Source organism: Cibotium barometz, chromosome 40 (assembly GCF_041138505.1).
Source record: "Cibotium barometz isolate CiBa-2024 chromosome 40, ASM4113850v1, whole genome shotgun sequence".
Taxonomy (NCBI): Eukaryota; Viridiplantae; Streptophyta; class Polypodiopsida; order Cyatheales; family Cibotiaceae; genus Cibotium; species Cibotium barometz.
The window spans coordinates 40,739,540-40,811,628 of NC_141085.1; the positions used below are offsets into that span (position 1 = coordinate 40,739,540).

The following is a 72,089-nucleotide window of genomic DNA, read 5'->3' on the forward strand; positions in this document are numbered from 1 at the left end:
AACTGCAGAGCATCCCGTATGAGCTCTTCTGTGATGAGGAGTTGCTCTGTAGTGCCATCAGCCTTTGTGATAGTTCTCCTTTTAGTGCCCTTGTCGTACGTCTTAATGTATTCGGCGCAGAGTTCTGTCTCGATACTTCTTGGGAGTATTTGTGCCATTTTCCCCAAGCCAACATTGTCCAGCTTCGCTAATTTGGAGGCAATCTGGGCTGTGGTAATGTAGGGCTACCTTTCCATGGGCCGTGAGGGCTTCTTTGCTGATGATGGCCCCATGGAAGGCTTGGGCATAAGGGCCCCAAAACTTCAACTTTGGGACCCACACTAGCTTCTTTTTCTGACTTGTTAGGGATCCTAGCGGTGCTGGCTTGAGTTGCAATTGGGGTCTCGCAAGCTTCTGACTCTGAGGCCGACATCTGTACATGAATAGCACATCAGTCTTCCGACTGGTGGGGTTGATACCATCTTTTCTTTTTTTTTTCTTTTTTGTTAATGGATGTAATCGGTTAGTTGAATTGAGGATGTGTTAGTGTAGGAGCAATCACAGGGTGTGTTAATAGACAAGTGAAGGTTGTGGCGTGGTGCAGGGTCAAAGTGGTTTCATGAACCTGCAAGCCATGAAGTTAGGTCTCGTGAAACATTGAGGTTCCGTGAAATAAGGCTCTGTAAACCGTTTTGAGGTTCCATGAACTGGTTAGGTTTCGTGAAACAACGAGGTTCCATGAAACAGTGAGGTTTCGTGAACTAGTTAAGTTCCGTGAACTGTTGAGGTTCCGTGAACTGGTTAGGTTTCGTGAAACAATGAGGTTCCGTGAAACAGTGAGGTTCCGTGAACTAGTTAGGTTTTGTGAAACACTGATGCTCCGTGAATCGTTGAGGTTCCGTGAACTGGTTAGGTTTCGTGAAACAGTGAGGTTCTGTGAAACAATGAGATTCCGTGAACCAGTGAGGTTCCATGAATTGGTTAGGTTTCGTGAAACTGCAGGTTCATGAACTTGAGGTTTCGTGAAACCACAGGGTGATAATATCATGAATCTTTAGTGAAGGTGCCGACTGTGCTTAATGCATTTTTTTCTTTCGTTGTTGTTAAGATGCCAACTGTGCTTAATGCATGTGAGGATACCATGAAGAAATTTTTGGAATAATTATGATTCGGTAATTTATGTACAATAAGCATTGCCGACAAGGTATTGATCAATCATGAAGATCAAAAAATACAAGAAGAAAAAGAAAACAAAAAGGGAAAGGATCAAGCTCCCACCTCGACAGAGTCGATTATAGCCCAAAATCCGGGATGGAAGATGCACAGCGATTAGTAAGTGGAAGCGATGCGCAATCGAAAAGCAAAGGTCGCACGATGCAAAATGACGAAAAAGGAAAGAAATTTGATTTTATAATGCAGCCGTCGGACAGCGTGGCTGCCTTAATGAAGAAAACCATATGGCGTTGCTTGATTGGCCCGTGATGAGAAATGATCGTTTCACAGCATGAACATTTTTTAATTGGTTCATGACGTGAACGTTTTTGAATCATGAATGCATAAGATCGATACCTTCTCGTTTCTTTTTTCTTTTTTCTTTTTTTCATGCTCAAGCAATCAAACATGCACATAATGAGTGAATGGTACCCTACTTACCTTGTACCCATTGTGCAACCATTGGACACCCTTCTATTTTACTACCACGAGAACCAAGGGGTCACATGGGCACTTTTGGGTATTTGTTGATGCAATCATTTTAGCTCTATGTGGGAGTTTTTAATTCTTTCTTCCACCCAACTGAACAACGTTGTTACTGTGTCTTGTGGTGGAGGGCTTCTATCTATGTCCCTTTTCTGAACTTATTTGTTTTTACTTTTAGGTTCCGTATTCAGTTTTGTGATCGGAGTGGCTACTGTCATTAGTTTAGCAATACCCAACACATTTTGCTAAGTTGTCTTTTTCCTCCACACAAAGGTTGGCAAGGTTCCTGCTTGGGTTTGGGAGTTGATGATATATGCTTTTACTACTCTCTCTTTTATGACTTGAACTACTTGTGGTGTTGGTGGGGCCACTAAGTGGGGTTTGGGTACCCATATTGCCGTATTGGCTTTGTAGTATCCTTGTGCTTGTAGTAAGTCTTTTCGGACCCATTGCTTATGGAACCCTTGAGGTCTATTAGGATGCTTGGAGTCCTGCCAATTTGTTTGTGTCAACAAGGTTTGACTTTTGATTTTTTTGCAGATTCTTCTTGTGGTCCCCATATTATTCATGGCGTCCTTCTTGTGTGAGGTTGGTTTTTAAGTTGAATCTTGGGCACCCAGTTCTGTGTACCCTTAGATTTTGGGTATTGTTTGTAAGAGCTTCGTGGGGCTGATGCTTGTTCTATTTTATGAGAGGTGCTACCACTGTATTTGGTGTTGTTTGTTCATCATTTATGATCTGTTTGTCAAGCTCCATAAGGGTATGGACATGACCTTGTCGCCCTCGCTCAACAACGTTGTCCTCTCTTCCCATTGGATATTGCATTTGCTGCACAGATCTAGGATCATCCTAGAATCATTTCCTCTTCCATGGAACCTACAAGCATGACAAACACCTTCCCAACCAAGGAATTATTTCTAATGGAAATGTTAACACTTAAAAATCCCTCAGCTCTCGTAGTTATTAAGTGAACATTGCGTACTTTTGCATCAGTGGGTTCAAGGCGTGGTCTATCTAATGCTACCCAGGTTTCATACGAGATCAAGTTATGACTTGACCCCGTATCTATTCTTGCAATGCTCGTTGTATGGTGACTCTCTTTGTCCAAGAGAGTCACGGAAGCCATGTTGATATGTATCAATCTCTTCTGTAGTAATTATTTAGCTTTGGCCTCCCTGGCCTTAGCTTCTTCTTGAGCTTGCTGGATTTTTTCCTTCATGAGCTATTTTTTGTTGTTTTAAGATATGTTCTTGCAAGAGCATCTCTTGGGTCAGTGTTCCAAAATATTTTTTTAATTTACTTCCATTGATGTAACCCTCCATCTGTATATCGTCAATTGTCTCCATTCGAACAGACCCCTGAGGCATGATCTCAGATACTCGGAATGGTCCCCAGGCCTCGGTATTTGAGTTTCTTTTTCTTGGTGCTTCCTACACCATACAATTGGACGAGGTCCCCCATTTCCAGTTCTTTTTGTTTTAGATTTTTGTCGAGACAATGTTTCTTACATAATTTTTTGACCATGAGTCCATGTGATGCTATTAGCCTGGTCTCATCAAGATTCTCTAAGTCAATTAGTCTTTCAGCTAATGCATTCTCTGTTAGACGTTCTTGTACTGCAATCCTTAAGCTTGGGACTAGGTATTCCATAGGCATAACTACCTCAACACCATAAGCTAGACGGAAGGGGATGTATCCTGTTGCTACCTTATATGATATTCAATATGCCGATAGGACTGGTGTCAGCTTATGTTCCCAGTCTGTTCAACTTGCTTCCAAGGTTTTTGTCAAGATAGCACACAAAATTTTTATTGTACTCTCTGCTTGACCATTGGCCTATGGATAATAAGGTGATGATTTCCAGTGGACCACTAAGAATCTCGCAAGTAAATGATCAATCACCTCATTAATAAAATGTGAGCCGCAATCACTAACTAATCTCATTAATAAAATGTGAGCCGCAATCACTAACTAGTTCTAATGGGCAACTGAACCTCGAGATAATTTGCTCGTATAAGAATTTTGCCGTTGTTCATGCATCACCTCTCTTTGAGGCTCTGGCTTCTGCCCATTTTATGAAATAGTCCGTGGCCCACGAGCACGTATCGGGCTTGGGATGGATGTGCCATTGGACTAATAGGTCCAACAAAATCTACTCCCCATTTCTCGAATGGTTGTCTTAAAATAATAGGGGTGAGTAGCATCTTGCCCTTTTGTTGTGGGATAGCAAAATGCTGACATTCTTCATTCCTTTTGACAAATTCTATGGCGTCTCCGAATAATGTAGGCCACCATAGTCCTACTATGATCTCTCCAGCAAAATGCCCACCTGCTACTATTCCTAAGTGTGTGATTCTTTGGAAGAGCACAATGAGCTGCATAAGTGTAAAGCTTTAGGCTTAATCTTGAGTGGGAAGGCCGGAGATTGGTATCGAACCTTAAGGGTTGAAGAGCGCACTCACTACCCCACTCTCAAGAGATTGTTCTTGAAAGAATACATACGCGAGGGTGTGCTTTGGGGGGTAGCATCTCAACTCCAAAAAGCTAAACGCGAGGAAGGGGAGTCAGTGAGAGACTTTATAAGTCGATTGAAGCATCTAAATTCTCGCTGCACTCCCGATGAACGCTTCAATAACAACCAACTCCTCGATAGATTCATTCGAGGATTGCGCCACGAGGACATTTACAATGGCCTAGTCATTAGAGGTCTTACAACGTGGGAAGCAGTCACTGCCAATGCAATCCAGTTAGAAGACAACTTGATGATTGCAGGTAAAAAGGTGTCTTCAGAAACAAAATCCGTTAGTTCGCAAGTATCTGGGCACGAGCCAATGACGGTAAAACCTATTGCCAAGGAGCCCAAGATATCTGAAATGTCTGTGACCGACCTTACTAAGGCTCTCCAAGAATACTTTAGGGGTAATCGAGCTCCTCAGAATAGCCATATGTACCCAAGGAGAGAGCAACAATGGTGTTCGGTGTACTTAGGACCACATAGCACGAGTGAATGTCCCACATTCAGAGTCAAATTCAATGGGAATTGCAAGGCATGTGGTAAGTACGGCCATCAATCTAAGGATTGCCTAGTACTTAAGCAAATGTTGGCAAATCAGGCACCACTAGCCTGGTCAAACACACCTCAAGTACCCGCGCTAATGCCTGCACAAACTGTCGAGCAACCGTCACAGCACATAGTTCCAAGGAATCCGAATGTAGTCCAGTCTGTGCCGTTACCACCGCCAGTGCTAGGACCACAACCTCCACATCCAAGGATTACCCCAATAAACCAGATGGGTTGTGAGTCACATAGTGTGTGTGGGGATTATGAAGAGGAGATAGACCCCACTGCTCCATATGGGATTGATACGTTTGAAATGATTCCCCAGTACTACATGGAGGATCATTTCGGGCAAGTCAAGCCTGTATATCAAGCGGCTGCTCTTGCCACGAGAGGGCAAAACCTTAATACCTTGGCGAGGAGACCACCTCTTCAATGCTACGAGTGTGGCGGACCGCATCGTGTAGCGGAGTGCCCTAATAGGCTACAGAAGATCGCTACTCAAATGCAACCAAATCAAGGGAGCACATCGGGAATGCCGATACTTACATGTAATCGTTGTGGCATAGATCATTTGATCGCTCAATGTCCACATAATCCTAATGCACCCAAGATTACGCCATTGAATTTGGTTGAGGTCACCAACCAAGCACGAGAAACCACACCCATTGTACCCGTGAATGTAGTTACACGATCAATGCTTCAAAATCAAAACTACATTCTTGAAGAGAGGGATACTGCATCAATCGCTCAGGCAAAGAAAAAGAAAACACGACGAAAGAGATCGCTTAATGCCACGAGCTCCAAGCCCGGTTCAAAGACTAACATAGGGACAGGAGACGACCCCGTGTATATGAATGATCCTGAAGATGATTCTGATTCAATAGAAACCATGGGGACCAAGGCCACTACCTTAAGGGAGGAACCCACTCGGGAGCTCAACGAAGGAGAATCAAGTGAATACATAAATCAGGGGAAACAAAAGGAAACTTCCTCGGTCCCACAACCAAGTCAGTTAATGCCCTCTCGACCACCCAAACTGACTGAGACTCCCCAAGACAAGCCACGTGGGCCAAAAACCCTCAAGAAAAAGATTGGAACTTACCCAAACCCAGTTGAGGAGATTGAACAAGTGCAACACTTAAGGGGTTTGGTGGAAGAAACACAAAGAGAACTGGAGCCAAACTCGAGAAAAATCAAAATTCCAGACACAGTGTTTCCTACGCAAGTTGAGCCTCACAGGAACCATAAACCGTTAGCTATACCTAGTATCATTCGGGAAGAAAGTGAGGATAGGACATCAGGAAGTGGGCAAACACCCTTTTTGCTTGAAAGAATGTTTAGTGAGGGAATGCCTGACCCCATTGAAGAGGAAGTGATTCCATCTTCACCAGTCCCTAGTCAAGGGGCGATGTCTCGAAAAGTACCGTTGAATGTGTCTAAGCTAATGGATTTCATGTCCTCTGAAATCAGAACCACGATTATATCCAAATTATACGGAGATACTGAGCTATTCTTAGCTTATTCTTAGCTCTTCGGGCATTTCTCAATGGAGAACTAAAGGCGGGGCTACCACAATTTGTAAATATAGATAGAGCCGACACGCTTCAAGATGAGGAGGAACATTGGGATCTACAACCCAACCTAGATGAAAACTCGGTCGTGGAAATACCTGTTAACAAGTTGGATTTCATGTCCTCTGAAATCAGAACCACGATCATATCCAAATTATACGGAGATCCTGAGCTATTCTTAGCTCTTCGGGCATTTCTCAATGGAGAACTAAAGGTGGGGCTACCACAATTTGCAAATATGCAGAGCCGACATGCTTCAAGATGAGGAGGAACATTGGGATCTACAACCCAACCTAGATGAAAAACTCGATCGTGGAAATACCTGTTAACAAGTTGGGACAGTACTTTGAAGGGGACGAATCTAATGCAACCCTCCCCATTACTACCAAGGGATTAACTCTAAAGGGAATCCTTGATGGTGGTGCTGGCGTGAGCATTGTGACTAAAAATTGTTGGGAATCTATGGGAAGACCTCACCTCAAAGTCACAAACATAGTGGTTAAGATGGCAAACGGAACTATTGCTAAGCCTATTGGAATGTTAAGGGACCTTAAGATCAAGGTTCTGGGATACAAGGTAAAACATACCTTCATTGTAATGGATTTCTCCAAGCATCCTATGTCATATCAAATGATCTTAGGACGTCCTTTCATGAGGGAAGCACAAATGGTACGACTGGTCGAAAAACCATGTCTACCTACAATTCCAGGACTCTGTCATTCGAGTTGATCTTGAGAATGGTCATGCACATCCTTTAGGAAGCAAGGTTATCATTGATAATCGATCGGATACCACTATTCACTCTGCCCCATTAAGGTATTGCTATACATGCAAAAAAGAGACTGATGATGGGAAAGATTCTCCTTATATGGATATCCTACCGGGTATGACTGAGTCGAATAACGTGGATTGGGTACACCTAGCGGCAACCATAGACACACGGGGAAATAGAGGCACAAGTTGGGTAACACCTGCTGAGGGGCAAGATATGCCACCGTTAGTGCCAATAAACATGATAGGTGTTATGCACTTGACTCCTAATGGCGAGAAAGTGGCAAACTCCACTGACACTGAAAGTAGCGAAGACTCTGACCAATGCAACTCTGAGTATGAATCTCAAGAAGAAACTTACTCTGAGCCTGATGGGGGGGATGAATCAAATATTCACCCAAATGTGGAAGCAAGGTGCTCAAGGCCTAGGACAGTGACCTCCTGCAGTTCATCCGAAAGTGAAGATCGACCAAGTGAGTCCGAATCTGATAGAAACAAAAATCAAAAACTTGGTAAGAAGAAAACGAGACATAAGCGCCAACGCTATCGAGCTAATGTACGAACTGCAATAAATAAGGAGAGATCCACTGCAAAATGGCTTAGTTATGTAGGAGCCATTGACGCTCATCGGAAGATAGCGGATAATTGGGGACAATACCTCCAAAGTGTCATGTGGTGTATTCCGCAACCTCATGACATCACCCAATTAGAAATCGAAGAGAAGCCAAAACTAAGTCGTACTGCAAGAAGGCGGCAAAACCAAGAGTTGGCTCAACAACAAAAGGAGGCGAAATTAAAAGAAAAAAATCGGGCACAACAAGAACCAGTAGACTTACACCCCACACCCGAGCATTTCAAATCATTCACCCCCACAGGGGAACGTAAAGTAGTCTACACAAAAGCCCAACGAACGCCTACCAATGGGAGTAGCGGTGTCTACGATGGCCCTACGGTAGTTAAGGAGATAGACTTAGCAGATCCGGGTGAGGAGTTTAAACCACCTCACCAAGGCGGAAGAAGCTGCACTTATGAAGCTTCTTAAAAAATTCAAGGATATATTTTCTTGGACATATCATGATATGAAGGGTGTTTCACCCTCGGTGGTGCAACACACGATTCCAATGATTAGCACTGCTAAACCAGTCCAGCAACATCCCTACCCAATGAATCCTAAGTACGCAAAGATTGTACAAGAGGAAATTGAAAAGCTTGTAAAATGTGGATTCATATACCCTATTGAGCACTCAGAATGGGTTTCTCCGATAGTCATCGTGCCAAAGAAGAATGGGAAACTCAGAGTGTGCGTTGATCTCAAAAAGGTTAATGCAGCCACCAGAAGGGATCATTACCCCTTGCTATATTCTGAACATGTGCTTGAAAGAGTGGCAGGCGCAAGGAGGCATATAGCTTTTTAGATGGGTACTCGGGTTACAATCAGATCACAAGACCAAGCTAAAACAGCATTTATCACGGAGTTTGGAGTGTTTGCCTTTCGCGTCATGGCTTTTGGCTTGACCAATGCACCTGCAACATTCCAACGATTGATAAACACGGCCTTTAAAGAATATCTAAGGGACTTCTGTGAAGCTTTCTTAGATGATCTTTGTGTTCATTACTCTTGGGACGAGCACTTGATGTGTTTACGAAAAATATTTAAAAGGTGTAGATTATATCGCATCTCCTTGAATCCTTTCAAATGCCAATTCTGGGTTAAACACAGAGTTATCTTAGGGCATATAGTGTCCAAAAATGGGATTTTCACGGACGAGAGTAAAATCAAGGTCATTCTGGAACTGCCACCACCCACCAACTACAAGGGAGTCCAACGCTTTATGGGCCATGTTGGTTATTATCGAAGGTTTATTCTATTCTTCGCCGAGATAGCTCGACCATTGTATAAGCTTCTCATTGAGTTTATTTGGACCGAAGAATGTGACCGTGCTTATGAGCTATTAAAGAAGGCCTTGGCGAGTGCTCCAATCTTGAGAATGCCTAACTGGGATTTACTCTTCCATGTGCATATTGATGCATCAAACTTTGCTATTGGGTGTGTGTTAACTCAACCTGGAGAACACAAGCTAGACTACCCCATTAGCTTTGCCAGTCGTGAACGATGCTGAGATGAACTACACCACTACGGAGCGAGAAGGGTTGGCAATGATATATGCAGTAAGGAAATTTCGTTATTACCTCCTTGCCACCAAGTTTGTTTTCTATGTGGATCATCAAGCATTGTTGTATCTGGTAAACAAACCATGCTCCATAGGAAGAATCACACGATGGCTATTGATTCTTCTTTGGTTTGATTTCACTGTTGTTGTGAGACCTGGCAAAAAACATGTTATGGCTGATCATTTGTCTCGCATACCTAATGGTGAGGCTCCTACGGGGGTTGATGATGACTTACCAGACACTTCCCTATTCATGGTGGAGACAATGCCTGAATGGAGTGAGAAGATTGTTAACTTTTTGGTTAATGGCTTTCCACCCAAGGAGCTTCGTAAAGATCTAGCTCGAAAGCTAATCAAAGAATGTGAACCCTATTGCCTGATAGCCGGGACTCTTTATAAAAGAGGAAAGGATGACGTTCTTAGGCGTTGTGCCCGAGAGGATGAGCTTCGTAAAGATCTAGCTCGAAAGCTAATCAAAGAATGCGAACCCTATTGCCTGATAGCCGGGACTCTTTATAAAAGAGGAAAGGATGACGTTCTTAGGCGTTGTGCCCGAGAGGATGAGTATCTATACATTTTGCAAGAGGCACATATGGGCGTAGCCGGTGGTCACTTCTCAGGAGACTTAACTGCGCGAAAGATCTTACAATCAGGGTATTGGTGGCCCACTATGTTCCAAGATGCATCACTCTTTGTGAAGGGTTGCGATGAATGCCAACGATACAAGAAACCCCAGAGGAAAGATCAGATGCCCCTACATCCGATCAAAGTAAACCAACCATTTGAAAAGTGGGGTTTAGACTTTGTAGGTCCAATTAGCCCAGCGGCCCGAAACACACAATCTCGCTATATTATTGTGGCCACTGACTATATGACCAAATGGGCTGAAGCGAAAGCGACACGTAAGGCAGATGCGAGGACAACAGCCAAGTTCCTCTTTGAAAATATAATCACACGCTTCGGTTGTCCTTTTGAACTTGTGAGCGACAATGGGACGCATTTTATAAATGACGTGATTAAGGAGCTCACAACAAATTTCATGATATCCCATCATAAATCTCCTCCTTACTATCCGCAAGCGAATGGCCAAGCTGAGAGTACAAACAAGACATTAATCTCTGTTTTGACAAAGACAGTTGAAGCTCATCGCACGGATTGGGATCTAAAGCTTACGACAGCTTTATGGGCCTATCGTACTGCGTACAAAGTGGCTATTAATTGCACACAATTCAAAATGGTATATGGCCAAGAAGCAGTCATGCCATGGGAATTTGTCATTCCTAGTCTTCGTGTGGCTACTCAAGAGGATTGGGATGGTAATCCCTTAGCAGAACGTCTGTATATCCTTGAGCGGCTAAACGAAGAAAGACAATTGGCTGTATACAATGCCCTTGTGGAGAAGGATAGAAGGAAAAAATGGTTTGATCGCCACCTGACGGACAAGGATATCAAGGTTGGGGATAAAGTCCTGATGTATGGAGTGCGTAACGAAAAGAAGAAGCTCAAATATGCTGGTAAGGGACCGTATAGAGTATGTGAAATTACCCCACAAGGTACCATCAGAGTGGAGACTCTCGACGGAGTTGAAACCATTGGATTCCTTAATGGGAGCAAATTCAAAAGGTACTATGACCCCTTGAGCCAAGAGGAGTTACATGCAATCCATCAAAAGAAGGCAGCCAAAGAACAAGCTGAGCTTAAAAAGATACAAGCGAGAGTCGAAGCAAAAGAACGTCAACAGCGTGCTAGGCGACAACGAGAAGCCAACTTGGGAATTACGCAAGTATTTTTCGAGGAAGCAGAGGAGGATGCACTAAAATCTGACCCACCTCTAAGATACCCAATTGAGTTACAGAGTCCTTACGGGGAGGTGCTGTATAATGCATTATTGGATACAGGAGCTCAACACAATTTGCTATCATATGGCGTGTGGTGTCAACTGGGAAAACCACCTTTATCCAAGAGTTCTATCCAAGTTCAAGGAATCAACAAGAAGAAAACCCCTGTCTCAGGAATTCTGCACACTCCGGTTGCTTATGACAAGGGAACCATAATTCAAAGCTTTTTGGTTATGCCTGCTGGTACAATGGAAGGGACTGTAAACTTAGGGCGCAAATGGATGATGGCCACCAAATGCAATATCGATTGAACAACCAGACGAGTCACGACGCAAGAACCAACAATAGGTCTGACCGCTCAAAATCCCGCACCTAAGTCATCCACTCAAATATTAGATAATGAAAATTCACAAAGTCCAGTGGCAAAACCATCTTTGATTGTTTGCCATTCCTCTAACGCTTCAACGCCAAGAGTGGAAACATGCAGGGTGGTCTCTAAAGCTCCGCTTACTATCCCAAAGAGTATATACAAATGGGTCCCAAAAGCTTCGTTAACAGCTACTTCCCCTGCTCAATCTCGTTCAGCCACCAAGAAGCCTCGTAAAAGGAAAGCAGCTACCCACCCGAGAAAGAGCAATGTAATATCGCGATGGATCCCTAAAAAATTATTAGTAGCCCAAGGGTACTACGAGGGGAATGACCAGATTTGGGTCCCTAAACATAAGCTAAATCCCTCTACATCACCTGTAAAACCTTGCAAACCAACTGTTGCCACCCCAATGACAATTCAAGACCGTGGTAAGGGAAAGGTAACAGAGTGCTCCGCACCACTTCTTCCAGAGTTAGTTTGGATTCCCAAACGATATAGATCATTACCACCTAGCTCAGGAAGGGGGGAGCCACATGAAGCTTCTAGCTCCTCATGCCAGGCACACACTCATATAGAAGTTTCTACATGCTCTACACCTACTCTTGTCAACACCCAACAAAAAATCGATGAGTCTACGTCTCCCCTTGTAATAGTATTGTCGGAAACCATTTCCTCCATTCGTCAATGGGAGCGTACACTAACATCTCTGCAATTGGATGTGGCCACAAGGGTCATAAAAAGCTATCTGCCCACATCACAACCTATGACCCACTGGACAAATTGGTTCCAAGAGGCTGCAACATCATTGTAGAAGATATGATCTACCCAAGGAAAGGGGGAGCATGTACTCACGCTCGAAATTCTATTGCTTCCTCCTTAATCTTCTCCCCTGACCATGTAATTACCAAATTCAAGGGGATGTATATATATAGCTTCATACATAGAAAAGAAAAGAGAAAAACAAAAATAGTAAAAAGAGCAAGAGCACAAAAAGAGGAGAAAAATCCGTATATACAATCAAGAACTAGATTGACCTGTCATAAACCTACTGATGCTATATCTGTGTTTGCAGATATGGCAGATGCCCGATCATCATACACTTCATCCACTCCTACCTTTGGTGAGAGGTATCATCTGTACCTTTCTCAGATATTCCACATGTGCTATCCTGTAATTGAAACTGAATGGGATCATATAGATGTACTAGCCAGAGAGGAAAATGTTGAGGAATTAGAATGGCTAATTCGCCTATTGACCATGACTGACCCCTACTTCGTAGAGGACATATCCCCGATAGCCCAATGCTTTCCTTTTCCACAAGATGACTATCCTCGCATGGTTACATTTTTGATGAGTTTATGTGGATGGGAAAATGAAAAGGAAATATCTGACAATGATGAATGGACGGATGAAACTCATGGCACTACTGAGGTTGACTTTATTTATTTGGATGATGCGGATAGAGGCTTAGCCTTAGGGCTAGAGCCAGGACTCTACAACATCCTCTTACCGTATCCTTAGTAGTAGTGTGGTGACTGGTAGGTAGGTTAGTGTTTTCAAGTTTTTTCTAGTTTAGATTCCTTAAACAAGTCTTGAAATTTTCACACTGATGTGCCTCTCGAGGTATAGTGCTTGTTAGTTGATTGTACAGGTTGAAAAGTTTGAGGTGGGTTTGCTTTCAAGTCCTGAGACTGCCGCAACGTTCATCAAATATATCTACATCAAATTGCAAGCTGTCTCGTCAAATCAAGGAGATCTCCAATTACAGGTGTAATTCTTCCATACCCACTCTCTTTCGTTTTTACTGTCAATCAATTGCATAAACTATAATGCATGACCACATGGAAATTGTCAATGTACTACTTAGTTTTTGAAGTTGCTTGCATGCTAGTGTAAATCATTAATGAGCTTAACTTTATTGGAAATATTCCTAGGCAGCATGATGTCTTTAGTTAACCTTGGAATACGATTGTCTTAGGTCTAGGGTCAAACCATCTTAATGTTTGACACCTGGCCATGTGTGTGTTGACCTCTAAGACATAGCTATTACCCCTTTGTCGAAAGGATGCAAGACAAATTATAGTTCAGGAGCGAAGATAAAAAGAAATAGATTTTTTTTTTTAAAGCCTACAATAAGTGGCAATACAAGTCTATGATGTGCTTTAATGTTGGCCTATCGCCTTATTGATACTTGGTAGGAGGCGAGGAGTATTCTACTCCAGACCGATGCCTTGGTTGGTAGGGGGTAGCCTTGCCTAAAGTGAGCTAATAGATTTCTGGATAATGCCTTGTGTTAAACATGGTACCAGGATCGATGTTAGTTTTGCCTTAGGAAGGTCGCCATTGTGTGTAAAAATTGTCACGTGCATTTAAAAAAAATAAAGGCGAAAAGCTCCTATAACTCTAATGTTTCTTGTGTCCCTAGGCTTGTGGTATTAACTTGTTCTTAGAGTAGACATAGTGTGGTCATCTGTTTATTTATTAAGCTTGGTTATTTTCCTTGACTTAGGCCAGTTATAAACCTTGATTAACCTTTGACACCTTGCTTACTCTTGATTTACTTTCAATAATTTTAAACTCCTGTTAATTTGCTACACTAGCTCATTCATGTGACCCTTAAACTAAGTTCTCATAGCAACATCCATTGTGGTCTAACATGCTTGAATTTATACACTTTATATCTTTTGAATTCCAGCATACTTTCACTCTACTTCGCTGTTTTGCAGACGGTCAACAACAACCCTCTCGAGCTTACCATACCATAGCTTTCGAGGACGGAATCTACATCAGGAAGGGGGGCATGTTAACCTATGACGGACGTTGAGACGTACTATGTTTTACGTCATTAATTTAAATATTATGAGTCATGGGCCGGGCTTGTCGGCACCATATGTTAAGGATGAAGGGATTGGGTGATCGTCAATGAGAGGCGCACCTTGAATATTAGTAGGATAAGGGTTAGGATCGACCGGCCATGTATGGGCGCCCAAGTGTGAACGGCCAAGTCACCTATAAGAGTCAAATGTAACCCTAAAATCTTCATTCTCATGTGTTGTGAATACAAGAGTGCTCTTGCCTTATCTCTTTGGTTTCCTTCTCATGCGTGTGTGTGAGAGAGAGAGAGAGTGAGAGAGCGATCGAGCACTGTGTAGCGGCACGGCGGCGGAGAGGCGGTAGAGCGGCGACGGCGGCTCCTTCACTGCGACGCGGGAATCCTTCAAGAAGGCGGCGGTTGAGCGGTGAGTGACACACCCTTTGCATTCTGTTTGAGCTTCCTTCCCTGGTTGTATACTTGCAGCCATTCGTGGCTCGCATACGGTGTCCGGCAAGTCCCCAGCTACGACCCATCTTGATTTGTTCAGTTTTGTATGATTACTTGCATTTTTAGTCAATTAATAAACAATTAATTTATTAATTGACTTAGAAGCTCTCCTTTCTTTTTATATTAGAAGCGAATTGGCTAATCGAAACATATCTACACCAAATCCAAAAAATTATTTTATTTTTTACAAAAATAGACTCCACCCTTGGATCCCTTGATGCTTGACTTCTAATTGTAACTAGTACTTATACTTACACAATAGTAAATGCTAATCAAAAGATACCAAATCCAATAGTAAATGCTAATCAAATGATATCTATACCAAATGCAAGATTTGTCAAAAATAAAAAGTATAAAATAAACTTCCACTTAATGATTAACCTTAAGAGCTTTACAAAACTAATTTCCATCATTCTTCACAGTGTCTTATATAAGACATTGTGAAGACAAGACAGAAAAGGTGGTCTCTCTTAAACTTATACTATTCTTGTCTTATATAAGACAACTCCTAAACCTATACTATTGTTAATTTTCAAACAAGATCTCTTCAAACTCATACTCTTATTAATCTTCAATACACTACCAATGCCTATGATTTCTAAGGGGAATGGGTCATGTAAACCCATGTGGGTATTGACCTTTGTGTTATGCTCTTGCCATTTTGAATTTTTAGTATCACCTTATGTTAGACATTGTGAAGAACGGGGAGAAATTGTTCAGTCAAAGCTCTTGCGCGGTCAATCACAAGCAATCTAAGGGTGAGTGTTTATTTTGTAATTTTTGTTTTCCAAAATTCTTAAATTTGGTGTAGGAAAAGTTTAATTAGCATTTACTATTTGTGTAATGTTTTGTAACATACCCATTGTAAATAACAATGTACTTGCTTCAGAGTTGAAAAATGTAACATACCCATTGTAAATAACAATGTACTTGCTTCAGAGTTCAAAAATATAACTTAGTTTATCATTTTTACGATCAAAAAACTTCTATTTTTAGAAAATGAGCCATTTTTGCTTAGAAATTTATAATTTTGAATCCAAATTTGGAATCTACGCATAATTTTACGCTTAAAATAGTTTTTTCTGAACTAAAAACGGGTACTCGGAATGGGTTTAATTAACCTTTTAAGCCTTTAATCTGCGAACTTCCGACCTAAAATAGTAACTATCCAGGCGTCTAATCGACGAACGGAACACGCCCCCATGGTCACGGGGCAAGGCCGGACATTTTCGTCAAAAAAAAAAATTGACCCCTCGGGACGATGGCGGGCGGTCGGCGTGGGCCCCACCCACGGGTGCCGCCCGTGAAAAAAACCGACAATCCACCCGGGACACCCAAGCGTGTACACGACCTAGACACACCCTCCAGCACACCCCTACACGTACCCCCTCCTCCCAGAACCCTCTATCCACAGGTGTCGCGCTCTCTCTCTCTTGGGGACACCTCCACCCCCATGTGTCTCTCTCTCTTGGGGACACCTCCACCCCCATGTGTCACACTTTCTCTCTCCTCGAGACACCTCCACCCCCAGGTGTCTCATGCCCACACTCTCTCCCGGACACCTACACCACCCAGGTGTCACCTTCCCGCACCCGGACGTCCACCCTCCAGCACCTATAAAAGGACTCTCCCAGCCCCCTTCTCCAGACAAGCCCCCAGCAAGGCCCTAGGCGCAAGCCCTCCCTCAAGCTCTAGGACATGTCCTACACTCTTCTCCCCTCCCCGTGTGAATAGACTTAAAGTGTGCTTCTCCTCCAACCCTTGCCTTACTCTTCTCTAGGCCTCCCTAGACGTACACTCTTCTCAAGAGCTCTCCAAGTTAAGGACACCCTCTCAATTCCCCCCCCATATGCGGCGACTTAAACTTAGGCTAAGAGGTCATTCCTACCCATAAGCCCAACAAGCTTTTCCTACCCCAAACGGACTCCGTTTTCGAATCCGTTTGAACCAGTAGAATTCTCTCTTTTCCCTCCAAGTTCCCAACCTCTTATATTCACCCCGTTCTCTCTCTATTCTCTTAAAACTCTAGTGCTCCTATGGCGCCGAAACGCCGCCGAAGTGAAGAACCACGCGCTGCCCAAGGAGGGAATGAAGCGAATCGCGTCCCTGCAATCGACTTCGCCCCTCTTGAAGCAAATAGGCACGAAAACGATAACCAGGTTGGTCATTTAACAAGTTTAAGTAAAATTCTCTCTTATGAAGCTTAATGCAAAGATTCGAAATAATAGGAAAGGAACCAAGGTTAAACCCCTAGTATAGATGGCCTAAAGTACCTTATGGTTATTCTTAAGTAAAGTTATAAGAAAATAATCTTGCTTTTGAATCATTGTCTTTCCGAAACGATGGTTTTTTGTTAATGTGTGAATTCATAAAGGCTATGTCTCTTTTTATTGGATACACTACTGGTTTATTGCTAACATGCAGGTACAGCTTCTCCCCCCCTTAGCTAACTCCGTGCTTGCCTGTGTAGCCGGGCGGAGGATATAGCGAGGCCGGGAGTCGGCCCAGGGCAATCCCCTCCTATGCCACTGGGAATTGGATTTCACCACCAGGGTGATGTATATATGCTGCCTAGTTCTGTGGGTCCAGGCTAGTGCGGTGACTTAACCCTCACCTCATGAGGAGATGTCCCCTCCGAACGGCGAGAGGGTTTGGTACAAGCGGCAGTACCTGAGGGGGTGACAGGACGGCTTGGCCCTCATCGGCTGGCTGAGGACGAGGGGAGACGGTCCGTGAGGTTTACCCAGCTGGTTGAGGCTGGAAGATCGAATTCTAGATCATCGGTGTGGTTGTGGTTGTGATTGGATTGTGGTTATGGTTATGGTTATGGTTTGGACATGAAGTTTGGATTGGAATATCGGCCCGGTTCCAGGGTCTTTATAAATATTTTTCACTGTAAGTATGTTTGTTGATTTCAATGTTGTGCTAAGGAAGATTTCTTTTAAGGAATCAAGTGTAATTAATTAACAAAGGAATTTGTTTTTAAGTGTTTCACAGTGTGGTAGGACTTAATTAGAAAACAATTGAACGGGTGAGTGTGTGGAAAGTGGGAGAATGGATGCCCTGACGGTACCATTCTAAGGATGGGTGGACCCGATCAGTCGGGTAGCTTTCTACTAGTCATAACTTACGATACTTAGGGAATAGTAGAGTCACGAACAAGACTTGTTTTAGGGGACCGAGCCAGCGGTCGTGCCTCATGAAATACGGGGGAAAAAGGTGTTGGCTTCCTTGAACCAAGTGTGGGTCTTGTTCCATCTCCACGCACATTCCGTATTGGGGATTAGAACTTCCTTTAGGATGACTATGCTTCCCCTGCGAGATAGAGTTAGGTCCGTCCGTTTGCTCGTAACCTCATATTTCTACGAGATCGAGGTGTCGTCAATCGGAAAATAACACGAGACTTAACCGCCTATCGAAAGGATTCCCCCGCCCTATGGGTCCGGGGTCCTTTACACGTGGTATCAGAGCAGGTTTAAACTTGGGAGATTTCATATTGAATTCTCTTGTTGCTCTAGGAATTCTTGTTAAACTAATCTAGTTACGGCTGGACGTAGGAGGACGAGATGGATCCCTATTCTCGCTTCCTGGTATTCCAATGCATGTACATGACTGCTTGTCGCTCTTCCGAATTTGAGTTCCGTGACACTATGATGCACTTTGTAGACAAGCTAGCCCTTCCTCATTACACTCGCATCGAAAGAGGATGGAACAGAGCTGAGCATTGGCATCGTCGATCTACCTATTTCATCATTCGAGCTGAGCACGTCGGCAATCTCACCAACGACTTGAGGCGGATCCGATATGCCGAGATGTTGCGGATGGTTCGCCTGCTCTGGTTTATTGGCACTCCTCGCGTAACACCTGTGTCACTATCGATGGGAATCGCGTGTTGCAGAATCGATGGGTTTATGATAGGGTGACTCAAGTTGTATCCCCTGATAGAGTAGCCGTTACCCGTCTTTCTAGACGAGGTTTACCTCCCCTACCAGAGACTTATCGAGTTCTTGAAACCATGGGAGAACCTCCCTACTTTTTCAATGCTACCACCGCAGATCTTTATTAGGTTCCCTAGAGGACTACCATGTAAATAAATAAGATTGGATTTAGTCCAATCCTTGTAAATGGCTTGGTTCACTTGTAAATTAAAGCTTGGAATAAAAGGTTTTGATTTTCACACTCATTGTCTTATGTGTATTAAACCGCCTGAGTGACATGATTCTAAATTTAGCTTCATATTGATAACCAGGATCGTCAACTTCTTGCTCCCAGTGCATTATATACAGATACACAGGAGAAGAAGCTTCTCCTCAAACAAATGCAACCTCCCTCATTTAATGGGGCAGGTTCAAAGATTGAAAGGGATGCAGAAGTTTGGATAGAAGCCATGGACGATTACTTTTTAGCTGCTGGTACAGGAATTGGAAATCAATCCATGCTTGCCAGATTTCGTCTTACCGGGGACGCCAAACTTTGGTGGAAGCAATGGTGCCGAGATAAGGGCGTCACTGAAGATACCCAAACCTGGAGTGACATTAAGCAAGCTGTGAAGGGCCGTTATCTTCCCCCATCTCATGAATCTTTTAAGATGAATGAGTTCTTCAGCCTCAAGCAGCTTAGCTTAACCTTGGAGGAATACTACTCAAAATTTGTCACACTTGGCAAATATGCTCCACCTATGTCGATCACTCAACAAGTGGCCCGATTTTGCCAAGGGCTGAATGAACCCTTGGATTCTCGCCTTGAAGCAATGAGGCCAACTACCTTGCAAGATGCTCTTACCCGAGCCAAACCTCTGGCTAAAGAAGTAAAGAGTGGTCAAGCAAAGAAGAGAGTCTATCCTGAGTCTAACCCAAGGGGGCGCCTTCACAGAGGAATTACCAATCGAATTTTCCCACAACACTATTGGTCAGTACCCCAATAATTTTATCCCCCGCAGTTATGCTAATTCCACTTCAAAATCCTATGGGGACCAAAGGTGCTTTTATTGCAATGAAGTTGGCCACTTCCGGAATGAATGCCCCAAACTTGCAAGACCCTCTCTCAATCCTAGTGTCACTGCTGCTCCACAAGGCGGCCGGGTAGTTCAAGGTCGTGGGATTCCTAATAACCGCTAGGCTGGACGAGGTGGTGGTGGACGTGGTAGAGGTCGTGGAGTGACTGCCCGTGTCTGCTCTATGATTGGTGAACCGACTTTAGAGATGGAAGAAGAAGAGCAAGCCACCATTCATGCAGCTGTAGAACATCAAGGACCTAATCAGCAGTTTTCTGTTATCCAAGCTCCGGCTACTTATCAAGGTAGATCTTTCCAGCTCTTGATTGATTGTGGTAGTACGCATTCATTTCTTTCTCCAAAATGCTTGCGTAAGTTACAGTTAGATCAAAAACCAGCCCAAGCAATGATTGTTGAGTTAGCCAGTGGAAAAGAAGAAGTATCCCGACATTGCGTGGGAGATCTTGAATTTGAATTGGGTGGTGAATCAACCCATGGGTATTTCAGAAGCTTACTATTAGGGATTTATGATGGAATCCTTGGTATGGACTGGTTAATTGCAAACAATGCTGACATTCACTGTGCTGAAGGAAGCATCACCTTTAAGAATAGTCAAGGGCAGGTAGTATCAGCCCAGGGAAAAACAGGTAAACCCAAATTTCATTTGGTCAAAGCTAATCGCCTTCTTAAGGGAGTGTGCAAGGGCCAACAGATCTTCCTTGTCAAACTCAACAAGGTAGAAGAAAGCAACCCAGATTTAGAACCCTCTTGGCTCCAGGAGTTTTCATATATCTTTCCAGAGGAACTTACAAAACTACCCCCATCTCGAGAAGTAGATCATGGGATTGAGTTAATCCCTGGGGCTGAATCAGTTTCAAGGAGACCTTACAAAATGTCTCTTCCTAAAGCCATAGAGCTCAAGGAACAACTTAGGCAGCTCATTGAGCAAGGATTCATTCGTTCTAGTAATTCCCCATGGGGAGCGCCTGTTCTTTTCCAGAGAAAGAAGGATGGCACGCTTCGTCTTTGTATTGACTACCGAGGCCTAAACAAGGTCACTGTAAAAAACAAATACCCCATTCCTCGCATCGACGAACTTCTTGACAGACTTTATGGATCCAAAGTTTTCTCCACGATGGATTTAAGGTCTGGCTACTATCAAATTAGGATCAAGGAATCAGATATCTCCAAAACCGCTTTCAATACCCGCTATGGCCACTATGAATTTACAGTCATGCCATTCGGACTAACCAATGCTCCCGCCACCTTCAACCGCCTGATGCAGGATATCTTCCGACCCTACTTGGATGAATTTGTCCTTGTCTTCTTTGATGACATCTTGGTCTATTCTCAGTCAAAAGAGGAACATGAGGAGCATGTACGCAAGGTATTGCAAATACTGCGCGAACATAAGCTCTATGCCAAGAAAAGCAAATGTACCTTCTTCACTTCCCAAATTGAATATCTAGGGTTCATTGTCTCCTCAGAGGGCATCTCAGTAGACCCTGCCAAAGTCAAGGATATATTGGAATGGCCACCCCCTAGGACAGTCAAAGAAATCCGTGGGTTTCTCGGCATCACAGGATGGTATAGGATCTTCATCAAGGATAATGCCAAGATAGCCGCACCCTTAACTGATCTCCTCAAGAAGGAATGTAAGATAGTATGGTTACCAATCCACCAAATCAGTTTTAGCCAACTTAAGACTATCCTCACCTCAGCACCAGTTCTGAAGCTCCCTGACTTCACCAAAGAGTTTGAGGTTGTTCACTGATGCTAGTGGCCTTGCACTTGGTGGTGTCTTAATTCAAGAAGGAAGGCCTATGGCTTACACTTCTCGTAAGCTTAAATCCTATGAAGTCAATTATGCCACCCATGATTTGGAACTCCTTGCAGTTGTTCATTGTTTCAAGTTATGGAGACACTATCTCCTAGGCCGTAAGTTTTTGCTTTGTAACTGACCACCAGAGTTTAAAGTGGATCTTCACCTAGCCCAATCTCAACATGAGGCAAAGGAGGTGGATTGAGATTCTGTAAGAGTTTGATTTTGATATCAAATTTCGTCTTGGAAAGGATAATGTTGTAGCAGATGCCCGCAGTCGCAAATCCTTCCTAAGTGCAATCTCTATGCCAAATAACCCCATCCTAGAGAAGGTAAAGCAGGTTTCACCTCATGACCCTGATTACCAAAAGCTAGTAAGCCTAGTTCACAAGGAGGCACCCACAGAAAACGAAAATGTATTGATCAAGGGATACACCCTCGATGATGAATGCCTCTACTTCATGCATAGGTTATGTATTCCCAAAGATCTTACATTGAAGAAGATGATCTTGTATGAAGCTCATGATAGCCCCGTAGCAGGACACCCAGGTTATGCAAAAACCTTGTATGCCTTAAGGAGAAGTTACTTTTGGCCTGGAATGAAGAGAGATATCCTTCAATACATCAGACAATGCCTTTCATGTCAAAGGATTAAAGCTGAAAGAATCAAAATGCCCGAGAAACTCCAACCTCTGGACATTCCTCAGATGAAGTGGGAATGTATCAGTATGGATTTTGTCACAAGTCTTTCCACAACACAAGGAGGATATGATTCTATTTTAGTAGTTGTGGATATGCTTACCAAAGTGACCCATATTATCCCAGTAAAGAAGACATTTAAATCTTCTGATATTGCCCGCCTTTTCATCAAGGAAATCTTTAGGCTTCATGGATTGCCAAAAAGAATAGTCAGTGACCGGGACTCTGACTTCACTTCAAAGTTCTGGACATCATTATTCCAGGCTATTGGAACACAACTTTGTTTCAGTACAGCTTACCACCCAGAAACAGATGGTCAAACTGAGAGAGTTAATCAGGTTATAGAAGACATCCTGAGAGCCTATTATGGGCATAAACCAAAGAAGTGGATTCAGTATCTCCCTCTAGTGGAATTCTCTTACAATACATCCTATCACCAAAGCATAGGGATGTCACCATTCAAAGCTCTTTATGGTCAGGAATGTTTGTCTCCCTTAAATTTCTCTGACCCCACACTAAAGGTTGAAGCCTCCAGGATAATGCTTGAAGAAATGGAAGAACAAACCAAAGCTATTCATAAGGATATTAAAGCCGCCCAGGATCGACAGAAGCATTATGCTGATACCAAAAGATCTGAAAGAATTTTTCAGCAACAAGGAGACAAAGTTTTTCTTCGAGTGCGGCCAAAGAGAAGTTCTTTATCTCTTGGAAAATTTAGGAAGCTGAGTCCAAGGTATTGTGGGCCTTATGAAGTCATCAAATGTTTGGGAAAACATGCCTACAAACTTCGCCTCCCGACCCACCTCAAAATCCATGATGTATTCCATGTAAGCTTACTAAAGCCATATGTGCCTCATCCTGATCATGTTCTTGATGATGAACAAGTTGTAATGCCAACTCAGGGAGTCCTTGAAATGAGACCTAATAGAATCATCGACTCTAGGGAAACAGTGCTTCGCAATAGAATCCGTAGGGAACATCTAGTGGAATGGAAAGATTACCCTGAGGAGGATGCCACTTGGGAGGAAGAGTCAACCCTCCAAAAGAATTACCCAGAGTTCGTGCCGAGATGAGGACATCTCGAGTTCTTTTAGTAGGGAAGGATGTAACATACCCATTGTAAATAACAATGTACTTGCTTCAGAGTTGAAAAATGTAACATACCCATTGTAAATAACAATGTACTTGCTTCAAAGTTCAAAAATATAACTTAGTTTGTCATTTTTACGATCAGAAAACTTCTATTTTTAGAAAATGAGCCATTTTTGCTTAGAAATTTGTAATTTTGAATCCAAATTTGGAATCTACGCATAATTTTACGCTTAAAATAGTTTTTTCTGAACTAAAAACGGGTACCCGGAATGGATTTAATTAAGCTTTTAAGCCTTTAATCTACGAACTTCCGACCTAAAATAGTAACTATCCAGGCGTCTAATCAACGAATGGAACACGCCCCCATGGTCACGGGGCAAGGCCGGACATTTTCATCAAAAAAAAAATTTTGACCCCTCGGGACGACGGCGGCGGGCGGCCGGCATGGGCCCCACCACGAGCGCCGCCCGTGAAAAAAACCGACAATCCACCCGGGACACCCAAGCGTGTACATGACCTAGACGCACCCTCCACCCTCCTCCCAGAACCCTCTATCCACAGGTGTCGCGTTCTCTCTCTCTCTTGGAGACACCTCCACCCCCATGTGTCACACTTTCTCTCTCCTCGAGACACCTCCACCCCCAGGTGTCTCACGCCCACACTCTCTCCCGAACACCTACACCACCCAGGTGTCACCTTCCCGCACCCGGACGTCCACCCTCCAGCACCTATAAAAGGACCCTCCCAGTCCCCTTCTCCAGACAAGCCCCTAGCAAGGCCCTAGGCGCAAGCCCTCCCTCAAGCTCTAGGACATGTCCTACACTCTTCTCCCCCCCGTGTGAATAGACTTAAAGTGTGCTTCTCCTCCAACCCTTGCCTTACTCTTCCCTAGGCCTCCCTAGACGTACACTCTTCTCAAGAGCTCTCCAAGTTAAGGACACCCTCTCAATTCCCCCCCATATGCGGCGACTTAAACTTAGGCTAAGAGGTCGTTCCTACCCATAAGCCCAACAAGCTTTTCCTACCCTAAACGGACTCCGTTTTCGAATCCGTTTGAACCAGTAGAATTCTCTCTTTTCCCTCCAAGTTCCCAACCTCTTATATTCACCCCGTTCTCTCTCTATCCTCTTAAAACTCTAGTGCTCCTATGGCGCCGAAACGCCGCCGAAGTGAAGAACCACGCGCTGCCCAAGGAGGGAATGAAGCGAATCGCGTATAGGCACGAAAACGATAACCAGGTTGGTCATTTAACAAGTTTAAGTAAAATTCTCTCTTATGAAGCTTAATGTAAAGATTCGAAATAATAGGAAAGGAACCAAGGTTAAACCCCTAGTATAGATGGCCTAAAGTACCTTATGGTTATTCTTAAGTAAAGTTATAAGAAAATAATCTTGCTTTTGAATCATTGTCTTTCCGAAACGATGGTTTTTTGTTAATGTGTGAATTCATTGAATAAAGGCTATGTCTCTTTTTATAGGATACACTACTGGTTTATTGCTAACATGCAGGTACAGCTTCTCCCCCCCTTAGCTAACTCCGTGCTTGCCTGTGTAGCCGGGCGGAGGATATAGCGAGGCCGGGAGTCGGCCCAGGGCAATCCCCTCCTATGCCACTGGGAATTGGATTTCACCACCAGGGTGATGTATATATGCTGCCTAGTTCTGTGGGTCCAGGCTAGTGCGGTGACTTAACCCCCACCTCATGAGGAGATGTCCCCTCCGAAGGGCGAGAGGGTTTGGTACAAGCGGCAGTACCTGAGGGGGTGACAGGACGGCTTGGCCTTCATCGGCTGGCTGACGACGAGGGGAGACGGTCCGTGAGGTTTACCCAGCTGGTTGAGGCTGGAAGATCGAATTCTAGATCATCGGTGTGGTTGTGGTTGTGGTTGTGATTGGATTGTGGTTATGGTTATGGTTATGGTTTGGACATGAAGTTTGGATTGGAATATCGGCCCGGTTCCAGGGTCTTTGTAAATATTTTTCACTGTAAGTATGTTTGTTGATTTCAATGTTGTGCTAAGGAAGATTTCTTTTAAGGAATCAAGTGTAATTAATTAACAAAGGAATTTGTTTTTAAGTGTTTCACAGTGTGGTAGGACTTAATTAGAAAACAATTGAACGGGTGAGTGTGTGGAAAGTGGGAGAATGGATGCCCTGACGGTACCATTCTAAGGATGGGTGGACCCGATCAGTCGGGTAGCTTTCTACTAGTCGTAACTTACGATACTTAGGTAATAGTAGAGTCACGAACAAGACTTGTTTTAGGGACCGAGCCAACGGTCGTGCCTTATGAAATACGTGGGAAAAAGGTATTGGCTTCCTTGAACCAAGTGTGGGTCTTGTTCCATCTCCACGCACATTCCGTGCTGGGGATTAGAATTTCCTTTAGGATGACTACGCTTCCCCTGCGAGATAGAGTTAGGTCTGTCCGTTTGCTCGTAACCTCGTATTTCTACGAGATCGAGGTGTCGTCAATCGGAAAATAACACGAGACTTAACCGCCTATCGAAAGGATTCCCCCGCCCTACGGGTCGGGGTCCTTTACATGTTTATAAATAAAAAGGGGATCATCCAAGTGTGGAGGCAATTTTGTTTTTTAAGACTTTGGATTTGGTATAGATATGTTTTAATTAGCATTTATTATTTATGTAATTGTAGTTATTATTTATAATAAATAGTAAACATAGTGGTAACTTGTATAAACTGTTGTGTTGTGCTCTTGTTTGTTTCAAAGTTGTATTCACGATTTCATAATATTAGTTAGGGTTCATGAGTTTTTGGTTAGCTGATCGAAGTCGTAGGAACAGTATAGTCACCACGTCGTTACTTGTTACACGTACAAGTTGTATGTTGTTTATTAGCTGCTAATGTCTTTGACTTATAAGGGAGTTAAATAGACCTCCTTTTGTTACCCTCAACAGACACGTGATATGGGGTGAAACCTTCCGAGGGGTAAAATCTTGCATGTTTATTGGTCATTTCAATTGCCCAATTGCATGGAGAACAAAAATAATCTTAAGAGAGGAGCCATTAACTAACAATACAACTATTAATATTCATTAAATCATACTTTGAGTTGCTAAATATCATAACATTGGAAGATTGGGGTGGGGACACTAGCCTAATAAAGTTGACGCATTAAATTGTTCTTTGAGTTGATAATCGTAGTAGGGTTGGGCCACCGCCGCGAGAGGCGGCCCTCCTCGTAGGTGACTCTACCGGTAGGTGAAACCTTCTTAGGGATAAATTTGCATGTTTATTAGTCATTTCATTATATGGAGAACAAAAAGTTATCATATTAGAGGAGCAGTTAACTCTTAATACAACTACTAATAATAATTAAATCGTACTTTGAGCTGATAATCATAACAATAGTCTCCACCCACCGTCCACACGTGCGAGGGGAAAAAAGATTGGTTAATTATGTTGTTAATTATCTTTTTAATCTTATGTTTTTTCAAGGAGTACTATTGGCCAGTAACTAAATGAGGCATTAAGTCGTCTCTCTTTATTTCTTTCTGCACGATTCTTCTCTTCTGGCGATTGGATTCAAGGGTTTCCTGTTTCGCGCGAGGATTCTCGTCGTGTTATTTGCAGGGATAACTTAGTTCTCCGTCATCGCCATATTTGCGACTTGAAGCGTTTCTTCGCATCGCCATTTCAGATCTTCTCTGCAGCGCATCTCCTGTCTGTGTTTTAGGGTTTCCTTACAGGCTCTCTCGCAGGGAAACGTTGCCCACGATTGGAATCTTCTCCACAGCGGTGAGCCCCCTTTCTATACTTGTTTTGAACCAGAGAGACAAATTTGTATTGATTTTTGGCAGTTGGGAAATCTGCTTTCATAGGCACAGTTTGCCATTGTTTCTTCTTGCATGCACAGCAATACATTTTAACAGTTTCTTAACTTTGAAATAAAAACAACAGTAGATACCTTCTCTCTTTGTCTCCAAGGTCAATTTGTTAACATTGGTAAGGATGCGATCTTAACCATCCTCAAATTTGTCTCTCAAAATTTTAGTATTTCAAGTGGACCATACTATTTACATCTGAGAAGCATCGTAGGGCCACACATGTTTCCGTTGCACACATGCATGTGTGTGTGTGTGTGTGAGAGAGAGAGAGAGAGAGAGAGAGAGAGAGAGAGGTGCACATGCACAAGAGCAAGCACACATGCACTCACACGCTGCACACACACACACACACACACAAAAACACACCCACCCCCCCAGCCCCCACACCCACCCACCTCGAAACTCTGAAATTCTAAGGCCTGTAACATGGGCATCTGGCATATGTTTAGGGAGCATGCAAAGGGAGCACCTGGCATGCGTTTGTGGAGGGGAGGGTGGGAGGGAAGCCTCTTTGTTGCAACCAACACATGCCACACATACTCTTGTGCCATCTGAAATGCAAGCGCACACACGTTTTCGTGCATCCACAGCTACAGAAATGATATGGCAAAGCATATAGTTCGTAGTCAATGAAATTTGTGAGATGGATCATGGGAGGGTGAGCTTTCCAGCAGCTTGATTGATCTTTAAGACTGAGGCTGGATGTGGGTAAGCTGGCAGGCTGATAAAGTCAGAGGGGTGTCTGCTGATGCTGTGGCAAGAAAGGCACAACTTGGAGCCACTTTTTTAACACGGGGAGTGATGTCCTTTCCCTTTGTAAAGTTCCATAGGACTCGTAGGGCTGTCACAGTCTCTACTCCAAGTATACTTAGAATCATTCGGTTGACTTGGAACTGCTTAGAGGAGAGAGATGGAAAACTATGCATGAAGAGCTAATGGAAGTGATGTGTAGCCTGGATGCTCAACTGCTATTCTGCCCTTGGAGAGTGCTACATTGCAGAACTTGTGATGTTTTTGGATGGTTTTCAGGAATGGTTATGCTTGTTCATGATTAATGGCAGTCCTATTTAATGATTTTTTTCTGATTGTAATGCTTTCTTGTAATTTCTGATGATAGAGTTGGTGATTTGAAGGTTTGTGAGTAGACTTATGGAATTAAGATTGCGTTTTGGTTTTTGTTTAAGAACCTGAACTTCTCATTGGTATATATTGCTTGTTATTTGTGGCAGTCACGGGGAAAATGTCTGCAAACAAACAGAGAAGATGAAGCTGTTTGATCTGTGGAGTGGTATGAATGTCTTGTGCTGTAGGAAGCTAATTCCACTTATGAGGAGCTGACAAGAGCTTGCAACTGTGGGGATAGATATTGCTTGTTATTTGTGGCAGTAACGGAGAAAATGTCTGCAAACAAAGCAGAGAAGATGAAGCTGTTTGATCTGCGCAGTAGTATGAATGTCTCATGCTATAGGAAGCTAATTCCACTTATGAGGAGCTGACAAGGTCTTGCAGCTGTGGGGCTATATATTGCATGCACTCTTGTTTGTGGTCTGGGTTGAAGAAATTATCTGGGGACATTGCTGAACAGTTAAGAAAGTGGGTTGTCGCTCCAAGCAAAGACAAGGCTGGGTCAACCTTCCTAGCAGGAGGGGTACCCTGGAACAATGCTTCATTACCAAAGAAATTATGAAACATTGCCAACTGACAAGAGGGATGAAGCAGCATCATCAGTATTGAAATGGAAATCAATGTTATCAAGCAGGCAGTTTGGTAATGCAAATATGAATGGGTCAGTTGGCAAATACAGTGGTTGCTCACATGAAAAACATGTGGAAAAGGTGAGTGTTTTTCAAGAACAAAATGATAGGCCAGGTAGCTCTACTAGGCAAAATGCAGAAGATGTGATTGTCATTGAGGATGATGAGGACGGTGGAGAGGTAGAAAACCATGGGGCTTTTGTTGAGGTGGATTATTCTGATGAGGATCTGGACAGTGATGCTGGCTCAAGGAGATCCAGCAGCTCGTCTGATTGGGATAGTAGTGATGACTCCAGTGCTGCTACTTCAGATGTTTCTGGTAGTTCTGATGATGAAGAGGACTGCCTTGTCATGGAGTGTGGTCCAAGTAGGCCCAGACCTGCATATGGTCCGTTTGATTCAGGTGAAAGAATCCTCTCAGGCAACTCATCTGACTGTGAAATAATTGCAGAACAAGAATGGGAAGAGGCTGCCCTCAGAAAACGCATGGGAAATGTGTCGAATGTTTCAAGACGCACATCAGAAAATGAAGGGAGCACAAGGGTCTCAGATCCAGTCGAGATTGCAAATGGGAACCAAAAAGTGCATTCTAGTCCTGTATCTTCAGTGGCTCTGATGCATGTAAAGGAGAGGACAGAACTGTGTGTAGTGGTTGATCAACAAGATCAAACTCCTGATCCAAGACCAGGATATGCAGCAACTCTTTCTGGGCAGGAGGCTTCTTTACTAGGTAACTTTGCCCGAACTTTAGGTGATGATGCAGTCTCTTTGAATCAGGGGGGGGAACCTGATGCAGTGCTAAGAGTTTTCGATGATGCTTCGAGCAAAAGTGTGTTGCCATCTAAGACACAGGTGTTTGATAGCCATGTAGAGGAAAGTCAAGGAATTGCAAATCCAATGTTTGTCAGCCACACAGAGCAAAGAGAAGCTGCTGAAGCAGTTGGAAATAGCTGCGCAGAACCTAGACCAGCTGCTGAAACAGAGCTAAAGTCAATGGAACATAGCTATACAGAGCAAAGACAAGCTGCTGAAGCAGTTGCAAATTCAACGACTGATGGCCATACAAAGCAAAGACAGGCTGCTGATGGACTTGCAAATGCAATTAATGAAGGTCATGTTGTCATTGATAGAGAAATACTGAAGGAAACTGACGAGTTTCGACATGCAGATGAGGAGGAATGGGCTCGGCGCCAACAGGAGCTTCAACGGCAGGTTAGAGTTTTTCCATTACAGGTCACATTTTTTGTGCCAATGACCTCTTTGCTAATCATTTTGCACATCATTTGCATGGTGCATTACTATGAGAGTGCCTTCAAAGTCTGCAAGATGATAATTTGCCATATTAGCGGTCGGTTGTGGAGATTTCTTTTAAAGTTTTCGTCGAAGATGTAGCTAGCTGGTGTATATTAAATTTTTATATTCAAAGTGGTGCAATTTTCCAACCAGCTACTATGCGTTCACGCTCTCTTTCGTGCTAGCCATCATTATGGCCTAGTCTGCCCTTCATCTCCAAAGAAGTGATAAAATCCATGTTTGATGGTTTGTCTATGAAGGTTCTTCTACTATAGTGACATCTTTATGCATTAACCTGCTGTCTATACCTACTCTTGGGCGCTCATGATGTGAGTGGGGATGTCATAGCACACAGTCTATGCTATGCATGAAGGACCTTCTAAAATGATTTTACTTTTACAAAAACAGTTGTGCTGTCATTGTGACAGGCACAGGAAGCTCAACGGGAAAAGAAAAGGAGGAAGGTGGAAGCTGAACGAAAAATAGAGATGGAGTCTCGGCAGAGACAGAGGTTAGAGGAGATCAGACAGAGTCACGAGAAGGTAATTGATGGTTAGCTTTGGTATGTCAGTCTACATAGAAATTCCTAATCAAGAAGGCATGTCGTTTAAGAAAGAGATTAAGGCTTAATTTGCTTGCAAAGGCATGAACAGGATTAATGTCAAATTATAATATGGGTTGGCTGTTTCTTTTGTTGAAATTCGATTGTTGTAATGGGTTGTTCAGGAGGAGCAAAACTTGGGCTACAAAGAGCAAGTTCAGGGTCAGGTTAGGGCTGAGCTTGAAAGAGTTGCTGCAACTTGCAAAGACATGGCTACCCTTCTGAGGCGACTAGGAATTCCAGTTGATGGAGGAATCCTTCCAACAACTCAGCAGGCAAGTTGCAATCAAAGCTGGTACAATCCAATGTGGATGTGGTTGATGTTTTGTAATGCATGCTTGTTTCTCCGTTTTTTTTTGCTATGATTATCTGGCATTGCCAAAATCCTTATGTCTTCAAATGTTTTTACTGCTGAAATTGGGCTTGTAAAACCAAACGTGCTTTGCCCCCATGAGCAAAGACAAAGGATGGTGGCTGCTCCAAGTGTTCTTGTTTCGCATGCTGAGTGTTTATTTTCCACTCTCTCTTGGACCTATCTGCATCTTGCTCCTTTTGATTGAATTTGCGTTGTGTGACCTCTTTAGACTCTGTGGGCAGTTACTTTAGCTACCTCCACTTTGGTCATTACCCTCTTCTTCCATGTGTCCATAGTGGTGAATGTCACAGTTGTGTTACATTGTCCCCCCATTGAAACTGCAATTTTCCTCAAATGCATAGCCTTGTGATAGTCACACAAAAAATGAGATATCAAGCTCAAGTGTTCTCTCTTGCGATCTTGAATGAAGCTTTGCTTTTTGGAAAATTTACAATCCCCCTTCACATGGTCAGCTCAAGAACGTACAATTGTACCTCCCAGTGAAGCAGTTGCTCACGCACCTCTTGATGAAGCACGTGCAATCCATGAGAATCCTCCTCCTGTGCAAGCACCTATTGCTGAGAACCCACATTCGCATGTTCTTGATGAGAACTGATAAGAATCCACTGGAGTGTGAGTGAAGTGTACGCAATTCTTCAAGGCAATTGCTATGATGGATCCCCAAAAGACAAAAGCAATCCTTTCGATGAAGTGATGATTGTAGATGCTGCTTCTCAGAATCTCTTACTGCAACGCACTTCAAGTTGTACTTGATTTCCTTTCCACACTAAGACCAACAGCATAATCATAAGTAATCATGCTTATGCATAGTATGCATGTTGTTAAAAAGCAAGCTCAAGAGAGTGTGTTAGCTTTATTTTTAGAGAAAAGCAAGTTTTTACTTTTGGAGGAAAGCGAGGAAAGCGATTTGCTTTTTTGTAACTTGTATATGTATGGTTGTCAAGTGCATAATAAAATAAGCGTAGAAGGTACAAGCTACTTGTCCTCTTTCGTATAACATTTGTATCAGAGCCAGTCGCAAAGCGAAGATCGGATGTGAAGAAGAAGGCGCGCGACGGAATAGATAGTGTTTGGTCGGTGCTAGTGAGGACGGTTTTGTGTGCCGTAGACAATGCGTATAAGCACTTTGCGTGGCTACGATGACAAGCTTCAAGGCTTGGTCATCTTGGCTAGCTCATGAACAAGTGATTGCTCTGTTGGCTGGTGCAGGTTTGAATCTTGTCGTCGGCGCACTTTTGTGGAGTTTGGTATACCTTGTTGTGTCTTGGTGCGGTGTTGCTTTTGGCAGTGGGTGGTTATGTTTAACCGCGTAACATGCGGAAGCTTACAGACAGGATTATACTTCGGATAACGAATATTCAGCACCTTGGTTCCTGATGATTTGCATAATGTTGTAAGGATATGTCCACATGGCATCCAAGTGCGGAATGCACGTGACGTCCCCTTCTGCTTAACTTGACGGAAGCTGCATAGCCTCCGGATAGTGAGTGATAGTCATTGCAGAATTCTTTGTCAAGCCAAACCGCTTCGTGTGTCCCTCGGTCTTGAAACTTCGTGAGGAAGTGTGTGTTTCGGCTAGAGCCATGCTTGAAGCGGTGTATAAGGGTTGCGCTTTGTCTTTAATCTCTAAAAGGATTGAACCTGCATATGGTTTTAGCCAATTGACATGGAACACATTGTGCATCGTCCAGCTCGGAGGTAACTTCACCGACACCTCATTGATAGGAAAAGCTCCAAAGCTTCTGAAAGATAACTTTGGGCATCGCTTGCTCACTTGTTTTAGCCATCCAAAGATAAACCCAATCTCCTTCTGGGAACTTCACATCCCTTTGGTCTTTATTGGTGTTACATGCGGAAGCTCTGAGAGTCTTCTTTCAGTCCTAAACACCACTTAGAACATGCTGATGCAAAAACGTAGACAGAAGGGAGAGAAGAGAGAGAGAGAGATGGCTGGAAATTCAGTATATTCATATGGTACAAAAAGGTACATAGGTTCTTGCAGCCATGGGTAACACTCAAAACAGTCCTAAATACTGGACCCACTCCATAAGGGAGTGAATGAATCCAACTATGTTATATAGGCCTCTTGGACGAATAGAGTGCTGGCCGACTGGACATGTTCTCCATAAAACACAGCTCCGACCTGTTCCATGCAGTCGACAGTCCACGTGTGCAGCCGACAGGTCATCCTTGTCCTTCTCCTAGTCCACACTTGCCAATCTGCACTTCATGCTCCAAAATCCTTGGTTCTAATTTCTTTTTCCGGCTGCCCCTTCAGGATTAGCTCCAGAGAATGTCCATGGCAAAACTTGCACATGACATCCCCCTCTGCTAAACTTGATGACGGGATTCCAACCTGTTCTTGGATGACTGTCATCATCCCATTGTGTGCTCGGAGTCCCTCTGTCATCCATCCATCTTTGGCAACCCTTTTCATTGAAAACCCGGCCCGGCCTCCAAAACCACTCAAACTCTGAATAAGATCTATGCATCTCTTCCATCGAGCCCCCAATCCGTTCTTGCCCCGTCTCTGAACACCGTCTTGGTCTTCATTCTTGAGAAATGAGTCTGGCACTCTCACTCCACCCCTTGGAGGATCATCCTCCCTTGGAACCGTTGCCGGAAAGCCTTTCCTGGCTCACAGCATTGCCATCCCCTTTGGGCTTTGTGGAACACCACCAACCAACCTCTTGTGAGCTCTTCTCGGTCTTGTGTTCCTTGCCTTGGGCCTTGTACTTGTGCACTGTCTTGTACCTTGGACTTGTACACCTTCATATGGGTCTGAATCAGTGTTTAGCCTTGCTGAGCCTGATGCTTTGATACCAATGTTACATGCGGAAGCTCTGAGAGTCTTCTTTCAGCCCTAAACACCACTTAGAACATGCTGATGCAAAAACATAGACAGAAGGGAGAGAAGAGAGAGAGAGATGGCTGGAAATTCAGTATATTCATAGGTTCTTGCAGCCATGGGCTGCCTTCATGAAAAGGTGGAAACACCCAAAACAGTCCTAAATACTGGACCCACTCCATAAGGGAGTGAATGAATCCAAGTATGAGCATCTGTGCCTTTATATAGGCCTCTTGGACAAATACAATGTTGGCCGACTGCTGGTCGGCCAGCTGACTAGACATGTTCTCCATAAAACGCAGCTCCGACCTGTTCCATGCAACCGACAGTCCATTTGTGCAGCCAACAGGTTATCCTTGTCCTTCTCCTAGTCCACACTTGCCAATCTGCACCTCATGCTCCAAAATCCCTGGTTCTAATCTCTTTTTCTGGCTGCCCCTTCAGGATTAGCTCCAGAGAATGTCCATGGCAAAACTTGCACATGACAGTTGGCCTGTCGAGTGTAGGTATCCTGCACTTTAGCGAACGTATCTTTGACTGATTCCAAGATCTCCTGGTCTTACCGTCAATTTGTTCACTTCAAGGATTGAAGACTTACCGGTCTGGGAGACAAATTCGTCACAAAATCCATAGATATATCGTGGAAATTTCTTTTGGGAATGGATAAAGGATGTAACAACCCTATTTGGAGCTCTTACTTTTTGACAAACGTCATAGCGTTGCACATGAGTGAACACATCTCGCCTCATTCGTGGCCAATAGTATTGCCTTTCGAGCTTCTCCAAAGTTGAATTCGACCATCGGTGATGGGGTCATTGGTGTTATGGAGAAGAGCTGCCTTGAACGACTTCATGACATAAAGGCTGTTAGACTATTGTGCATTTCAGTGTATTGGGGCTATGCCTATTTTATGGGTTTTAAGTCGTGAGGCTGTCGGCCAGCTCTACATGCAGTCGACCAGCCTCCCTGCATCACTATACAAGGAGCCTCCTCTTATTCACTTCTATCATTCAATCCTAGCACAATTGCAACACTCTCTTGCCATTGTAAAGCTTCATGCTATAATAAAAGGTCTTTCCTTGTTTATGCTGCGGCTTGTGCATACTCCAACATGGTCCTTCTTGTTTAGATATGTCGATGTGGCATCCAAGTGCGGGATTCACATGACATTCCCTTCTGCTTAACTTGATGGAAGCTACATAGCCTCCAAATAGTCCGTTAATAAAGCCGGATGGTCGCCGAAGAACTCTTTGTCAAGCCATACCGCTTCGTGGGTCCCTCGGTCCTAAAACATTGTGAGAAACATTCTCTGTCTTCGGCATGAGTCATGCTTGAAGGGGTGCAAAAGGATATGTTCTAGAACCATCACTTCAGCTTCATCAATGATATTTGGTTCCGCTTCGTCTTTCTTTTCTGAAGGGATTGGACTTGCATACGGTTTTAGCCAACTGACATGGAACACATCATGCATAATCTAGCTCGGAGGTAGCTTCAACTTCATTGAAACCTTGTTAATCTTTCTTTGGATGGGAAAAGGTCTGAAGCTCCTGAATGATAGCTTTGGGCATTGCTTGCCCACCTGTTTCAATCTTTGCTTCATGATCCGAAGATAAACCCAATCTCCTTCCGAGAACTTCATATCCCTTCGGTCTTTGTTGGCTTGTCGAGTGTAGGCCTCCTCCTTTAGCCAACTTATATTTCACCGACTCCGAAATCTCTTGGTAAGACTATCATTTTGTTCGCTTCAAGTATGAAGACGAGGTTCTGGTCAATAGTAACTGGAATGGGTCTTCCAAACGTTGCTTCATATGGAGTCTTGCCAATAGCTAAAGAAAAGGAACAATTCAAAACAGCTTGAACTAAAGGCAAATATGATTCCCACTTACGTTGTTGATCGTGGACATACTTCAGCACATCAAAGGTCAATTGCTTGTAGATTTTTGTCTGGCCATCAGTTTGTGGGTGAAAAGCATTGGAAAAATTCAATTTAGTACCAAAGTTATTAAACAATGCCCTCCAAAAATGACTTGTAAACTTGGCATGTCGGTTTGACACTATGGTCCTAGGGATTCCGCCAATTGGGTATCAATGCCGAATGAACAAATGGGCAACATCCTCGGCGGTCACATTGGCCCTGCAAGGAATAAGCATAACAAATTTGCTAAATCTATCAACAATAGTCACGCACTGAGTATTACGCTTACCTGGACTGGGAGGCAGATTCGTGACAAAATCCATGGATATATCTTGGACAGGTCCTTCGAGAATCGGTAAAGACTGCAACAACCCTATCTTCTTTACACAAGGAGCTTTCACTTTCTGACAAATGTCACACTGTTGCACATGTGCAAACACATCTTGCCTCATTCTTGGCCAATAATACTCCTGTTCTAACTTCTTCGGAGTCGATTGAATTCATGTCCTGATGACCACCAATGATGGTGTCATGGGTATCATGGAGAAGAGTTGCCCTGAACGTCTTCATGAGACAAAGTTGGCCTTCGTAGAAAAGCCAACCATCGCGTATCAAAAAGTGGCATGGTCATGTGGCATCCAATGCCTGTTCCCACCATGTACCGATTTCCTTGGAATCCGCCTACGTGTGCTTCATGTCATCTAGTCCCGTAGTAGCGAGGTCGAGTCTAGTGGTGTGAATCAAAGTCACTTGTCCCTTCTTGCTTAAAGCATCAGCCACTGGGTTGGCCTTTCCTGGAAGGTACTCGATCATGCCACCAAATTGCTGGAAGATTTGGCTCCAACGGTGCTGTCGGTCACTCCACTGTGTGTTTGAAGCTAGCGTAATGCTTGATGGTGAGTGTGAACCTCAAATTCACGGCCATAAAGGAAATGCTTCCAATGTTTCAAGGCTTGAATGACTGCTAAGAGTTCCCGATCGTAGACCGAGTCAGCAGGCAGTAACTTATGAGACATGTAAGCTATTGGATGGCCATTCTGTTGTAATACACCTCCAATTGCGATGTTACTCGCATTGGTGAATGATCACTTGGAATGGCTCGTCCCACGAGGCAAACGCTAGACAAGGCGCTTCTGACAAAGCCACCTTGAGGTTCTTGAATGCCTCGAGTGCTTGTGGAGTCATTCGAATCCGTTGCCTTCTAGTCTTGACACCCTTTAGCAGATCGGTGAGATCTGTTGAGAGGTCAGAAAATTTGTCTATGTGGGTGGAGCATGCCTGGCATATACCCACAAAGGATCTTATGTCAAACGCAGTCTGTGGTACTTACCAATTGACAATCTCGGCCACCTTGGCTGGATCAAGTCGGATGCCCTCGGCATTGATGATGTATCCAAGGTAGTGAACCCGGAACAAATAAAATTCCGACTTCTTCTGATTGCGTAGAGCTTGTTGCTTTCCAGCAACTTAAGGGCTTTCTCAACATCAAGTCATGCTGCTCAATGGTAGCTGAAAATACCAGTATGTTGTCCAGAAATATGAACACACTTTCCTATTAAGTCCCTGACCACACGCATCATCATGCGGTTGAATGTGGCTGGGGCGTTCGTCAAGCCAAAAGGCATGACAACAAATTCATAGTGGGTCCGTTCCGTATGGAAGATTGTTTAGGGGATGTCCCCCTCAACAATCCTCACCTGGTGGTATCCACTCTTCAAGTCTAGTTTCAAGAACACCTTGGTCCCATTCAGCCTCTCGAGAATGTAATCTATTCGAGGTATCGGGAACTTACTCTTAATAGTCATTGTATTGAATGCACAATAATCGACACACAATCGAGAAGACCCATCCTTCTTCTTGGCAAATAGGATCGGAGCTGCAAATGGTGACACACTGGGATGTATGAAACCAGATTGCAATAGTTCTTGGAGTTGGCAGTCCAACTCCGATTCCATTGTCTTTGAAAGGCAGTATGGAAGCTTGCTTGGGAGATCTGAGCCTGGGAGGAGGTCTATTATGTGGTTATTTGGTGTGGACGGGGGGAGTTGGGTAGGGAGATTGTCCAGAAGAAAAATCTTCTGGAACTTGTCATGGAGAACCTAGTACTTCTTTGAAGCCTTGGCCATCGTCTGGGCAGTCTGGATGTAAATCATCGCACATTGTGCACCTTTCTTGATTTTCCTTTAGCCTGTAAATGGCTTATGAGAGGAAAGTTTGGGATTCTTGGCTCACACTTAATGGTCACTGGGGCTTTAGACACATTTTGATTAATCATGAAAGTGTGCTTGTTCCACTTGATATCTGGAAGGAACTTGTGAAACCATTGAATTCCCAAAATTATGTTTGCTCCTCCTACAAGAGGGGCAACCATAAAATCATGTACAAACTCTATGCCTTGAATGACTAATTTAGCACTCTGAGCTTCAAACTTGATGCTTGTCGTCATGCCTATGCTAAAACCCTCAACTTTCTTGTCCACCGAAGTCAAGACGAAACAGGCTCGCCGAGTGGCTTGTTCGGTGACCACATCCTCCATGTTGCCGCTGTCAAACAAGACGACTCTTCTTTGGCCACCTATGTAGCCAAAGGTCTTGAGCAATTCGTTGCGCTCATACTACTGGTCATGGGTGCCCTTTTGCTTCTCTTCGAGCTCTCGACTAACGATTGCACCAATCAACTGAAGCATTGGGATCCGAAGAACTAGGGGCAGCCGCTGGGGTCTGTCTGGGAGCTGGGCTCACCACTGAAGCCGTGGAGGCTGGGGTGGTTGTTTGTGGAGTGGTAGTCTTCTTAGGGCACTCCCTAGAATTGTGCCCTTTTGTATGACAAAAGAAGCACCTACCTACCTTCTTGTACTGAGCTGTCTCCTCAGCACTCAATTTACCACCTGTCTTGCCTGCCTGAGCTTTCTGGTTTGGAGTAAGCTTGGGCGCATTAGTCGAGTTCTTGGAGCCAGATGCTCCCGAGCTCTGTCCTAGGGAAGACCCCGTTTGGTTCTGGCCTTTCCCCCCCAAGGTGTTAGCCTTGGGAGTAGGAGGTTGGGAAGTCTTGGGCTTTCGCCATTGTGCTTCATTTCAGCACTCTATGCAAGCGAGAGTGCGTCTTCGAAGGTAACCGATTGGCCTAAACATACACACCTCCCGTTGGATTTGCGTGTCAAGGCCATAAAGGAATTGGCCTTTCTTGTCCTTGTGAGATGAGCCCAATTGCAAACATAAGCTTGAGATTTTATTGGCAAACTGAAGGACTGGTTGCGCGTTTTGACGCGCTTCCCTAAACTCGTCTTCAAGTCGCCCAAGGTAATGGGGCAGTAGAAACCGTCGCTTAAGGTCGAGGACCAACTCGTCCCAAACATAGGTTGCCATATCTAATCTGGTGTGGGCATGAGCCCACTGGATCCACCAAGGAATGGCCTCACCTTTCAAGTACCAACTAGCTAAGATCACTCTGTCAGTATCACTTTTTTTAATTGCGACAAAATATGCTTCAAACTGATGCAACTAGGAATAAAGAGTTGTGGGATCGAGGTCACCATTATACCTATTGAAGTTCATTTTCTTGGGAAAATGACTCAAGGAAGCCGCCGGTGTCATTCTTGCGTTCAAAGCCGCAAGGTATCTTTCGTGTTCCACGTGTCGCTTGGCGTCGTCTTGTGCAGCAGCACGGGCTATTGCCGCACGGTCTTCCATCCGTCGAATCTCCAATGTACGCATCTGCAGCTCGAGCAAAGAACTCGGCTGCGGTCGTGACCCTTCAAAGGGTCATTTTGTAGAGGATCTGGAATCTGGGAAACGGAAGGAGAGGGAGGAGGAGACGGAAAAAGAGGAGCTGGAGAATGGGTGCGCTCTTCCAAGGCCAAGATCTACGCCTTCTGCTCTTCCAATTTGGTACCCTGTTCTGCGATTGCTCGCATCATCTGTTGGAACATCTTTGTGACACTCATGCCTGAAGCCCTAGATGGACTACCTGGTGCACTTTGGTCCCAAGGTAGTCATTCTCTCTCGTCGTCGTATCTCACCATAGTAGGAAAATGCACTAACTTTCTGGAGCACAATTTGACCATCCACTGTGTGTGGGGGAGACTTCCGGAGGCTGAAAACTTCGAGGGACAGGAGTCACACTGAAAGGGGGTGGTCCACCGGAGTCTAGAAACCAACCCCACGAGCGAGAGAAATTTTGTTTCTTTTTTTTCTGGTTTTTCTGGCTGAATCTTCACACTTGAAGAGGCTCTGATACCAATGTAACATATGGAAGCTTCGGTGTCAAATCGGTAACTTCAATGCTCAGAATTCAGCAATCTTTCACAATGAAAATAACGCACAAAACTGAGGTAGATGTGCAGAAAAGAGAGAGAGAGAGAGAGAGAGAGAGAGAGAGAGAGAGAGAGAGAGTAGGAGAGGACACAGTATTGGGTCCCAAATACCCTCTGTAGGGCCCCCACCACGAATGGTGTATTTGCTTTATTAGAATGATGCAAATCAGAAAATATAGATTTAACTTTTGACTTGTTTTGGCTGAGGTAAAACCCCTGCTCTTGACCTTCAGCTTTCACCCTTTGCGTTAGCTTCTTCCTTGGCTGTCCGGGCCCTTGAGATGCTTCAGCACTTTGTGAATGATGAGATGGAATGACTGAAAACGTGGCTGGCCTTTTATCCTTTCTCAAGTACCCGGTCGGCCAGCAGCCTGAAGTCGGCCAGCATTAAATGCTCACGACTAGCAGAAAATAGCAATAAAAATGTTTTAAATGCCTTCACACTTCTGCAAGTGGACCGGCCACTTTGCACATGGGCTATGGGCTGGCGGGTAGCCTGTGTGGGCTGTCCCACACCTGGCCGACAGCCCTTGTAGGGCCTGGGGCCCAGTCCACTGGCTGCCAACTGGCCATACACCTCCCCCATGCCCATCTCTACATGCAAAACCTACATGCCTCCCCATCTCTACATGCAAAACCTACATGCCTACTTAGAGGTCTTGCATTGAGTAGCACACCAGATACACAGAACATCTGACATTCCAGAGGGAGACTCACAGCGCGGACTGGCACTGCTTCATGTGCAGGACAATGCACACTTGACTTTGGATGCATAGAGTGGAACCCTGGCTGACTCATCCCGGACTGGGCTCTCCAGGTCTTGCACCACCTTGTTCAGATATGTCCACGTGGCATCCAAGTGCGGGATGCACGTGACATTTATGTCCCATCTCTTGGCTTTCAGCTTTTGTTAGTGCATGAGGTTTGCAAGACTAGCATGCAGTGGTGTTTGATGAGCATTTTGTTGCTATCCGAGACAAAGTAACAAGCTAGGTTGTTTGGGAAGGTGGAGTGGAGAATGGGATCTAGAAACTCTCAGCGCTCTCTTCTCTTACAGGTACTTAGCTCGGTGATTTGTGGCATTTTCGTTATGGCCACTTGAATGTGGATGCACTGCGGTGGGCTGTCCGGGACCAAAGGGTGGATGGCTTGCCATATGTTGGCAGCAGGTAGGGACATTGTAGTTCTTGCATTCGTGGGAAGCAGCATAGGGAGTCTTTTCCGAAGTTGGCTACTAGGCAGGCCTCGAAACCTCTGGAGTTGGTTCACACTAACTTATGTGGGCCCATACAGATCCCATCTTTGGGAGGATTCTTGTATTTCATGCTGAGTGTGGATGATTGTAGCAAGTTCACATGGCTGTATTTTCTTTCGCAAAAGGTCCAAGCCTTTGCTCAGTTCAAGGATTGGTATGCTTTGGTGGAAAAGGAGTTTGGATTGCAGGTGAAGATCGTTCGGGCTGACAAAGGGGGGGAGTTCTCTTCCAATGCTATTGTGCGGTTTTGTGCGGAGAATGGCATCAAGAGGGAGTTGGCTAATACAGGGTCTCCTTCAAAGAATGGAGTGGTTGAGCGAAAGAACAGGACTGTGGTGGAGATGGCAAGGACGTTTTTGGAGCATCATGATCTTCCTCGTCCACTTTGGGAAGAGGCTGTGGCTACGGCTGTCCATATCCTCAACCGATCTCCGATGACTGCAATGCTTAAAGTGACACCATTTGAGGCTTATTTTGGCAAGAAACCAGATGTGTCCCATTTCTGTGTTTTTGGGAGTGATGCCTATGTTCAGATTCCGAAGAAGCAGAGGGGGAAGCTTGACTCCAAGTCCCAGAAGCTTGTTTTTGTGGGATATAACTCTCTTTCCAAAGGCTACAGGTTATATAACCCAGAGCGGAATGAGGTTGTTGTCAGCAGAGATGTTGACTTTGATGAGCATGTTCTAGCTTCCACTGTTGAGGAGCCACCGCTTCTTGGAGAGCCAGATGAGTATGAGGATGATTCTCGGGCTATTGTTCCAACTAGCCAGTCTCAGTCAATAGTAGAGGTTGAACCTGAGGTTGGAGATTTACCACAACAGCAGCAAGCAGCAGGAGGCACCACGTTCTGCTCGGGTACCAAAGTGGTTGTTGGATACCATTCGAGAGTCAAGTGTGACAGAGTATCCTTCCAAGTGGACCACAGAGGATGGATCTCAAAGATCACATAGAGTTTGTGATAAAAGGCAATCAGAGGAGCTTTTATAGGTAAACTATGCATTGATGTCTCGTATCATTTGGGACAAAGAGCCTTCTTCAGTTAAGGAAGCTCTTTTCCAGGAGACTTGGAGGAAAGCCATGCAAGTGGAACTTGAAGCCATAGAGAAAAATAGAGCTTGGGAGTTGGTTTTGAGGCTGTCAAAACAGTCAGTCATTGGTGTCAAGTGGGTCTACAAGACCAAGTATACGTCCGATGGGTCCGTGGACAAGCACAAGGCTAGACTTGTGGCTAAGGGCTATGCTCAGCGGCCAGGCGCGTCGACTATGAGGACACTTTTGCACCGACGGCTAGGACGACTACGATTCGGATAGTTCTTGTCTTTGCCTCTTCCCAACAGTGGTCGGTGTATCAGATGGATGTGAAATCTGCGTTCCTGAATGGTGACTTGCAAGAGGAGGTGTATGTTGAGCAACCTGTAGGTTTTGAGGTTCCGGTTTACAGGTTACGAAGGCCTTGTAGGTCTTAAACAGGCTCCCAAGGATTGGAATCAGAAGATTGATTCTTTCTTTTTGAGAAAGGGTTTCTAGAGATTAGTTGCAGATTCGAACTTGTATAACGTTGTATGATCACATTGATTATCCTCTATGTGGATGATCTTATTCTCACTGGTGGTCATGTGGAGCACATAGCTGTGACTAAGGCTACCTTAGAGGAGTTTGAGATGATGGATTTAGGCTTACTTCATTTCTTTTTGGGATTGGAGATTTGGTAGACTCAGAGGGGGTTCTTTGTTTCTCAGCAGCGGTATGTTCATGAGTTGTTGGAGGCCTTTGGGATGGCGAACTGCAAGCCTATTCCATCTCCAATGGACCCGAATACCAAACTTACTGTTCATGATACTTGTGAGCATGTTGATGCGTGCTTGTATCGGAAGCTTGTCGGTTCATTGATTTGGTTGCTGAACACGAGATTGGACTTGAGTTTTCAAGTGGGGCTATTGAGCTCATTTATGCAGACACCTTTGAAGACTCATTGGGACGCAGGATTGCGATCCTGCGGTATCTGCAGGGTACGAAGGATCTTGGACTCTTTTATAACACTGGAGGGGGAACGAAGGACCGAGTCAGTCTCCGAGGTTGGAGCGACTTTGATTGGGGAGGAGATCCAAACACGAGGAGATCTACTTCAGGATTAGGCTTTGCCCTTGGCTCAGGAGCGATTTCTTGGAGCAGCAACAGGTAGCCAACTATTGCCTTGTCTTCCACTGAGGTAGAGTATCGGGCTGCTTGTGCTGCTGCTTGCGAGGTGGTGTGGCGGACTAAGCACATAGAGATACAATATCACTTTGTTTGTGAAAAGATATTGGCTGGTGACATCTTGCTAGTCTTTTGTTCGACGGAGGACAATGCGGCGGACCTCTTGACGAAGCCTCTACCTCAGCAGATGCTCTGTCAGCACTCTAGCTCATTGGGGTTGGCTCCACATGCAAGAGCCGAGAGGGGGTGTTAGCAGTCATCTCTTGTTTGTACGAAATTACACTGTAGGGAGTGAGGGACAGTGTTGTGGGTGTGCCCGCCCGTGTGTGAGTTTCTCCATTTTTTCCTCATTGTCCATTTTCCCATTTTAGCTAGTCGTGGGGCGCTATCTTTTTTACTTGGTCGGCTGTAGGTGTTTTGCTAGCTAGGAGGAGCCGACTGTGCTGTTCGACCAGGTTAGATGCTGGCCGACTAGGTATATCCTAATCGTGGGCTCTTCTTATGGGGTTGTTGGCCCGATTTGCAGTGGCTGACCAGCAGCCCCTGCCCATATATATTGGGCTCCCACATCATTGTTGTCAAATCCCCATAGGATCACCTCGTAGAACGCTCCTGACACAAGACTCGAAACCTGCAAAACAAACCAAGCAACGTGAAGGGGGTGCAGGCCTGACTCACCTCCCAACCTTGACAGCCGTGGGCTTGGCCGTGGGCAAGCCCACAAGTCTTGGCTGTCCCCACCGAGCCACGAGCTAAGCTAATTAGTTGGACGTGCCGACCAATCTCTACCTCGTGACGTCCCATACCGCCACGAAGCTACCCTCGTGAGCCTCGAGATTGCTACCGTTCTTGGTTGCATAAAGCAGGTGCATGTCTGCACTAGATCCAGGCTCCTGACCATAGAGCTCTCACAAAGACACGCGAGACTCTATGAACTATTGACTAACCTTGGCCACCCTTTTATAGGCTCTTGGCCGGTCACCGGGCGTCCACACTTGGGAACCCGCCCGTCCATACTTGGGTGCCCGCCCCTTAGTCTATCCCTAGCCAAGCTCGCCAATTAGCCTGCCTAGCTTCAAGCTTCCCCAAACCTCGAAGCTAGTCTTGTGTGTGTGTAGCACACGGTAGATACACACTGTGCACATGACATATTGTCAAATCCCCATAGGATGACCTTGTAGAACGCTCTTGATACAAGACTCGAAACCTGCAAAACAAACCAAGCAACGTGAAGGGGGTGCAGGCCTGACTCACCTCCCAACCTTGACAGCCGTGGGCAAGCCCACAAGTCTTGGCTGTCCCCACCGAGCCACGAGCTGAGCTAACTAGTTGGACGTGCCGACCAATCTCTACCTCGTGATATCCCATACCACCACGAAGCTACCCTCGCAGGCCTTGAGACTGTTGTCGGTCGGCCTTGGCTGCATAAAGCAGGTGCACGTCTGCACTAGATCCAGGCTCCTGACCATAGAAAACTCACAAAGACACGCGAGACTCTATGAAAACTATTGACTAACCTTGGCCACCCTTTTTTAGGCTCTTGGCCGGTCACCGGGTGTCCACACTTGGGCGCTCGCCCGTCCATACTTGGGTGCCTGCCCGTAGTCTATCCCTAGCCCAGCTCGCCAATCAGCTTGCCTAGCTCCAAGCTTTCCCAAACCTCGAAGCTAGTCTCGTGTAGTACACGGTAGATACACACTGTGCACATGACAATTGTTGTACCAGATATCGTGTATAAAGCAGAGTTTATACAGCATTTCTCTCTCCAGCACTTCTGCGTTTTTCTCTCTCAGGTGTTTGTCTCATTTCTGCTGCTCATTCCGACAAAGTCCGCCTTGGTGTGCCAGGAAGGCAGACTGGTGTGGGTAGCCCTTCTACTGTTCAAGAGTGAGGCCTTTTTAAGAGCTTTATGAATGCACATGAGGGGGGTATGTTCAATCAGTAGGGAACACAGCAATCTTATTGGTGTAATTTTTTTAAAATAAATTTGCTCCTTTGAGTAACAATTAACCTTGGTGTTGGTCCAGCAATCAGTTGATGTTCTGTTACTGGCTATGGCAGGTGAATGCGGCCTATAAGAAGGCTCTTCTTCGCTTCCACCCAGACCGTATGGCTAAAAGTGAACCTTTGCATCAAGTGGAAGCAGAGGAGACTTTCAAATTGATATCAAGGATGAAAAGCACTTTGCAACCAGTTTCCCTGAGAATGTTTTCATAGAGTACAGAGTACCTTTCAGCTCACAAAAGTATTTAGTAACTTGTATAATTGGTTTCAGATCGAGTAAATACTGGGTTTACCAGACTTTTTGGGCATTGCCTGGTTTTGATGCGTTGTCCTTATTTTTGTGAAGAATCTTTGGCCATTTTTCTTGTGTGTGTGCATGTGCGTGGATATCAGTGGAATTCACTAGCACAGCTCAGTCAAAGATGAGAAGAGGTCAGAGCAGCACACATGACAGGAAATGGGCAGTATTTTCAGGACAGGCTCTCTTCAGAGAGTTCAGGAAATGGAATCGAACTGACCCCACCCCCCCAAGTGATATACGTGTACTAGGTTTTGCAGACCTTAGGCTTTCCTTTTCTTTTCGGTGATTTATGAGGGGACCTTTTATGGTATCCACTTTGTACTGGTTCCTTGGTTCATATTTGGCAACCCATAGTCTGTGTGTGTGTGAGCTCTCTCTCTCTCTCTCTCTCTCGCATTGTTGTGGATTTTCAGAAGCCTGAACCAAAGCCGTAACGGAAAAAAACTCAACAATCACATCTGGATGATCGTTCTTCATAGAGTTGCTAGTTGATCGGTACTATATTTGTTCTCTTTGCTAGATCATGGACTTAGCTCAAGACTGACATGGTCTTTATGATATGTACGTTGTTTTGTAGGTCATTTTGAGCTTAGTATACTCTCTCTCTCTCTCTCTCTCTCTCTCTCCCCCCCCCTTGCTCATTCAAATTCATACATTCAATTATTGTATATTTGTATATATACCCTTTACACACTTCAGAGTCACTTTTAATCATTCACTCCTATTTATTCTCTCTCTCTCTCTCTCTCTCTCTCTCTCTCTCTCTCTCTCACACACACACACACACACACACACACACACACACACACACATGCGCAGTGGTTTCACTCCTTTAAGTGAAACCACTGCTTCATTAAAATGTACATGGCACCTTGAGGTATGGAAAAGGGAGCTCTCCAAGATCAAAAGAATCTCTGAGAAATTGATATAGTGATATATGGAAGAAGAAAAAGGGTTGACACATGAACAACCGAAAAAAGTAGCTGATTTCGGATATGGTAGATAATCTAGAGTGCCCAGAATTTGGTCCAATCTAGAAAGACTTCATAAGCTGGCAATGATGGAGAGTCAACCAAAAAACCAAAACTCTCTCCCAAAAAATTTCCCTAAGAACCTTTCTTGTATGTGCCTTGACAATTTGTCGAGGAGGGCTCGAGAGTGGAAGCAGTATCACAGAAGATGTGGCACTCTCACGTGGGTGAGAGCATCGCCTATGTGAGGTTGAAGCAATGTGTGCCTATAATAATCGTTGCTTCAAGGGTAATTTTATCTTCTATATCTATTTGGTGTCGCTTTTCACTAAGGCAAGGCTTTAGACATTCTCCATGGATGATTTGCATGCTTATGAATCGTGGGAGGGGAGGCAGGGTGCATTTATGCCCTAGAAATTGTGGGTTGATGAAAAGGAAGTTGCTTGTATATCTACGAAGTTGCATGTCAAAAAGCCAATTTTTGAGTCGATTGCTGCCTTTTTTTGATAGTCTCCGAGTCGGCCTACTTCTTGTAGCACAGGCGCTAGCTTAGTGGTTGCACCATCTCCATAATGACCCTCCAAATTGATCGATGATGTAGTTCCAATGACAATGTCTGATTGCTTGAGGGAACGAAAAAACCATACCATGCTCATCAAAACATCTTGTATGTAGCGAATTCTAATCACGGAAAGGTTATAGGCCTTCCTTGGTTGGGATAATGCAAGACGCACTTCAAACATTCTACTCCAATGAATGCTCTCCATAGTCAAAGAGTTTCCCTGGTTTGGGGCTTGCTCGACCAACGTAGGTGGTCTAACAAAGCTTTCCAATCTTGAATGAGAGCAATAGCATAGGGAGAATTTGTGATTTTGCTGTTAAAATGTCCAAAAACTATATCATTCATACTGGGTGACCCAAAGTCCATATGCTTCTGTTTGCATGGAGACGCACAGATTGTCCAACATGTGAGCCACAAAATTGTGTAGAACCATCACCTTCCTCGTGAGGACATGATAATGGATATTGAAAATATTAAGCCACCATGCATCTTAGGCAAGCAAACCAATTCTTTCTTCATCAGATGAATGTCTTTTTTGTCAGCTTTTGTTTTCCATAGGCATTTTAGGGCTTTAGACATCAAAAGGTCAATCCGTATGTGAGACCAAGGTAGCAAAGGGAGATCGAATTGCACATATGCCATGATTATAGAGTGCACTAGTCACAGACGTACATGTAATGGCCATGTAGATAGCTTCCAATATTCACCAATAATCAATTTTGTGATGTAGCTTTTGCATCACCCACTCACTCTGTTCTTTGAGTGTTCTTTGAGGGAGGTCTCCCATCCAATGGGATAGCAAAGATGTTTGACTATCTGATGAGGTGGCACAATTTACCCTGACCAGAGTAATCTATGCCAATCATAATTTTTAAGTGGTAACAACTTTGATTTTGCGAAGTTGACATTTAGCCACGAAGCCAACCCATAAATTGACAAAGCTTGCATGAGAACCCTCACATCAGATTGTGTTCCAAGGAAAAAATAAAGAATCATTTGCATAGGCTTGAGCCATAAACTCGTTTCCATCCCCCATGGAAATTCCATGTAGCAGGCCATCTTGTGACAGCTTATCCATCTACAGGTGCATCGGATGCGTAGCAATGGCATATAGCAAGGCAATGAGAGGACAATCATGTCTGATTGATTTGCCTAACTTCTAGGGAGCTGAAAGTTCTCCTTTTAAAATGCATTTCATTGTACCTTCTTGATATAGTCAGGAAAATAACCATTTTCATTTTGCACCCAAATCCCATTCTATCCCATCACATATGCTATGAAATCCCATTGAACCCGACTAAATGAGCTGGCGCTATAACTATGCCAGTCTTTAGTAATCCAAAATGGTTGTCCACATGGCCTATCATCCCACTAGCTGCATATCACCCATAATCTCATCAACCATGCCAGTGGTGTAGATGCAAAAGCTATCACCTAAGCGGGTCATCAATGTCCGCCGTAGCACTAGTTTAGCTTGATATCTCAACACTCTCCCTCGAGCTTAACTCCATACACTGCACTCCAAGTAAGCTCCTAAACCTGTGGATCTTCTCTGTGCTCAATGCCTTCGTGATGAAGATGTCAGCTACTTGATCCTGTGTGCTGACATATACCAGATCTACATCTCCTGCTAAAATCTTCTCCCTCACAAAGTGATAATGCACCTCAATGTGCTTCATTCTAGCATGATATATTGGGTTATTGGCCAACTGTATGCTGCTCATGTTGTTATAATATATGACAATTACCCTATCCACCACCCACGAGCTCTCCCATGTCACCAAAAAAGTAGCTTTTGAAACCAAGATACCTCACAAGCTGCCATAGCAACACCCCTGTACTCTGCCTCTGTACTCGACAAGGCAACTGTTGGCTGCTTCTTACTGCTCCAACAACTCACTGCAACACTCCCAAATGAGAACATCAAAACCATCAAGGTATTTTTTGCTCTTAAAAAAATGAGAATTGATTAGATTAGAGTGCTAAATTAATCTTGGGTTAAATTCTAAGTAGAATTAGAATGCAAAAATTAAAAAATGGTCAGCCATACAAAGGAGGTTATGGGTAAAATTTTCTTAAATTTTGTAGAAATAAGTTTTATCTTTATGTTATTCAAAAAGAGTAATCCCCTTCGTTTGTGTATTCTAAAAGTGTTATTTTCATTCTATGCATAGAAAAATACATATTGGATATTTTTTTATTATAAAAGTGTAATTTTTATTAGATTTAAATTCTATGCATAGAAAGATGCATATTGGATATTTTTTTATTATAAAAGTGTGATTTTCATTAGATTTAAATTCTATGCATAGAAAGATGCATATTAAATATTTTTTATTATAAAAGTGCGATTTTTATTAGATTTAAATTCTATGCATAGAAAGATGCATATTGGATATTTTTTTATTTTATAAAAGTGTGATTTTCATTAGATTTAAATTCTATGCATAGAAAGATGCATATTGGATATTTTTTTATTATAAAAGTGTGATTTTCATTAGATTTAAATTCTATGCATAGAAAGATGCATATTGGATATTTTTTTATTATAAAAGTGTGATTTTCATTAGATTTAAATTCTATGCATAGAAAGATGCATAAAGAAATCCATTTTTATTTCAAAAGACTTATTCTCATTTTATGCATAGAAAGATGCATAAAGGAATTCATTTTTATTTCAAAAGAGTTATTCTCATTTTATGCATAGAAAGATGCATAAAGGAATTCATTTTTATTTCAAAAGAGCTGTTCTCATTAATTTTGATTTTATGCATAGAAAGATGCATAAAGGATTTCGTTTTTATTTCAAAAGAGTTATTCTCATTTTATGCATAGAAAGATGCATAAAGGAATTCATTTTTATTTCAAAAGAGTTATTCTTATTAATTTTGATTTTATGCATGGAAAGATGCATAAAGGAATTCATTTTTATTTCAAAAGAGTTATTCTTATTAATTTTGATTTTATGCATAGAAAGATGCATAAAGGAATTTGTTTTTATTTCAAAAGAGTTATTCTCATTTTATGCATAGAAAGATGCATAAAGGAATTCATTTTTATTTCAAAAGAGTTATTCTCAATAATTTTGATTTTATGCATAGAAAGATGCATAAAGGAATTCATTTTTATTTCAAAAGAGTTATTCTCATTATTTTGATTTTATGCATAGAAAGATGCATAAAGGAATTCGTTTTTATTTCAAAAGAGTTATTCTCATTAATTTTGATTTTATGCATAGAAAGATGCATAAAGAAATTTATTTTTATTTTGAAAGTGTTATTTTTCTTAAAATTAAATTTATGCATGAATAGATGTATAAAAGGATTTTTATAAAAGTGTTATTCCCACTGTAGTTGATTTTTATAAAAGAATGAATGGATGGATAGATGTGATGTGAATCAGATAAATGTGAATAAATGGATGGATAGATGTGATGTGAATCAGATAAATGTGAATGGATGGATGGATGGATGTGGATGTATGTGAAGAATGGATGTGGATGTATGTGAAAGAATGGATGTGGATGTGGATGTATGTGAAGAATGGATGTGGATGTATGTGAAGAATGGATGTAGATGTTTGTATGTGAAAGGATGGATGTGAAAGGATAGATGTGGATGTGTATGTGATAAGTATGGATGTAGATGTATGTGGAAGAATATATGTGGATGTGAATGTGATGGATATGAACGAGAATTGAGACGATGAGATGCGATGTAAATTGGATAGATATGAATGATAAGGGATGTGAATGAATGTGATGACAGGAGAATCGGGATGAGAATGAATGATATGAGATGTGAATGAATGATATAGGATGTGAATGAATGTGATGACATGTGAATCAAGATGTGAATGAATGATAAGGGATGTGAATGAATGTGACAGACTGTGAATCGGGATGTGAATGAATGATAAGAGATGTGAATGAATGTGATGGCACATGAATCGGGATGAGAATGAATGGTATGGGATGTGAATGGATGTGATGAGATGTGAATCGGGATGTGAATGAATGAGATGTGATGTGAAATGGATGTGATAAGATGGGATGTAAAGTGGATAAATGTTAATGAATGTGATAAGATGGGATGTAAAGTGGATAGATGTTAATGAATGTGATGTGATGAGATGTATTGGTAAATACGAGTGGATGAGATCTGATGAGGTTAATTGAGAAAAGAAGTGTTGAGATGGAAAATGATGTGATTGGAGGAGAATATGAATGCATATGGAATTAATGTGGATTAAGTAATATAGATTGATGTGGAAAGATGAGAGTTCGTTATAGAAATTGTATTTATGAACTATTTTTAAATGACTGTTTTATGTCAAGAATGCTTGGGGAAGCATTTTGACCATCTTGTGAATGAGGTCGTAGAGACCTAGCTGATAAAGTTGCAACAACTGATGGAGAGTCAATGGAGGACGTCTCGCGTAGCCAGGTCGGCCGAGGTCTTGACTAGCCTCAGTTCGATTTAAATGGTGAGCTTTCGGTACGGTGGATGAGGGACCAAGGAAGCGGCCTATGAGTGAAGCACTAGGTGACCTGCGAAGGATTCTAGAGGGTGCTGACCATACAGTGCTCGGGCTCTGGGTCGCCAAAGATATCCACAAGTACGTCGGGGAAGATATTGGAATAAGGAGTAAGAGTTGTTTTCTGAATTTGGGCATGGATCTGGTTAATTGACCTTGCTAGTCCTCAACGGATGAGTCCATGGCTCTCCTCTTTTCAACCAAGCGACACTTATTTTTGAAGTCTTCCACAAAACATCCTTGAGGATTAAACCTCACTTGCAGACCCCCTGCTCAACCATCTGTCCAACAAAAACTAGGTTCTTTGTAATATTTGGAACATGAAGTACATCAGCCAAGTACTTCATTTTGCCATCCTGCATAGACAATGGCACTTTACCAACATGCGTAATGGGATGAGAAATATTATCACCTGTTTCTATATAACCTAGTTTTTCCATTTTTTGCATATCTCTAAACCACTTAGGATGACTGGTCATGTGGTTAGAGGTGCCAGAATCCACATACCATATATCTTGAGATCCTGACACATCCGCTATTATGGAACTAAGCATGTGCTGCATCACAAATAGCTGCTCACTTCTGTCTCTCATCACCTCCATGTTTGCTAGATGATGCATAGTAGCCTTGCTACAACTTCCCACTTTTAATGTCATTCTTCTTTTTGTAGCAGTCCTTTGCCATGTGTCCTGGTTTGCCACACTAATAGCACTCTATGCTATTTGCATTTTAATTTCTTTGCTAACCACCTCGACCTCTTTGGCTCCCCTTGTCTCTAGACTGGCCTCTTCCACCTATGTATGATTGTTGCTGCTGTGAATCATTGGATTGTTGTTGTCCAGAATTCGGATTTCCTTGTTGGCCACCACCTTGGCCTTGACCACGGCCTCTACCTTTGCCTCTACATGAATTAGTGTAGAAAGCCTATTCCGCTGTGTTCTTGATTTGTGAAGAAGAATCCTCATGTAAAGCCTTTTCTTCTATGACCAGCATAGATATCAAGTCCCAAAAGTTGGGAATATTCTCCCTAACTGTAATGGAGGTCTTGAATGGCTTGTACTCTTTGCCAAGCCCATTCAGACAGACACTCACCAAATCATCGTCCTCCATTGATATATTGATAGAACCAAGGGATTCAACAATGTCCTTGATCTTTAAGGCATATTCATTGATGGACATGCTTTTCTTTTCCACAGTATGTAACTCTTGCTTTAACTGCAACTTCCTTGCCTTTGTGTTAGTCTGGAACATTTGAACCAGATTCTGCCATGCAACTGCTAGAGTGTTTGCATCATGTATGTGTCCTATCATAGTGTCTGTGACACTAATTGAAAGCTAGTACATGACTTTTCTTGCACCACCCTGATTCCAATCCTTAAGTGCCTTTATATCTACAGGAGTGGCATTCTCCCCAGATAACTCTGGAGGCTCCTCATTGTCTCCTTCTACATAATCCCAAAATCCTTTACCCACATTAGGAATTGGTAATTCTAAACTTCCGGGCATGAAAATTATTCTTATCCAACTTCTCACTAACAATCTGATTAATTCTGTCAGACATGTTTTCCTCCAGCAATCAAAAAACCTATGCAAACAGATAACTTCTATATGCAACTTGTAATACAATAGTATATCCTGTAACTGTTGCAGCAGCAGCGGTACTTCAGCACAACATGTGTGTCACCAAATGTGACCAGAGTACATGTACATACACCCAGTATCAATAATACATGTGCAAACCCTGCCTGCACTTCCAAAATGCATTGCTGCACTGCAGTAACCAGATTTCAAGCAAAAATAGTTCTGTGTACCAGAACTTCTAGAAGGTTGCTGAAAAACCTTGCATTGATGAAACGGGGCTCGTAACACGCCCAAAACGCCAATTTGGCCAAAAAAACAAAGTTCACTACCAGGAGAGTATACCTGCCCTGTAGCTCTTCTCCCGCAAAGATAGCTCCTCAGCTCCCAAAGCTACTGAGGGGGTGTTGTACCTAAACCAAGAAGGGGAAAGAGATGATGGTGCTCTTACCCGTGTTGTACCGCTTCCTTCCTTGCTTGTTTCTTGCCTCTTGCTTGCCTCCTTAGCTCTCACACAAACAAGGCTCTGATACCATAAAGAGAATGTGGGGGAGAGGGAGAGCTTCAAACGCTAGCAAGCAAACACACACACACACACACAAGAGAGAGCAAGACACAAGAGAGAGATGGATAGCTGAATTTTCTGCTATCTTCTTCTTCTCTACTCAACCAACATAACATAAAGATAAGAGTACACACTATATGGGTTAGTACACAACTACTACAACATACAAGGGTCGGTCCATAATGTGAACCCGACTAAATAAGCTGGCGCTATAACTATGCCAGTCTTTAGTAATCCAAAATGGCTGTCACACAGCCTGTCATCCCATTGGCCGCATATCACCCATAATCTCACCAACCATGCCAGTGGTGTAGATACGGAAGCTATCACCAAGGCGGGTTATTAATGTCCGTTGTAGCACTAGTTGAGCTCGATATCTCAACACACACGAGATAAGGTGGTTAAGCCCCACCTGTTGAACCCGTTAGTCCACCTAGTGGTGAGGAGAAACTGCAGAGCTCTTGCTGGCATCATGAGATCTTCCTAAGAAATGTTGCCCCTTTCAACTCCATCTTTGTTAGCATTTCTCTAGTACAGGCCACGAGTGACATTAAGGGCATTGATGAGGTGTACGTGTGGCTGCTCCATATGTGGGAGTGGAAGAGCCTCACGCTGAGCTGGACGACTGGATGCTTTCACCCCTCATAATCCAAGATAACTGTGGTGTGCTAATTTGCATCATAAGTTTTGGTGAAGTATAAGGCATTATACAAATCGGCCCCCAAGGCTCTAGGTTAGGAAATCGGCCCAATCCAAGCTACTCTATCTTTTGCACCACCACCCGGTCGGCGGATGCAATAGCTCTATAGCATGGACCGGTGTAGTAAAGGAGCTTGTGGTCAACTTTACAGTGATTCTTTATCAGAGAAATGCATCTTCAAAGTATTTCTCCAAGTAATCCTCTGCCATTTCCTGTAAGGAAAGAATGGCAGTCCTGTTCCACCTGAAACCAAGGTGCCAACTATCATATTTCTCTCACTAGTCTCTGAAAAGGTGCCTTGGGGATTGCAAAGCCTATAGCTTTCTGTTGCTTCCTGATCTCGTTTAGCACACCTGCAGAGTGTTTCAATCTCTTGGACTTTTGCTGGAGCAGGCTCATTGGCTTCCCCTTCCTGCCATGTGCAACTCTTCCCTTTGGAGGCACACTAGATTCCTTGATACCTGCCCCAGCTGTTGCTGCTGCAAGCCCTGGCCCCTTGCCAGCCCTCCTTGCAGTTAACTTGGTTCTTGCCATCACTCTGAAAAGCTGCATACAAAGCAATGGAAAAAGATTACAGCCATGGAGAACATGGAATGATACAAGAAGGCAATGACAAGGTGGACAAAGCAACATTTATAAATTTGTAACAAAATGCGATTATGATAATTTGAAATTCCTAACAGCTCATTATCGCGTTTTCCTGCAAATACTTGAAACAACATGCTATTACATTCCTACAATGAATTCTCTATCTTTAGAACTACAAATAATATGGATTGAGTTTATGCAAGGAGTATACAGCCTTGAATAGCCTAGAAAGACACAAAATCACAATGATAGGGGTGGATGAAGCAACAGTTTTAAATTTGCAACAAAAAGCGATTTGGGCAGTTTGAGATTCCTAAAGCCTCCTCCTCGCGTTTTACTGCAAATTCTTGAGGCAGCATACTGGAGCATGCCTTCAGTCATTTCAGTGTGTTTCCAACTTGGTGCAAGATGGATTGTGTCTATAGGAGGCAAGAAGTGATCAAACTCTCACTCAACAAGCCCAATTCAAAAGTCTTCCTGCTTGTTTTTGCAATGGAAAAAGCTAAGGAATGCATATAATATTTATCATAATATCTAAGCTACATCACATCACTCAGTACCTTATTCTAATATACTATTAAACAAGAAGAAAAGTATATAGAGTGTCTTACTGACCTGGAAGCAAGCTATCTGTAGGTGATGAGTACCCTGTACTGGGGATGAACCTGTGCTGCTGGTCAGGATGCTGATGGTGTAGAGTAGGGAGGTAGAGAGGCAAGAGAGCTGAGTTAGGAGAGATTAAACAGAAGTGAATAGATTAGTGCAAAATACAAATAAAGTAGCTAATAAATGCCACACGTGTGGAATGTAGTCGTTTTTTCACACGTGTGGATGGGACCCAGATCTTTTGGAATTTGAAATCTGACACGTGTGAATGGCACTTTTTGCCTTGGAAATTGTGCCAATCATAATTTCATAATCAGATCCATTAACACTCTTCCCTCCCCATCTTCCATCCCTGCCAGCAGCACCCTCCCATCATCCTTTTCCTTCCCCCTCTGATCACTTCCTACCCAACACACTCCATCCACTCTGCAACCTACCTGAAGACTACTACCACTGCCAGATCTCCAGGTTACCTAGGCTGCAGCTCAAGTTTGGAAGAGAGCAGGAGAATCACCAGGGCAACTCCAACAGTATGGAAGAGGAAAAGAAAGGTCAGAGATCTATATTCTTTTCAATGTTTTTTGATATATATTTCTTCCATCTATAGAATTCTTGAATCTTACTGCCCAGGAATCTGGTATATCCCCCTAGGATTTGATTGGAGATGGATATGAATAGGACCTAGAAGTTTGCAACAAAATGCGAGGAGAGTGCTTTACATTTTCCAAATGGCCTAAATCGCGTTTTCCTACAAATTCTTATATTAGTTTTAGTTTTCATTTCTTCCTCTTTGTTTTGCTCTCTTTGGCCCTCGGGAATTCCTTCTAGTATCATTTACTCTCCAGAACACTGTAAGATGTTCCTAGCATTTGATTGGAGATGGATGTCAATAGAAATGGAGAATTTGCAACAAAATGCAAGGAGAGTACTTTACATTTTCCAAATGGCCCTGCATCACGTTTTCTTGCAAATTCCTGTGTCCCTTTTGGTTTTCACTTCTTCCTCATTGTTTTGCTTTCTATGGCCCTGGGGATTTCTTCCTTGATGATGAGAAAAGTTTTTGCTTTGGAACAGTTGATTCTCAGGCCCCTCCTTTCAAGAGGAAGCTGGACTTTTCTGCTGCTATACTTAGACCACAGCAATCACCAGGTGATTCATGTGTGCTCATGAAGGGAGTTGTTTGGTGATATCCTATACATTCCCTGATTGCATATGTCAGCATATAGAATTCATGATATATAAATTTTTGTTCAGGCAAAAGCAAGAGACTGGAGCAGAAAGGTGAGTCTTCCCTTTCAAAACAAAAGGAACCAGAAGAGGACAAATCTCCAGATTTGCTCCTATTTGACTTTCTTTACAAGTGCAAGGCTCAGAGGAACTTCCACATATACCACAGTATTTTCAACAGGGAGTTCACTATGAGCTCTGTACTGGAGCATCACAGAGATTTTCTTTCAGACCATTGGGATACCTTCAAACAACTGATAGAGGCAGGAAGAATTATGGAAGGTGAAAAGGTTTTTGTGCATATAAATCATAATTGTCTCCATTGATGACAGGCTGAGGTACCATGTGAATAGAAGATTTGACAGCCTGCCTGAGGAATATAAATTCAGCTGTAACTTGCACACCAAAAAGTGTAGAGTGCTTGAGGAAACCATGGCATTCCTTATGTACATTGTTTTCCATTAGCAATCTCTAGAAGAGCAAGGGCAGGAGGCTGAAGAAGAAGATACATCTGTAGCAGAGGAAAAAGAGGATATTCTTGTGGCAACAAATATGGCAGAGCAGGAAGAAGATATCAACCTCGAGGATGAGGGGCTGCAAGTGGCTGCTCTTGACCTTGTTCAACTGAGGACTGAAACTCTTGGGGCAGCATAGCCAGTTGAAGATTTCGATGTTCAGAGCAGCAACTATGCAGTGCCCATGCTTCCAGGTGTCTTGATTGGTGGTAAAGATTATGTTTTCCTCCATGATATAGAGTGTATGTTCAATTTGAGGGAGGACTATGCCATTTCCCTTATTGCCCAGGCTTCAAGGCTTGACAAGGAGGTTGGCATAGAGGATGACCATTCACTACTGGCTTTGGAAACAACTTTTGATCCTGCAGAGGCCCTTACTATTTGTTTCAAAGAGGCTGAAAATTTCCAAGAGCCAGATGAAGCTGCCTTCCAGCTCACACAGGAAGCTATGAATCTCTCAGCACTTCACAAGGGAAAGCTTAAAGAAGAGGCTGGACTGGAGGGGAGAGGAATAAATCTTTGGAAAGATGAACTTCTTGTTGCTGATGAAAATGAGAAGGTATGATCTTGTTACTTCAAATCAAATACTTTATCTTGTGTTTAAATGTTTTGTAGTTGTGTATTATTGTCTCACTCCAATCTTTTGATATGTGGCAAGCTACAAATTGAGGATGACACATTCCTCCAGAGAACAAGTGGAAGCAGGCCGGCTGGGTTTGGCAAAATGTCAAGCCTAGCTCATTATATTCATGATCTAGGCAGTGCTAAGATCTTGATTTACCATAGGCAGTTGAGCAACAATGGAGAAGCCATTGTTTACTTCTTTAAATGTTTGTCTAGGGTTTTAGGTGGACATGATCTTCCATGGCAAAAGGAAAAGATCATTTTAATAGAGAGGTTGTCTGCCATAGATATATTTGGGGATTATGTGAATAAGCAGGTCTCTAGGGCCTCTTACTTTTTGTCTTACACTTCTTATGCATTAGCATGTGGTGTTAAGGAGCCCAAATGTCTGGAGGGCTCTGGAAAACACAAGCTCATAAGGTTTCGAGAGCCACCCATGATTGCATCAGGCCACACAATCCAAGAAGAAGAACACGTGGAGATAGCTGAAGACAAGGATACCCCTCCCAGACAAGCAACAGAGGCAAGCATTGATAAACAGACAGTCGACATCAAGCCAACAAGGAAGAAAAAGAGTCCAATCAAGTTCAAAAAGAGAGTTCCGACTGGCACGCCCTGGGAGTAATAGGATTTGGTCATCAAATATAGCACAAACATTATATTGAAGTTGAATTGATTTGTACAAAGTCTTTGATCCTCATCAGTTCCTTGTCCGTACGGACGATCAATACCCTTTTGCATTTGTCCCATCACCGTACGACACTTCAGTACTCTTCCCACAGATGCTTGTTAATATAGATCACATGTTTCACAAAAGAAATACTTTTGATGGAGTCTCAAAACATATAGGCATAACACCAAGAGTCACTTGTTCCATAGAATAAAAATCTATTGATTGAGTTTGAAAACACGTGGACATAACACCAATAAGTTACAAACTGCTATTCATGTTTACTTGTCCATTTATGGTTTCTAAATATCTTCGAATCCCTCCATTGTCTATGTCTCTCTGCTGCCATTGAATTGTCCAAAGTTTGTCTTCGTCTTTGCTTTTGGGCTAGAATAAAAGCAAGCTTGACTTTGGAACTAGCAACTTTTCTTTTAGCATGCAGCCTCTGTAGAATGCCTCGGTAAAACCATTGGAAGACTTCCTTCAGACTATTTGCCTTTTGACTCCCTCCATAGTGTTGTGTGTGTCTGAAAAATGCATTACATGCCATGTAGTGAGACTTCTCCATGCCTTGGGTAGACCAAATTGCTGGGCATCCATACTTTTTGACAAAATAGGGAAGGTGGTTGTAGATGATATGCTGTTTTCACAGAGACATAAGAATGCATAGTAAGTTATAAAAAAAAAGAGGATCACACTTAAGTAAAAGAAGAAGACATCACTTTACCATGTAGTGAGTTATATTGCAGGCTATCCATGCGTCTTTCATTGACTTCCCAAAATGTTTAATTGCCTCTTCAAAGTTCTTGTAATCACTCTTTGTCCATGTTACATTGTCACAGAACATGAAGAGTTGATCAAGAGACCTCCACACCTCTGCCTTCACATTTCGTGCTTCCCCATCTGCCTCATGATCTTTCACGGTATTATGGACTTACTTCCACAATCCATAATTAATCCTTGAAACTGTTCTACCTTGCCTTACTTGCTTACTACTGTGTTTGGGTCGAGACAAGAATCTTCTTGCCTTAACACCACCAATAGAGGGATTGATTGGTACCTCCTTCATTGGTAGACTTTTTAAAATCCTTTGTGATATGAACATCACCTCCATGCAGACCTATATCGGATAACACTTTTTCCAATGCATGAAGAGTATCCTTTCTATTTCTTTCGAGACGGAGTTTCCAAGCAAATCCAATATACAAAAATACCAATTTCTCAATAATTCGACATAGAGCATGCAATGTGCATATGTGAACATTACATAGTGGAATGTCAAGAATGGCCTTGAAGTCAGGGTCAACTTTATCTCTATTAGGTGCTCTCTTCCACCATTTGGAATCCATTGCTTGAGCTCATTCTTTGCAGTAAAGACAAGGAGACTTTGAGTTACCTCCTTTACTAACGTTATACATGCACTTAAGTGTTTTAAGATCCCTCGCCATGTGCCACTCTACTTGAAAATCACCTTTTCCTGCAACATGGAGATTCTCTCCTTGCACTTGTCTTTTAATTATTCTTGGTATTTCCGTGTGGTGAAATACCTAATCTAGTGTTTCATGGTCTTCTATCTTCACCAGTGATTATAGAAAACAAAAGTCTTACTATAAAAGATTTGAAAACATTGACTAAAATCAAGTATGAAGCAAAAAATGATCATACCTGGAACGAGCCTAACCACCATATGTGTTTCTCCGACTGCACACTAAAATACTTCGAACTCGCTTCAGTCAATGATGTATCAAGTGCTCCATTCATCAATGTAATAGTAATCCTTTCCATTTTCTTTTCCTTTACAACCTCACACTCATCTAGTTTGATAACAAATTTCAAAATGCCTTTGCACTCTTCAAATGTTATTCCATAAAACTCGACCATTCTTCTTTGAAGTTGTTGTAGATCTACAAATATATTGTTCCAAGGGTCATACACAATGGTTCCTTTACCACCATGAAATATTTCTTTAATATGGATATATTGTCCAATAAACTCAACTATACTTTCATTCAAATGACCTCTTATCCTCCACACAGTTGCTGGATTTGGCAGTAAAACTCGTTTAATCCTTTGATCTCTCAAAGTTGAGGATATCGCATGGAAAATGGAACTATATCCCTTCTTGCTAACTCCACTAACATCAAGAGCCTCTTGGATTGTAGTACCATCAACTTGATTATTGGATATAAAGTCCTCTACAACATTGCGTTTGATAGTTTTATATTTTTTTTCTTCAATCAACCTACACCACAAGAAAGCAATCCTTTCATTTGTTTAACTGGAAGAAGGTTGGGATCCATATTTTCTTTTGCAGGCTCCAATAGTTTCCTATAGTAACAACACAATACGCCTATATTATTCAACACTTCCAATCTTATTTTGCGTTAATGGACAAAATAGATATAGTCATTTGAGAGCATTTTTGAGTATAAAAAATGAAAAATTACAAACTAGCCTTGCTTCCTGAATTCTTTGCTTGCATCCACCAGTCCCAGCCTTCAAATTTACAATGTTTTTAATCTTCCTGCTTCGTTGTCTATCTCCAAGCACGGTGCTCTTCCTTCTTGCTCTTGTCAACTCTTTTTTACTCTTTGAATGCTCCTCAATTTCATTCTGCAACTGCTGCTCCAATTTTGCACGAATGGCTATCTCTTGAATCCTGGCCCCCTTTTCTTGTAGGTACATCGTTTTATATGTTTCTGCAAATGCAAACTGTGCTGAAATATAACCAAGAAGTCCATTTTTTCCATCGCCCGCAAACCTCAGTAGTGTGGTTGGATTGACAAATGGAGGTGTAGAGTTTTTTACTAGACATTTTGGATATATGCTTCCATTGCACGATAAGTCAATATGTTGGAGCCCTTCTCTTCTCATATTTTCCCGTTGTTGAGCATTCAGCACCATATCCTTTCGTCTTTTTTGTGCTGGAGCATATTGTTCTTCTAAGTGGATGTGAAGATGGTGTAATCGCTTCTTCTGAGATTGTGACTCACTAGTATCAGCCATTTTTTGTGCTTCTGAGGTTGCAAAGTTTGCTTGTCAATCTCATAGTCTTTTTGTAACATGAATCGTGGAAGTGTGGCGGTATCCATACAATCATTAAGTTTAGTGATGGATTCTTTACGAGAGGCCTGCACATGTCGTCAAAAGAGATGCAGAATCTTCGGGAAACAAAAAAAACTAAGGAGATATTTAATGCAAAATCGTGTTAGTTAGACAAAAGATTATCTTATTCCTTTCTGAAGTGACAGTTCGGTAGTCCTTACTGACAGTTCTGAGCCACGTTTCCATATTTTATTATTTTTGAGGTCTTTTAGGAGAGAAATAAATCGAAAAATAGTGAATTTCTTACAGGGCCCCAAAATGGGCTCCCTTTTTCCCTAATGTTACCATCTTGGAATATTTGGGGTTCATTGGGTAAGCTCATTGTTTGGCTGGACTAGCTTCATCAACCATGGGAATGGTGTGCTAGACCACTTATGGAGGTACACCCTTCATATCCATGTACTTCCAAGCAAAGCAGTCTTGGAATCCAGTCAAGAGAGCAATGAGCTCGGCCTCTTCTTCCTCCGTCTGCAATGAATACAAGCCTCAGCTCTTCACCCGAGCCTGCCAAGTTCACTTCCTTAACCTTGGTTTTGGTGGACCATCATATGAGGTCCCAGGTTGCCCACTATTAGACCTTTGAGCCGAATCATTATGAAACAAAGCAATCGGCCATTTGAAAGGTCTTAAAGTGCTTGGGAACCTGCCATGTTTCTTCAGCTTTAGCACTTTCCTTGTCAATTAGCCTTTTGGCTTCTTTTTCTATGAGTGCTAAGATTTTGTTGCATGCCTTACATGCAGAGTGGCAAAGCTTTTCAGGGATTGGTTCTGGTTGAATGGGTTCAACTAGCTATGGGATAGTAATGTGGACCAAAAAGGAGGTGTTTGCAAACTCTTTTTGCCACATTTCAATTGAAATGCTCATGTGCTTCCATGACACCCACATATTTCAACCAATGGGTTTCAAAGTTTTCTGGGAAGATGTACCACTCTGGCCCAGGGAATCCCTCAGGCCTATGAATTTTATGGGAGCGTGTACTCCTTGATGGCTTAGCTTAAACAACCTATTCAAGATCTTGGGTGGCTATATTGGGCAGATATGCTGAACTAAGCATATATAATGATGTAAGCTCTTGTACGTTTGCTGTGTGGCAAATCTTGTACCAGTTTTTCTAGGCAAGATGTCTAGGGTAGTGAGGATATGCATCCAGTTCTCAGAGTCTTCTGGCTTTGGAAGTGGTGCACAATCCTCACTCTGCTTTTCATCTTCCAGTGTTTTATGGCATGTTTGGTATAGATGGGTTTCAGTAGTTCGTGTAGTTGTGACTGAGTCCTCCACAAATGGTCTGCCACTCATGGGGTGTACTTTCCATGTGCGTAGATTGATCTTAAAGGTAAGATCTTTTCTCCAAATGTAGATGTGGTCAGTATCCCAATTCTTGGATTCTTGCATAAAAGGGTCTACCAAGGATGCAGTCGTATATGAAACTGGCTGACATCCAAAATTCATTACCATAAAAGTGTGGCGGTAGGTGGTTCCCAGAATCTTAATTTTAAGATCCCTTAGTAGACCAATGGGTCTAGTGGTGGCTCCATCACAACGAGTTTAACTGCAGTCGGGTGGTAGGTGCTCCCCATTTTTCCTGGTCATAATGCTCACCCCGGCTCCTCCATCCAAGATTGCAGTAACTTGGTGGTGGCCATCGCCGGTAAGGTTGCATTAAGTTCATCACCTTCAAAAAGTATTGTCCGAGCTTATTCACTCAAATGGCAAGAGTCTCTTTTACCTTAAGAGGCATGTGGAATTATTCTTCCTCAGATTCATTAGAGCTATCAGGCTCCATGGTTTTGTGTGCATGCCTGCCCTAAGACATCTCTCCATCCAGTCTTTCAGGTTGTTCCATAGGCTTGGGCTACTTTGGAGCAAGGTGCCGATAGGGATTTGACTTGAGAAGAGAGGAAAGAAGAGAGACCTGCAATGTCTCTTAGAATGGAGGTTGTCCTTTGAGGGAGGTCAGGTCTGATTTGCCTCAAGCTTTTGGAGGTATATGGGATGGAAATAGGGAGTTCTACATTGGTTCCCCTATGATGTTCATCTCTTGAGTCTCTAAGATATTCCACCACCCTGTCTTTCTGTTGGGGGGTAGCTTCTTCTTCTGTTAACTCTTGCGAGAGCGGTTGGTTTGGAAGCTCGCACAGCAAAGGCTAAACCTGAGCATCATGCATGGGTCTCTGGTTTGAGACAGATGGGCATGGTTCAAGGTAGGCAGTAGGAGGATCAGCTTCCAGGTAGGCAGTAGGAGGATCAGCTTCCAACTTAGCTTGGCACTCATGAGCTAACTCGGGTGGCTAGGAGTCTTTCTTTTTCCTTAAAAGGATTTGGATATTCCATAAGCTTTTTGGGTAGTTGACGGGTGTCAATGGGTTCTTAGGTCGTGGGGGTGGCAGCATGTAGCATATATTCTTCTTCAGATGAAGAAGTTGAAGGATGATGTGCTAGAGTCAGAACCGCTTTTGATAATCACTCGGCTTTCTCCCTTTCCAATCTTGGTCGCTTTCTTTCGTGAGTGGCGATTTACTTGGGCTTGTTTAGGGGCTCTTGCTTGGTCGTGGTTTTGAAAGGTTGATCCTTGTTTAGGGGCTCTTGCTTGGTCCTAGTTTTGAAAGGTTGATGCCCCTACCAGCAACATGTGCCGCAGCCCTTTGCCTATTTTGTAGCCTAGTCACCATGTTGAGAGGGACTAATGAAACCATCTCCAACACTCAGCAGGTTAAGGCTAGTGTTGGGATTAGCTTCATGAGCCTTTCCAGTTGTTCTTGGTCTTAGCGTGAAGTCCGTATACATACGATCAATACCATATCCAAAGCATAGTGGAGTCAAGGTGGGAGCACCTAGGGGAACTCGCCGTTCTATTCTTATTGGGACATTCATCCACTCGGTGAGGTCCACCACAATCATAACACTGTATGGGCAGTCTTCTTGTTGTTCAATTCATATCCCTAGCCCGAGATATCGAGGCTGCTAAGTACATAGGATACATTTGATCTCCCTCCATAACATAGTGACTGAGAATTTGTGAAGGTGGGCTCATGGGCTCTTGGGTTTCATAAGTGGGAGTCTCCAAGATTTCTCCCTCATTCCCATCCTTGAAGAGTTCTGTCAGGGTTATCTGACAAACTGGTGCGACTCTGGGTAACGAGGGTTGAGGTGGGAGAACTGGGGGTGGTAAGGACATTTCTGGTACCCTAAGGATTCCTCTTTGGGCCACTTCTTGGTCAGGTTGAAGAGCATTGTGATGTGCACGAGCTGGCAAAGCTGGTAGTTGCCTGGGGTTTACGGGTAATACATGAGGCATCACTCAAGCTAAAGCAGCCTTGTGATGGTAGCAATTAGAGACCATGTGATTGCCCCACTTTACACAGTAGGTACAATAGAGACTTGGTGGGGCTCCCAGATGAGGACATTTGGTGCCAATATGGTTTCCTCGATAGGTCGGGCACCATACGAGTTCCCTTCTAGGATAAATATGTGGATGGCCCCCTCGATCTTGGCTTTGGTTGATTCTTCATTGTTGGGTCATTTGTTGCATTAGGGCGGCGGCCAATTGCTCCAAACTTTGTCCAGACGTGGACTCCTTACCCTTTTCATTAGGCTTTGTGCTGGTGGTATTGAAGGAGGCTTTTGATGTGCCTTCATGGAGTTGTCAGGAACATGTTCCCTTGAAGTTATCCTCAAACTTTAGAGCACTCCTGTGGCATTGTTCAAAAGAGGTGTGACCTAAGGCAAACAAGGAGTTGTGCAGGGGAATATCTTCAAGTCCCTCCAAAAATCTCCCAATTATTCTCTCATTTAGAGAACATCTGCAGTACTACAATGTGAGTGGAGATATCTGACTTTGTTATGTAATCTCTGATGGTTTCTCCCTTGTTCTGTTTGACATTATTGAGCTATTCAACAGGGCTCCATCGGGTACCTTGATGAGAATACCACACTCTGAAAGCTTCTTTTAGAGCCTCGAAGGAAGCTTTATCTTATGCTTTCAGAGATCTGAACCATTGGCCAGATTTGCTATCCAAGGCAAGGCCAAAGGCACTTATCTTAGTCTGATCGTCTATATGGCCAAATGCTTTGCAGATCTAATTAAACATATCCAAGTGAGTAATGGGGTCACCTGTTCCATCGAACGTTGTGATCAGCTTAGAGATGTTTGCTGGTTTAGTTCATTCCTACCTAGGCTGAACTGGTGTAGGGGGAATAATGCTAGCAACTACCCCCTTCTCTATTTCCATGGCAATCCTTAACATTTCAGGTGTCAACCCTGTCATGGCAGGAGCAAGTGGTGTAGGTTGGTGGGGAATAGGTTGTGGAGGAGCGGGACCGGGTGAATAGTTTTACTAAGTTATAGAGGGTAGTAACTTACTTGCAAGTGTCGGATAGCTTTGCTACAAAAAATATATCATTAAATAAGGACACAAATATCGCAAGCATATGTGATGTTTTAATTTACTGATGATTAAAATTATGAAAAATGGAGAAAATTACTTAGGTTGGATTGCAAAATATTAGTTAGAAGAAAACGAATTGACAAATAACAATTTTTATTTTATGCAAGTAATCAAATTATACAAGGCGAATACTTAACTAGTAAATCATCGGAGATTTTTCATATACTAATCTACAGGTTAGTTTTGGTTCATAATATAATATCAAACTTTAATTTATTAATTTATAAAATTTAAAAAGTGTAGTTATTACTTAGCTTTCAACCGTAATTTATGAAAAGTCAGAAGCTCGTATGTCAAAGAGTAAGTGGGAAAAATAATATTTATTGATGTCGAAAAATCAACTAATAACCATGGATCCAAAAATCTCCAAAATCTCAAGAATATTGTTTAATAAATGTATCCGATGTAGAAAATAACTCCTTAATGCCAAAATAAATCCAAGTAATAACTCATCTCGAAAAAGTCTTCTTAAGAGGCAAAGAAGATAACCAAGGTAATAATTTCTTGTTGCCGAGCTTTGCGCATAAACCACCTCTTATTAGATTTTTCCAAAAATCAAAAGTTTTGTGGCGAGATTTTAGATGCCCATGAATTGCACTTGTAAACCCCCTTTTAAGATATAAAAACAAAGCTTTATTTTAAGCATTTTGTAAGTTTTTTAAGCTTTAACTTTTAAAGCTTTATAACTAAGCTTTTATTAAAGCTTTAATAAGCTTTGAAGTAAAGCTTATGAAGCTTTATAAAAGGGCTTCACCCAAATGAATGGCAGCCGACTGCCCCCTCTAACGATGCATAGGAGAATTTAAGAAAAATTGACAGCACTATCTAGCCCCCTTTTTTTAAATTTTTTTATAAAGGTTACATTTTATTAAGCTTTGTAAGTAGAAACAGCCAAATAGTGGAGCTACAGTCAACAAAATTAAAACAAAAAGAATTTAGCCACCTGCGCGCTACACGTGAAGGGAGAAGGAAAGGAAACATTTCTCTCATCGCCGTCAGACATCTCAGTTGTTGAGGGAGACTTAGTTTTGCCATAAGCTTCTAATTAATTAAATTATGACTGTGAAAAAAATGATTTGATTTTTAAACCATAAATTGACTTGAGAGGCTCCTAGATCCATCAATTATAGAAATCAGACACTTTCACTGGCTTAGCAATCTTGCTATGGTTCTCTATGCTCCTTCCCTGGCTGATTCAATCCATATGGACAAATAATGAAGAGGATTAGTGAGATTAAAGGTGGTTTTATGGTTTTCACAAACCCACTAATGATTTTTCACCTTGCTTTACCCTTTGGACAATAGATTGATGAAGATTTGTTATCCAATAGTTAACAACAAGCCTTCTTTCAACCACACATAACCATAAACAAGCTTTCTTTCAACCACACATAACCATAAACATATTCTTCTTCAAATTTCATTGAAAAATCACCTCTACCTTTGTCTCTTTCACGTCTTTGTCCATAAGTCTTTGATCGGCTTCAAGAAGATTCAATTAATCCAAGCTTTAAGAAGATTCAATTAATCCAAAGCTTTGATACCATTGTCACGGGACCTTTTGTACTTCTTGAAGAAGTAATTAAAAACTCACAAACACATCAAGATTAAAGCATAGACTTGCATCAAATTGATATGAAAGAGCATAACATAGCATAAACAAGAGAGATAGAACAACATCACCATCAAGACAAAATTGGGTCATGAGTTTAGCTCCACTCCCACTACATGAGTATTTTGAGAATTGTATTCAATAAATAGCCCAAGGGAGTCATTAATAGTTGTGCATACAAAATTGGGCTTTGCTTTTACAATTTTTACAAAAATAGCTAAAGGACTAGAGCTTATTCACCACACATACTAAGAGTGAATAATCAAAACTCTTCTAGCATATGTGCTAGGAATATAGCAACGCCATGCACAAGCGTGCATAAATAGATTGTACAAACATTCGGCACGTGGCCAACAAAAAGAACTCATAAAATAACCTTGTGCTCATTCGCACATATAATAACCTTGTGCACATTCACACATTCCATTAAGCTGATTTTTGCACACATTAAATCATGTATATTTTTCTATGATTATTATGCATAAAAAATATGATTAAATATATACCTGTAAAAAAATGAGGGTAGTGAATCTCAACATGGTTCTGCCTCTTGTTTGCCCCACTGATGAGGAGTAGTGGTAGTGCAAGTAGTTCTCAAATCTGTTGTCACTGTTTGAGTGGTGGATGCCTTCATTTATGGTTTGGATCATCTTCACCTAGACCTCAAGACGAGGAGCTCGAGGACGATCACATATATTATGACTTGGCTCATGATAGCAAGCCCTTGATGGATGCTGTGCGGAAGAGGATCTACTATACATGTGGGGAAGAGGTTTTACTATACATAGGAATAATTGATTAACCAAACTTACCAGAATGCCTTTAAACCATTCAGAGAATAAAGGAGTAAAGACTTGAGCATACAACATGTAGCTCCTAGAAGAGGTTGTCAGACCAATTGACCTATTGCCCTTGGTGCACACTAAAGAGAATGTGGGGGGGAGAGGGAGAGCTTCAAACCCCAGAGCAAGCAAACACACACACACACACACACACACACACACACACACACACACACACACACACACACACACACACACACAAGAGAGAGAGCAAGACACAAGAGAGAGATGGATCACTGAATTTTCTTCTATCTTCTTCTTTACTACTCAACCAACATAACATAAAGATAAGAGTACACACTATCTGGGTTAGTACTCAACTACTACGACATACAAGGGTCGGTCCTGGTAGCTGGGTTTGGGTTTTTTAATGGCTCACACGTTGGGCAACTTCCACTCTAGGGTCTAGAGAAGGAGTGGGCCCACTTTATTGAGGTTGATCCGTATCTCTCACCCTGGGTTGTGGTTATATGGACTGTGTGTTTCCCAGGATAAAATTGCGAAGCCTTGATGCAAGGCTTTGCTGATAAATGAGTTGGAGAGATAGGAGCAGGTTCTTGGATAGATGGTCTGTCCATACACTGTGGTTTGGTCTCTCTTGCCTCAGGGTCTAGAGTCCCTCATCCACTACTGGGGAGGTTCTCGCTCTCGCTAGTACTATCAAAGACAAGCACCGTTTGACTCCACGCAGTATTTACCAATGGGTTCGATCTGATTTGCGAAGGGGCATCTAGAGAGCTCACTTCATCGAAGAGAGGGTTATTTCTCACCAACCTACCCGAGCGTAGGCACATGGGAATATAGAAGTAATGTGCAAAGTGCAGAGCCCTTTGAGAAAAGTTTTTAAAAAAAGGAATGGCCATACGCTTTGTGACCGAACGGGTGTACGCTTCTCAGTGAGAGAAGGAACAAACGTTCAATCTTGACTTGCATGGCATGTGCTTCAAAGAAATTGAGATGGAAACGGGCATTCGCTATTTAGGTGAGGAAGTAACAAACGTTTGGAGTGAGATTACAAAATGGGATGGGTGTTCACTTTAGGGTAGGAAGGAATGGGTCTTCGGGATGAAGTGAATTGGAATGGGCCTAGTAAGGTGATGCCATGGCCATTCTCTTAAAGATGGGCACGGGCGTTCGCTTGCTCACCACAAGAGGAGAAGGAACAGACGTGCGAGTTTATGGGCTAAGTGGAACAAAAGTGGCAAGCTACAAAAGAGAACTCGAATGGGCACTTGTTGCTCTAGGATGAGGAGCGAACAAGCGTGGAAATTCTTGGAACAGACGTGCGCTTCAAAGCATACGGCCGTGGCCCTATCTGGCAGGGAATTTTTAAATTTTACTGGCCTAATGGCTGCAGGTCTGACAGTGTAAAATTCTCCTAATTTAAATTCACTTCAATGCACATGAGGACCAATTAAATGCAAATAAACTAATTTTAATGCTCCTGCCAAATTTAGGCAACAAATCTACTAGATTTAGGTTGTAGGCAGAAGGAACGGGCATGCTAGAGTTTCAATGGGCGTTCCCTGAACTTGCCACAGTCATTCGCTTCTCAGAGAAGCCTGACAGAATGCAAATTTGCCTTGTAACCTCTCCAATCAGCATGATTCAGGCACCTTCCTAGGGTTTTTTTGATGTTTTTATTTTTTACAAAGGATCTAGAGTTAGTCTCTAGCTACTTATTGATACCTACAATGCATGGTTTAAGCTAATGGATTGAGATGAATTGAATGATTAAATAAAAATGCAAACATGAAGAAAAACCACATAAATTAAAATTGCTTGAATGTTGAGGGTAAATAGGGGCACTTACTTGCTTCTCCCCGCTCCCGGTGAAGACTCGAATGCTTCGATGCTCTATCAATGATCCAAACTCCGGGTAATCTCCGACAAAACACAAAATAAAAAATGTTAATCAAGTAGCTGGTGGATTTTCACTCCAACGAGGCTAAATCAAGCTCTAGATAATGAATCAAATAGAGGACCTTAAGCCAAATGCCATTCCTCGTCACAGTAGAGGTGCCAAAGATGTTAATGGAATAACATACTACCTCACAAGCACAAGGGTCAAATCTGGTGATGCATGCAAGGGTCAAATATGGTGATTAGCACTTAGCCAACCCTATTAGGGTTAACTCCCCGATGTGAGGCCGCCGATGTGAGGCCGCTAGGGGCTCACCACTCTCGTTGTGTCACCCAAAGAGATATCCAAGCAAGCTAGGTAGGAGAAAGAGGGAAGGAGCTATGGAGAGCTCAACCTCTACCTCATGCCAATCGTATACCAACAAGACAAGTTGGAGAGCAACGAGAAGGGAGTGAAGGAGAGGGGGGAGAGCAACACCATTCCTATTCACATACAAGACAAGTTGGAGAGCAATGAGAAGGGAGTGAAGGAGAGAAGGGAGAGCAACACCATTCCTGTTCACATACACCCACAATCATAAGCAAGCAAGCATGATAAGAAAGCAAGCCACCATAAGCTCACAAGAGAGAGAGAGCAAGAGAAGGCAAGACTTTATTGAGATAAATGGGATTGTCCCTTTTCATATTTTATAAAATGTCTTATATACATGAGCTCATATTTACAATGTCCAATTGCCCGATTACAAATGGGGGCCCAAAACTAGTCTTCCTAGTTTAACTAGCTCTATGTACACCAATTCCTTATGGCCGGCATTACACAAGTCGTAAGCTCGGTCATCCCATGTCTCTTTTACAATTAGCGCTTAGCGCGGTTACAAAAAGATGAGTTACAAAGGAGGTATAGTAGCCGTGCGAAAGGTCATGTTAACATGAGTGGTTAACATCAATCACATGAAGAGTCTTATGACTTAACTCTTGGCCATCAAA

At 42.9% G+C, this 72,089-nt stretch overlaps 1 protein-coding gene across 1 annotated transcript; it reads left to right on the forward strand.

Annotated features, from left to right (window-relative positions):
• The first annotated feature begins 26,848 nt into the window (after positions 1–26,848).
• Positions 26,849–46,442, forward strand: LOC147615501 (uncharacterized). The gene is made up of 5 exons (XM_086779602.1): positions 26,849–27,148; positions 28,467–30,203; positions 30,713–30,826; positions 31,011–31,160; positions 45,849–46,442. Exons 2-5 carry the CDS (start codon positions 28,899–28,901, stop codon positions 46,002–46,004), a joined length of 1,725 nt encoding a protein of 574 aa, XP_086635728.1. The 5' UTR covers positions 26,849–27,148; positions 28,467–28,898; the 3' UTR covers positions 46,005–46,442.
• The last annotated feature ends 25,647 nt before the right edge of the window (positions 46,443–72,089 follow it).

Excerpts from the sequence above, each read along its gene's own strand:
- LOC147615501 (XM_086779602.1), top strand. The coding sequence starts at position 28,899 with ATGCTTCATTACCAAAGAAATTATGAAACATTGCCAACTGACAAGAGG. Across the intron at positions 30,827-31,010 it reads TCAGACAGAGTCACGAGAAG|GAGGAGCAAAACTTGGGCTA; the intron begins GTAATTGATGGT and ends TGGGTTGTTCAG. Across the intron at positions 31,161-45,848 it reads TCCTTCCAACAACTCAGCAG|GTGAATGCGGCCTATAAGAA; the intron begins GCAAGTTGCAAT and ends TGGCTATGGCAG.